Raw genomic sequence first — 72,089 nt, 5'->3', positions numbered from 1 at the left:
CAAACTATCTACCTAGAGAGTTTTCATCTGTTTTTTTCGTAGCTGTCTACATACCACCACAGACCGATGCTGGCACTAAAACCGCACTCAATGAGCTGTATTCCACCATAAGCAAACAGGAAAACGCTCATCCAGAGGCGGCGCTCCTAGTGGCCGGGGACTTTAATGCAGGGAAACTTAAATCAGTTTTACCTCATTTCTATCAGCATGTTAAATGTGCAACCAGAGGGGGAAGAAAATTCTAGACCACCTTTACTCCACACACAGAGACACGTACAAAGGTCTCCCTCACCCTCCATTTGGCAAATCTGACCATAATTCTATCCTCCTGATCCCTGCTTACAAGCACACATTTAAGCAGGAAGCACAAGTGACTCGGTCTATAAAAAAGTGGTCAGGTGACGCAGATGCTAAATTACAGGACTGTTTTGCTTGCACAGAATATATTCTGGGATTCTTCCGATGGCATTGAGGAGTATACCACATCAGTCACAGGCTTTATCAATAAGTGTCGACAACGTCGTCCCCACAGTGACTGTACGTACATACCCTAACCAGAAGCCATGGATTACTGGCAACATTCGCACTGAGCTAAAGGGTAGACCTGCCGCTTTCAAGGAGCGGGACTCTAACCCGGAAGCTAATAAGAAATCTCGCTATGCCCTCCGACGAACCATCAAACAGTCAAAGCGTCAGTACAGAGCTAAGATTGAATCGTACTTCACCGGCTCCGCCGCTCGTCGGATGTGGCAGGCCTTGTAAACTATTACAGACTACAAAGGGAAGCACAGCCGAGAGCTGCCCAGTGACACGAGCCTACCAAACGAGCTAAATAACGTCTATCCTCGCTTTGAGGCAAGTAACACTGAAACATGCATGGGAGCATCAGCTGTTCTGGATGACTGTGTGATCACGCTCTCCGCAGCCGATGTGAGTAAGACCTTTAAACAGGTCAACATTCACAAGGCCGCGGGGCCAGACGGATTACCAGGACGTGTACTCCGAGCATGCGCTGACCAAATGGCAAGTGTCTTTTTCAACCTCGCCCTGTTTGAGTCTGTAATACCAACATGTTTCAAGCAGACCACCATAGTCCCTGTGCCCAATAACACTAAGGTAACCTGCCTAAACGACTACCGACCAGTAGCACTCACGTCTGTAGCCATGAAATGCTTTGAAAGGCTGGTCATGGCTCACATCAACACCATCATCCCAGAAACCCTCTACCCACTCCAGTGTGCATACCGCACCAACAGATCCCCAGATGATGCAATCTCTATTCCACTCCACACTGTCCTTTCACACCTGGACAAAATTAACACCTATGTGAGAATGCTTTTCATTGACTACAGCTCAGTGTTCAACACCATAGTGCCCTCAAAGCTCATCACTAAGCTAAGGACCCTGGGACTAAACACCTCCCTCTGCAACTGGATCCTGGACTTCCTGACGGGCCGCCCCCAGGTGGTAAGCGTAGGTAACAACACATCCGCCACGCTGATCCTCAACACAGGGGCCCTTTAGGGGTGTGTGCTCAGTCTCCTGTACTCCCTGTTCGCTCATGACTGCACGGCCAGGCACGACTCCAACACCATCATTAAGTTTGCTGAAGGGCCTCCCGAGTGGGGCAGTGGTCTAAGGCACAGCATCGCAGTGCTAGCTGTGCCACTAGAGATTCTGGGTTTGAGTCCAGGCTCTGTCGCAGCCGCCTGCGACCGGGAGACCCATGGAGCGGCGCACAATTGGCCCAGCGTCGTCCGGAAAGGGTTAGGAAAGGGTTTGGACGGCAGGGTTGTCCTTGTCCCATCGCGCACCAGCGACTCCTGTGGCGGGCCGGGCACAGTGTACGCTGACACGGTCGCCAGGGGCACGGTGTTTCCTTCGACACATTGGTGCGGCTGGCTTCCGGGTTAAATGGGCATTGGGTCAAGAAGCAGGGCAGCTTGGTTGGGTTGTGTTTCGGGGGACTCACGTCTCTCGACCTTCACCTCTCCCGAGTCCGTACGATAGTTTCAGCGATGAGACAAGACTGTAACTACCAATTGGATATCACAAAATTGGGGAGAAAAGGGGGTAAAAGTATGAAAAAAAATTATTAAAAAAGTTTGCTGATGACACAACAGTGGTAGGCCTGATCACCGACAACGATGAGACAGCCTATAGGGAGGTGGTTAGAGACCTGACTTTGTGGTGCAAGGACAACAACCTCTCCCTCAACGTGATCAAGACAAAGGAGATGATTGTGGACTACAGGAAAAGGAGGATAGAGCACACCCCCATTCTCATCGACGGGGCTGTAGAGAAGCAGGTTGAGAGCCTCAAGTTCCTTGGCGTCCACATTACCAACAAACTAACATGGTCCAAGCACACCAAGACAGTCGTGAAGAGGGCACGACAAAGCCTATCCCCCTGAGGAGACTGAAAAGATTTGACATGGGTCCTCAGATCCTCAAAAGGTTCTTCAGCTGCACCATCAAGAGCATCCTGATGGGTTGCATCACTGCCTGGTGTGGCAACTGCTCGGCCTCCGATCGCAAGGCACTACAGAGGGTAGAGCGTACCACCGGGGCCAAACTTCCTGTCATCCAGGACCTCTATACCAGGCGTGTCAGAGGAAGGACCTAAAAATTGTCAAAGACTCCAGCCACCCTAGTCATAGACTGTTCTCTCTGCTACCGCACGGCAAGCGGTACCGGAGCGTCCAAGACAGCTTCTACCCCCAAGCCATAAGACTCCTGAACAGCTAACCGAATGGCTACCCAGAATATTTGCATTTCCCCCCTCCCCTTCTCTGCTGCTGCTACTCTCTGTTATTATCTATGCATAGTCACTTTAATAACTCTACCTACATGTACATATTACCTAAATTATCTTGACACTGGTGCCCCCGGACATTGACTCTGTACCAGTACCCCCTTTATATAGCCCCGCTATTGTTATTTACTGCTGCTCTTTAATTATTTGTTATTCTTATCTCTTACTTTTTTTAAAGATATTTTCTTAAAACTGCATTGTTGGTTAAGGGCTTGTAAGTAAGCATTTCACTGTTAGGTCTACACCTATTGTATTTGGCGCATGTGACAGATAAAATTTGATTTGAACTCAAGGACTCTAAAAGCTGTGCCTGTCCTTCCTGTTTTAGGGCCCTTAGATGCATCAGTGAATATACACTGAGTGCACAAAACATTAGGAACACCTTCCTATTATTGAGTTGCACCCCCTTTTGCCCTCAGAACAGCCTCAATTCTTCGGGGCATGGACTCTACAAGGTGTCCATTTACACCCAAACTGGTGCGCCTGGTACCTACTACCATACCCCATTCAAAGGCACTTCAATCTTTTGTCTTGCCCAGTTACCCTCTGAATGGCACACATACACAATCCATGTCTCAAGGCTTCTTTAACCCGTCTCCTCCCCTTCATCTATATACTGATTGAAGTGGATTTAACAGGTGACATCCATAAGGGATCATAGCTTTCACCTGGTCGGCCTGTGTCATGGAAAGAGCAAGTGTTTAGTATTTTTTAAATTTAACTAGGCAAGCCAGTTAAGAACAAATTAATATTCACAACAACGACCTACTCCAGCCAAACGCGGACGACGCTGGGCCAATTGTGCGCCGCCCAATCACGGCCAGGTGTGATACAGCCTGGATTCGAACCAGGTACTATAGCTACACCTCATGCACTGAGATGCAGCGCCTTAGACTGCTGCGCCACTCGCCACTTTAGACCGCTGTACTCTCAGCGTATTCAGGAAAAAGCATAGTAGTGTTCTTAAACGTTCACTTACAATATCTACTGGATCTACTTCTTCCAGCTCTTTTACCCTCTAAAATGGTGATTTGATTTGAAGCAACGTTAGGTGTACTGCTGGCTGCAGGAGCCACCGAGGCCTGATGACAGAACCAATCACAGAGGGGCTGAACTCCTTCCCAAAACAGTCCCATCTCTTGCCATGTCATTACCTGGGTCGTTCCGTAAATAGAGTTTGCAGCCCTTTGACATTTTAAGTAGAAATTGTGCACCGATATTGAATTTAAAAAGCCCCTTATAGTAAACGAAGTGCCTTAATAAATATAGAGCACACGGAAAATTCTATCAATCTTAATTTGTCCCTTGTCATGTTTTTCCAACTTGATTTTAACCCACTTAACCAACATTTCACCATCATTGTAAATGCCGAATTATGTTATTGCGTCAACAAAGGCATTGCTGAAGATGATTTATTTCTCGTGATTCATTTACGTCTGTCCCACATTAAGGTCAACCCCGTTACGGGAACTGAACTCGTTTTTAATATGGTGAAACGACTATTTTTAAATGCTTTCTGGAAGAAACATCTGAAACATCTGAATCAGTGTATAAGCAGGTGAGCTGGTTCTAGTCTTTGGCCATTTTCAATCAATCAATCAATTTTATTTTATATAGCCCTTCGTACATCAGCTAATATCTCGAAGTGCTGTACAGACACCCAGCCTAAAACCCCAAACAGCTAGTAATGCAGGTGTAGAAGCACGGTGGCTAGGAAAAACTCCCTAGAAAGGCCAAAACCTAGGAAGAAACCTAGAGAGGAACCAGGCTATGAGGGGTGGCCAGTCCTCTTCTGGCTGTGCCGGGTGGAGATTATAACAGAACTATGCCAAGATGTTCAAAAATGTTCATAAGTGACAAGCATGGTCAAATAATAATCATGAATAATTTTCAGTTGGCTTTTCATAGCCGATCATCAAGAGTTGAAAAACAACAGGTCTGGGACAGGTGGCGGTTCCATAACCGCAGGCAGAACAGCTGAAACTGGAATAGCAGCAAGGCCAGGCGGACTGGGGACAGCAAGGAGTCACCACGGGCGGCAGTCCCGACGCATGGTCCTAGGGCCCAGGTCCTCCGAGAGAAAGAAAGAGAGAAGGAGAAAATTAGAGAGAGCCAAGATTTTCAAAATTTCCATAAATGACAAGCATGGTCAAATAATAATCAGGAATAAATCTCAGTTGGCTTTTCATAGCCGATCATTAAGAGTTGAAAACAGCAGGTCTGGGACAGGTAGGGGTTCCATAACCGCAGGCAGAACAGTTGAAACTGGAATAGCAGCAAGGCCAGGCGGACTGGGGACAGCAAGGAGTCACCACGGCCGGTAGTCCCGACGTATGGTCCTAGGGCTCAGGTCCTCCGAGAGAAAGAAAGAGAGAAGGAGAAAATTAGAGAGAGCCAAGATTTTCAAAATGTTCATAAATGACAAGCATGGTCAAATAATAATCAGGAATAAATCTCAGTTGGCTTTTCATAGCCGATCATTAAGAGTTGAAAACAGCAGGTCTGGGACAGGTAGGGGTTCCGTAACCACAGGCAGAACAGTTGAAACTGGAATAGCAGCAAGGCCAGGCGGACTGGGGACAGCAAGGTGTCATCATGCCCGGTAGTCCTGACGTATGGTCCTAGGGCTCAGGTTCTCAGAGAGAAAGAGAGAACGAGAGAATTAGAGAGAGCATACTTAAATTCACACAGGACACTGGATAAGACAGGAGAAGTACTCCAGGTAACCAACTGACCCTAGCCCCCCGACACAAACTACTGCAGCATAAATACTGGAGGCTGAGACAGGAGCGGTCAGGAGACACTGTGGCCCCATCCGAAGAAACCCCCGGACAGGGCCAAATAGGAAGGATATAACCCCACCCACTTTGCCAAAGCACAGCCCCCGCACCACTAGAGGGAAATCCTCAACCACCAACTTACAATCCTGAGACAAGGCCGAGTATAGCCCACAAAGGTCTCCACCACAGCACAAACCAAGGGGGGGCGCCAACCCAGACAGGAAGATCACGTCAGTAACTCAACCCACTCAAGTGACGCACCCCTCCTAGGGACGGCATGAAAGAGCACCAGCAAGCCAGTGACTCAGCCCCTGTAACAGGGTTAGAGGCAGAGAATCCCAGTGGAGAGAGGGGAACCGGCCTGGCAGAGACAGCAAGGGCGGTTCGTTGCTCCAGAGCCTTTCCGTTCACCTTCACACTCCTGGGCCAGACTACACTCAATCATATGACCTACTGAAGAGATAAGTCTTCAGTAAAGACTTAAAGGTTGAGACCGAGTCTGCGTCTCTCACATGGGTAGGCAGACTGTTCCATAAAAATGGAGATCTATAGGAGAAAGCCCTGCCTCCCGCTGTTTGCTTAGAAATTCTAGGGACAATTAGGAGGCCTGCGTCTTGTGACCGTAGCGTACGTATTGGTATGTACGGCAGGACCAACTCGGAAAGATAGGTAGGAGCAAGCCCATGTAACGCTTTATAGGTTAACAGTAAAACCTTGAAATCAGCCCTTGCCTTAACAGGAAGCCAGTGTAGGGAAGCTAGCACTGGAGTAATATGATCAAATTTCTTGGTTCTAGTCAGGATTCTAGCAGCCGTATTTAGCACTAACTGAAGTTTATTTAGTGCTTTATCCGGGTAGCCGGAAAGTAGAGCATTGCAGTAGTCTAACCTAGAAGTAACAAATGCATGGATTAATTTTTCTGCATCATTTTTGGACAGAAAATTTCTGATTTTTGCAATGTTACGTAGATGGAAAAAAGCTGTCCTTGAAACAGTCTTGATATGTTCGTCAAAAGAGAGATCAGGGTCAAGAGTAACGCCGAGGTCCTTCACAGTTTTATTTGAGACGACTTTACAACCATCAAGATGAATTGTCAGATTTAACAGAAGATCTCTTGGTTTCTTGGGACCTAGAACAAGCATCTCTGTTTTGTCCGAGTTTAAAAGTAGAAAGTTTTCAGCCATCCACTTCCTTATGTCTGAAACACAGGCTTCTAGCGAGGGCAATTTTGGGGCTTCACCATGTTTCATTGAAATGTACAGCTGTGTGTCATCCGCATAGCAGTGAAAGTTAACATTATGTTTTCGAATAACATCCCCAAGAGGTAAAATATATAGTGAAAACAATAGTGGTCCTAAAACGGAACCTTGAGGAACACCGAAATGTACAGTTGATTTGTCAGAGGACAGACCATTCACAGAGACAAACTGATATCTTTCCGACAGGTAAGATCTAAACCAGGCCAGAACTTGTCCGTGTAGACCAATTTGGGTTTCCAGTCTCTCCAAAAGAATGTGGTGATCGATGGTGTCAAAGGCAGCACTAAGGTCTAGTAGCACGAGGACAGATGCAGAGCCTCGGTCTGACGCCATTAAAAGGTCATTTACCACCTTCACAAGTGCAGTCTCAGTGCTATGATGGGGTCTAAAACCAGACTGAAGCATTTCGTATACATTATTTGTCTTCAGAAAGGCAGTGAGTTGCTGCGCAACAGCTTTTTCTAAAATCTTTGAGAGGAATGGAAGATTCGATATAGGCCGATAGTTTTTTATATTTTCCGGGTCAAGGTTTGGCTTTTTCAAGAGAGGCTGGTGTTTTGTGATGGAAAACTGAGCACGTCAAGCATTACATTTCAACGCTGTTAAAACCCATAGATAGTCTTGCATTCAGTCAGTAGTTGTGTTCTGTAACATGTTAGTTCATATGCCTTGATACCGTGATATATAGGCCTAAAGGCAGAGACAATACGAAGACACAGTGGCAGAATAAATTCAACTACACCTTTGTTTGATCACAAAACCGGAGAGCAACATCTGTCCGGTGAAGTCCACAATTCATTTTACATGTAACAAACAGTTACATGATCTACACTATGGTCAAGCAAGTTAATATTTACGACATTTTTGGACAATGAAACTATTGATTTAGAACCATGGAGAGTTACCGCAAGTTGCAAAGAAAACAGTCGCTGCCTCCACTATTCCATTTCAACATCTAATCACCTATGCTTAGTCTAATACAGTGACAACTAAAATATACCAAAAACGATTTAGTCCTATCAACGTAAACTAATTATGATGTGACTATCCATCGTGAAGATTTGTGTGTGTGTGTATGCGTGCTTGCAAGTAGAAAAAAACAAGAACTCACCCTACTTGTAGAGAAACGCCAGCAATGACATCCTCCTCTTTCATGTTGCCTAAACATTTTATGACTCTGTCATACAGTACACACTTTTAGTTTTTGTTGTCCTAGGCTACCTGGCTAAAAAGCTTGCTCACTAGGCTAACTTTCATTCATGGACAACATTAGCTAGTTAACATTAGCCTTCTACATGTAGCCACATGTTGAACCTCCATCCTCTCAGGCCAGGAGCGCAATGTATGAATTAATGTTTGGATCAGAATTTCCATTATAATCATTGGCCAGCACTGAGAATTAAGTAAAACCACCAAGTCCAAATTCCCATCTCCAACCATGGCTAATTTAGGAATGGGACAATATTAGCCACCACAGGACAACGAGATGTAACAATTAAATGTTTTTCTGTCAATTACATTTCTGGACGCTGGCAATGTGATTGGTTTGAAGCCAAATCCAAACTGGCTTCTCTTGACAATTGCTTTTGGGTGCGCCAGGACCATTCATAGCTGAGCTCACTCAGTTTAGCTCAACATTGATTGGCTATTATTTTATACATTTTTTATCAAGGGAGGCCAAATTCTCGCTGGCTTCCCTTGCGTTCAGTGCTACAGCGGCAACAATATCATACTCTTTTTGACCGGACAACATCAGATAGTTGGGCTACACATACTGAGACAGAGGGGCAATTTTTCTCTTCGCTCGGATGTCTTCTCCGGTGAGATACATTCAGCCTCTTGCGAATTGAAGGAAATTTATGAAACACAGAGATGAAAAATACATTATTTTGTATGTTTTTCTAGTTGTCAAATTTTTTTTTTAGCATCCATGAATACAAGCCACTGCATTCAATTGCCCTGCCCTCTTGTAGACAACAAGCTTCCATTCCCCCTGTCAGAAGGGGATTTACGGACGATTTAAGATTAAAACCTCAACTGTTACGGTCAACCCTGTTCCCTTAATAACACTTACTGGTCTTATTTATTTAATGTTTTAGTGGGGTATGCCTAATGAACATAAACCTGATTCCGATCAAACAAATTGAGTAAAACATTGAGATAATTGTGTAGTTAAAGTTAAATGCAATTCCCTTACCACATGGCCCTGTTCATGGGATAAATAGCTAAATTATAAAGTAGAGGCTATTTTCATCAGGTCTTCAGTCATCCCAGATATAACAGCTGCTGTAGAGGTCAAGGCTATTTGTAAACGCAGGGGAATTAACAATAAACAAACTCTCCTGTAGGTGAGGTCCTTGGGACTGAACTAAAACATACAGGTTCCTTAAAAGTGGTACATGGGACAGACAACAATATCAGCAATTTTTTATTTATTAAACCTTTATTTAACTAGGCAAGTCAGATAAGAACAAATTATTATTTACAATGACGGCCTACCCCGGCCAAAACCTAACCCAGACGACGCTGGGCCAATTGTGAGCTGCCCTATGGGACTCCCAATCACAGCAAGTTGTGATACAGCCAGGAATTGAACCAGGGTCTGTAGTGACACCTCTAGCACTGAGATGCAGTGGCTTAGTCCGCTGCGTCACTCGGGAGCCCCAAATGCAATGACACAATATATTTATTTTAGTTTTCAGCGTCACAAGAATCTACATAGGCCTATGCAATTTCCATACATTTTCAGCTCGAAACAGCTGTCCTACAAGACAAACTTCAAAGGTTATAGATTAAATGATCTGTTGCTTCGGGACACTTCTTGTAACTCTGCCATCGACTGTATGGGATCACATTGGAGATTCAAGAACAGCTCAGCAGATGTGGTTTGATACCGTCTCTATGACGAAGGGTCATAAAACAATCCTAAACAACTTTAGGCTGCATGTATTTCTGACACCCAGTTTCAGAACATGGCCATTGGCTGCGGAGAAGGTCACAGACCGGGTTGACTACTTTGTGTCTCTATGACATTAATATTACATTTGGCCCTCCATTGACGTCATCCTGCATGCTGAAAAGTGAAAACCTCATAACCTATACCAGCTATCCTCAACAGGCGGACTGCGGTCCGCATCCAGACCCAGAACGGGGTCATTACGGACCATAGGTCCCGACAAAAAAATAATAGCATATAGTTATTCGTTTTTTTTAAGGAACTCAGTCAGGCTTTCAACTTACCCTTGAAGTTTTTAATTGTAGAATGCACAAGCTGCAATTTCGAAACTAGCATTTTTTCCTCTTGTTGTGTCAGTCATGGAGAGGTATTTATGACAGTTTATTAAAGAGAGATATTTATGACAGTTGATCAGTAAGCCCATGTCAGCTAATATTTTTAAACCCATTGATTTTGTTGTTGAGTCTCTCAGATATCACAAGAAAACATGGCTAACTGTTGGGGGGGGGGGGGGGGGGCATTTGTATGACTGGACCTTCTCAAATAATATTTGAGTACCCCTGACCTATACTGTATTTCACACAGAGATCCGATACAGACCAGCACATTATTTTGACCTTATTAGTCCATCATGAGGTCCTCACGTTGCCTTTATTGACCACTGTAATAAATTCAGTGCAAAATAATAAGGGTCCTGGAAAATAAGATCTGAGTGAACCGAGCTGGGCTCGGTTGTTTTGTGGAGCCATGCCACAGCTTGTGACATTTAATTTCCAGATTTAGATTTTTACTGGCTGTGACATTTTAATGGATGAAATCATGTAAAAAAAATGCTGACATGAGCCAAGGCGTTGGGGTGTCTCAGACAAACTCCTGTCCGTGGCGATGAAACTACTTTGCAAGCACAGACTAGGGGCTCGATTCAATCCATAAACCACAAGATCTGCGTTGCAGCACGGGTTGACATCTAAAGTACATTTCCTATTGAGCCGACAGATGCAGCGTTTACCGTGAATTCAGTCTCCGGCGACATTGCCTTTAAATGTCAATCGCACTACAATGCAGATCTTCCACGCTACGGATTGAATGGAGCCATGAGTCACACACTTAAAATGTATTGGATCAAGACTTCCATTCCGAATCCTCCCAGCTCTGCCAGAATACGTCAGATATGTACAATGCCAGTTTTATTATGCCAGTTTATTAATGCCAGTTATTAATAGTGTATCAGGGGTATGCAACTTCTGTTCTGGACAGCCATCCACATGGTGTTCAAACTTTTATTCCACCCCAGCATTAACACAATGCCTTCAGCTAAGTCAACTGATCCGAATCTTCAATTTGGCCCGTATTACCTTGAAATCAGGTTCAGTACGTTAGTGTTGCAGTGGAAGAAATACAAATACTGTTCATTCAGGAAGTAAACTGTGCACAAATGATTTGAAATGACCCCAGCCCTGATCTCAGTACAGTGCTCAGTACATTGTGAGAAGACCCACGGCTGTAAAGACAGTTGATGTCTTTGTGGTCAAATAAACAGTTTTCTAGTTGGGTATGTCAGGGGTACATATTCCTCTGACACTGATCTAAGGTCAGTTTTATTATTTAATCCCCTCCATACGTATTTGGACAGTAAAGCTACATATTTATGTTTGGCTTCTATACTCCAGCATTTTAGATTTGAAATAGAATGTTTCACATTAGGCGACAGTAGAGAATGTCACACATATCTGTTTTACCGTATAGAAATGAAAGCACTTCATGTTTTGGTTGTGTTTTGGTCCTTATAAACCAATGTATAGGGCTCTTATGAATGATATTATTCATCAGTATTAAATAAGTGGCTTGTAAATGTGTGAATAACTAGCTTGCTAACAATTACAAATGTGGGATTAATGATAAATAAATGATGGATAAACTATTTACTAATCAATTATAAATGCATTATTATTACAGTGTGTTATTTGAAAGTGCTATACTGAACATTGAAATACTGTTCTAACCCTAAAGCAAACCCCAGGTAGCTAGAATCCTGCTGGCATTGAAATACTGTGGTGGCCATAAGAATTCTAACCCTAAAGCAAACCCCAGGTAGCTAGAATCCTGCTGGCATTGAAATACTGTGGTGGCCATAAGAATTCTAACCCTAAAGCAAACCCCAGGTAGCTAGAATCCTGCTGGCATTGAAATACTGTGGTGGCCATAATAATTCTAACCCTAAAGCAAACCCCAGGTAGCTAGAATCCTGCTGGCATTGAAATACTGTGGTGGCCATAATAATTCTAACCCTAAAGCAAACCCCAGGTAGCTAGAATCCTGCTGGACCGTTTTAGACAAATGAAATGTGAGACAAATCAAAGTGTCTCCAGCATCTTCAAAATATAATTTTCTAGATTAATAAATACACATTTGATTCAACAGTTTAATGAGTGATTATTGAAAGCCAAATACAAAATGACACAAAAACAATTGAGAAAATATATATAAAGTTGTTGATAAGGAATAATTCCACAAAAGTTTTACTAAATATTCTCAGATAAGATTTTATGAAAACGGTTAATGGTATTGGGGAAACATGTACTGTTTCCATCACAGTACTTGAGGGGCCGTGGTTGTAATATTGGAATACATTTGATAAATAAACGAGTGATGTTGTCCTAATTATTAAATTACCTCTCGTTTACGTATATTCTGTGAAATTCCATTGAGAGACAAATATGATATTACAAAGTCATGTAACGGGAGTGTGTGGGATGCTCCCTGGAGTGGGAGGGGCTAGTGAAACACTGACACACAGAGATCTCTCATCCAATCCATTTCCTTCACCAGGGTGGTCCATAATTAACTTTTGCTTGGTTGGCACTTTCAACCAGATATAAGGAGACTGAGGCCCCAGCATCCATAAGTCAGATACCTTCTTCCTCTGTGGTAAGACTCTCTCTCTACCTCCTTAGATTTCTACATTCACTCAGCATCTGAGGTAGTAGCTAAATGCAATGTTTGAATCGAGTTCTGCATTTTCTTTGTGCACGTCTCTTATAAGATTTTACAATATGCAATCAAGTGGCGTTGATTGAAACTATTTTTATTATTATTATTTTTACATTAAAGGTGTTATACTTAAAATCTGTCACTTTAATTCACAGTCAAAAGTGGTGCTCCTGCACTTGTTTGTAAATTGAGGGGGTGTTCTAGAATGTAGCTGGGTTTTCAGAGACAGAATGTCTAGGAAAGTGAGTTGCCAACCAGGAAAATGAAAGTTACCAGTTGCACCTGTAGTTGAATTGGACATGGCTGTAATGATGATTTGAGTTGAATGATGCCATTCAAAATGTTTTCTAGCCTTTCGGGGGCTAAATGATAAGGCTTTAGAATTTACAACACCCTAATGTTTCACAGGGTCCTCCAAGAAGTAGAAATTCATCTGTAGGAGGGGAAAACGAAGGTGAGACATTGTTTGAGTCTTCATATAAAAATGTTGAAAATATTCTGTGAGAGATACCGCTGATCTAACTCTGTTGACTGTGGAGGAGGCACCACAGAGTAACTCTAGATTGTTGTTTAATCTGTTTCGTAGTAATCCGTCACCATGAGTACGGACGCGGAGATGCAGATCTATGGCAAGGCTGCCTTGTACCTTCGTAAGCCTGAGAGGGAGAGGATGGAGGCACAAGCCATGCCGTTTGATTCAAAGAACGCCTGCTATGTGACAGACAAGGTGGAGCTGTACCTAAAGGGTTTGGTCACTGCCAGAGCCGATGGAAAGTGTACTGTGACAGTCACAAAACCTGACGGCAGTAAGGAGGTAAGCCTGATCTGAAAAGTATTCAAGTTCAAGTTGTGCAATTACTCTTTCTTGAAAAATCATTAACATGAATTTAAAAAATGCCTATAGGCAATATGAAATCAGTAACAAAAGATAGATGTAGAAGTATTTCTTTGTTTTTTGTAAGCAGAATATAACCTTTAAAAATGGAATGAATGGTTGATATAATTAGTCAAGAATATCCATGTGTGTCAATGGGTGATAACAGAGTAGTTGGATTAAATGGCAGTACGCATTTGAACTAAGGAGCAAAACGCATACAGTCATGTCCAGTTTGATCTGTGTGTCATGTAGATTTCTGACTGTTTCAGGAAGGAAAAGAGTTCAAAGAAGCAGACATCTATCAGATGAACCCCCCTAAGTACGACAAGATTGAGGACATGGCCATGATGACCTACCTGAATGAAGCCTCTGTGTTGTATAACCTCAAAGAGCGTTATGCAGCATGGATGATCTATGTAAGAAACCTGCATAAACACACACATACATCAACATAAGAAATACACACATACAGTACTACACATACATCAACATAAGAAATACACACATACAGTACTACACATACATGACCATAAGAAATTCACACTTCCAGTACTACACATACATGAACGATATAAACCAAAACATACCACTTCAGTAGACCAACAAGAAAACAAGTACATTTATCCGATTTTATTTCATCCCTTTCATCCAGACCTACTCTGGGCTCTTCTGTGCCACGGTGAACCCCTACAAGTGGCTCCCTGTGTACGACGAAGAGGTTGTCAACGCCTACAGAGGGAAGAAGAGGATGGAGGCTCCACCCCATATCTTCTCCGTCTCTGACAACGCCTTTCAGTTCATGATGATTGGTACGAGCTCTCATGGGTGGATGGATGGATGGATGGATGGATGGATGGATGAATGGATGGATGGATGGATGAATGGATGGATGGATGGATGAATGAATGAATGAATGGATGGATGGATGGATGGATGAATGAATGAATGAATGAATGAATGAATGGATGGATGGATGGATGGATGGATGGATGGATGGATGGATGGATGGATGGATGGATGGATGGATGGATGGATGGATGGATGGAATCTACTGTTTCTCATGTAGGTTTGAACATTTAGCCTTGAATATCGGATTTCATTTGCCTTGAATAGAAAATGTTCCCAAATGAAATTCATGATATACCCATAATGTTGCCTGAGTATAATACGCATTATGTTTTTGGGTTCCAGATAAGGAGAACCAGTCCATCCTGATTACGTAAGTTGTTTGTGCTGAGCGATTAACCAAAATGTCTGCGGGGTTTTTAAACTAGGGAAAGGGGATAGCTAGTTAGTTGTACAACTGAATGTATTCAACAGAAATGTGTCTTCCGCATTTAACCCAACCCTCTGAATAAGAGAGGTGGGGGGGGGGGCTGTCTTAATCGACATCATCGGCACCCGGGGAGCAGTTGCTGGGGGTTAACTGCCTTGTTCAAGAGCAGAACAACAGATTTTTGCACCTTGCCGGCTCGGGGATTCAAACCAGCAATCTTTCTATTACTGGCCCAATGCTCTTAACTGCTAGGCTACCTGACAATGTCAGTTCAATTGTTTGAATTCCATTTCATTCGTTTTTTTTCTGTGAGCTCAATGCACAGTTTCTCTAGAGATAAATCAGATCATGCCCAAACTGTGCGATGTAGTAGGGAGATACAGCCCTTAGCCGTGGTATATTGGCCATATACCACAAACCACCGAGGTGCATTATTGCTATTATAAACTGGTTACCAACGTAATTAGAGCAGTAAAAAGAGTAGTTTTGTCATACACATGGTATACAGTCTGACATACCACGGCTGCCAGCCAATCAGAATTCATGGCTCGAACCACCCAGTTCATAATAAGTGATATAAGTGATAAGCAGAAATGGGCATTTTGTGTTGTTACAGCATTCAACCCACATAATGCATCGTGCAATTCATGTTAAAAACAAATCTTAAAACCACCAAAAAACTAAACTGTGATATTTTTTTAAATAAACAAACTGAATCCGAACCGACCTCAAAAAGCACGTATCGCTCAGCACTAGTTGGGTCATTTGGGTTCCCCAACTGGTGGCTTGTGGGTCATTTTATTTGCCCCCTCAAGTCTCTTCTCAGAAAAAAATACATTAAATTAAATTATATATATATATATATAGAATGAGTGTACAAAACATTAGGAACACCTTCCTAATATTGAGTTGCACCCCCCTTTTGCCCTCAGAACAGACTCACTTCGTCGGGGCATGGACTCAACAAGGTGTCTAAAGCGTTCCACAAGGACGCTGGCCCCTGTTGACTCCAACGCTTCCCACAGTTGTGTCAAATTGGCTGGATTTCATTTGGGTGGTGGAACATTCTACATACACACAGGAAACTGTTGAGCATGAAAATCCCATCAGCGTTGCAGTTAACACACTCAAACTGGTGCGCCTGGCACCTACTACCATACCCCATTCAAAGGCACTTAAAGCTTTTGTCTTGCCCATTCACCTTCTGAATAGCACACATACACAATCCATGTCTCAATTGTCTCAAGGCTTAAAAATCCTTCTTTAACCCGTCTCCTCCCCTTTATCTACACTGATTGAAATGGATTTAACAGGTGACATCAATAAGGGATCATAGCTTTCACCTGGATTCACCTGGTCAGTCTATGTCATGGAAAGAGCAAGTGTTCCTACTGTGTCGTACACACAATGTATATTTTATTGAATTATCATTGTTGGACATAAAAAGCTGTAAAAATGTATAAATGGAAATCAGGCCCAAGTGATTATAATTTAGGAAATGTTTTCCAAATATTACCACGCATAAATAGAGAGACATATGTGATCATTTCCCAATGTATTCAAGGTTTGAAATTATTATGTTTTTGTTAAATCTGTTTGGGCTTCTTGCAGTCAACTTGCAGTGTACAAATGATTTTCATTTATGTTCCGCCCCCCCCTCAGAAAAAACAACCACATCTGCTTTAATGTATTTGGGATTATTTGGGATTAGGCTGTGTGCAATAATACATCAATGAGTGGGGATATTTGTTAATTATTTACTTCTCTTAGAAAACAGGTCAACAGTGTATTTCTCAACGCTATTTCTTAGTGAAAGCCAATCTGACACCATCTGTGACTAAAAGCCCTCTTTCTCTGTCACAATAACCAGTGGAGAATCCGGTGCAGGAAAGACTGTCAACACCAAGCGTGTCATCCAGTACTTCGCCACCATCGCAGTATCTGGTGCCAAGAAGGAAGCAGACCCCAGCAAAATGCAGGTAGGTTTTGCCTTTTTAACACATTTCATTTTGGTGGGCTGTGTAAACGTTTTTTTCCAGCGGTGAATCCTTTTTCAAGAAAGGGTTAACCAGTTTCTAAGCAACTTGTGTTTGTCTCAATCAGGGGTCTCTTGAGGATCAGATCATTGCAGCTAACCCTCTGCTGGAGTCTTATGGTAATGCCAAGACAGTGAGGAACGACAACTCGTCTCGCTTTGTAAGTTTGAAGGACATATTGTGGAAGTGACCTAGTTATAACAGTCCAACAAACTAACATTTCAAGTGGTCTATCAAAGTAAAATGTTTGAATTATTTTGGAGACATATTTCTAAACCCCATGCTCTACTACAGGGTAAATTCATCAGGATTCACTTCCAAGCAGGCAAACTGGCTAAAGCTGATATTGAGACCTGTGAGTTGGTTTTGATTGTTTCTGAATGCTTTCTTTAATTCACACAGAATATTTTAGGAGATCATATCATCAAATGTAATGTTCTCATGCGCTCGCTCTCTCTCTCTCTCTCTCTCTCTCTCTCTCTCTCTCTCTCTCTCTCTCTCTCTCTCTCTCTCTCTCTCTCTCTCTCTCTCTCTCTCTCTCTCTCTTTCTCTCTCTCTCTCTCTCTCTCTCTCTCTCTCTCTCTCTCTCTCTCTCTCTCTCTCTCTCTCTCTCTCTCTCTCTCTCTCTCTCTCTCTCTCTCTTTGTCTCTCAGACCTGCTGGAGAAGTCCAGAGTGGCTTTCCAGCTGCCCGATGAGAGAGGCTACCACATCTTCTACCAGTTGATGACAGGCCACAAACCTGAGCTAGTTGGTAAGGCAAAGTAGAGGTTGATGTGAAATTATTCACACCTCCATCTGTGGAACTTATTAAAAAATGAATAATCATAGTCCATCTATTAATATTATTACAATGAGTACATCCAAGATAACAAGGCATCTAGACATGGGCCAGGTCTTAATATATCTTTCATGGGAAAGACCTATCAAGTGATGCACTACTCTAGGAGCTTCAGTCCAGTCATTTGATGCTATTTATTATATACTACATATAAACTCAGCAAAAAAAGAAACGTCCTCTGACTGTCAACTGCGTTTATTATGTGTAAATATTTGTATGAACAAAACAAGATTCAACAACTGAGACATAAACTGAACTAGATCTAGAGACATGTGACTAACAGAAATTGAATAATGTGTCCCTGAACAAAGGGGGGGTCAAAATAAAAAGTAACAGTCAGTATCTGGTGTGGCCACCAGCTGCATTAAGTACTGCAGTGCATCTCCTCCTCATGGACTTCACCAGATTTGACAGTTCTTGCTGTGAGATGTTACCCCACTCTTCCACCAAGTTATCTGCAAGCTCCCGGACATTTCTGGGGGGAATGGCCTTAGCCCTCACTCTCTGATCCAAAAGGTCCCAGACGTGATCAATGGGATTGCTCTTTGCTGGCCATGGCCGAACACTGACATTCCTGTCTTGCAGGAAATCAAGCACAGAACGAGCAGTATGGCTGGTGGCATTGTCATGCTGGAGGTCATGTCAGGATGAGCCTGCAGGAATGGTACCACATTAGGGAGGAGGATGTCTTCACTGTAACGTACAGCATTGAGATTGCCTGGAATGACAACAAGCTCAGTCCGATGATGCTGTGACACACCGCCCCAGACCATGACGGACCCTCCACCTCCAAATCGATCCCGCTCAAGAGCACAGGCCTCGGTGTAACGCTCATTCCTTCGAGGATAAACGCGAATCCGACCATTACACCTGGTGAGACAAAACCGCGACTCTGCAGTGAAGAGCACTTTTTGCCAGTCCTGTGTGGTCCAGCGACGGTGGGTTTGTGCCCATAGGTGACGTTGTTGCCGGTGATGTCTGGTGAGGACCTGCCTTACAACAGGCCTACAAGCCCTCAGTCCAACCTCTCTCAGCCTATTGCGGACAGTCTGAGCACTGATGGAGGGATTGTGCGTTCCTGGTGTAACTCGGGCAGTTGTTGTTGCCATCCTGTACCTGTCCCGCAGGTGTGCTGTTTGGATGTACCGATCCTGTGCAGGTGTTGTTACACGTGGTCTGCCACTGCGAGGACAATCAGCTGTCCGTCCTGTCTCCCTGTAGCGCTGTCTTAGGCGTCTCACAGTACGGACATTGCAATTTATTGCCCTGGCCACATCTGCAGTCCTCATGCCTCCTTGCAACATGCCTAAGTCACATTCACGCAGATGAGCAGGGACCCTGGGCATCTTTCTTTTGGTGTTTTTCAGAGTCAGTAGAAAGGCCTCTTTAGTGTCCTACGTTTTCATAACTGTGACCTTAATTGCCTACCGTCTGTAAGCTGTTAGTGTCATAACGACCGTTCCACAGGTGCATGTTCATTCATTGTTTATGGTTCATTGAACAAGCATGGGAAACAGTGTTTAAACCCTTTACAATGAAGATCTGTGAAGTAATTTGGATTTTTATGAATTATCTTTGAAAGACAGAGTCCTGACAAAGGGACTTTTCTTTTTTTGCTGAGTTTATCCTTGAGTCCATCTACTGAGTAAAGGAGGGAGAGATACCGTAAAGGTAGGACAGTGGAATTCTACGAGATTTAACTGAGAAGCCGTTCTCCGTTGTCCACAGAAATGACGCTCCTCACCACCAACCCCTACGACTTCCCCATGATCAGCCAGGGTCATATCACTGTGCCCAGCATCAACGACAAGGAAGAGCTGGATGCCACAGACGTGAGTTATACAAAGGGTTAACCAAACTCTAGACATGGAACGGGTAGGAACATTGTGCAATTCTAACTTGGTGACAGCTGGGCACCTTTGAGTTAGTTAGACATGTGTCTCAAGGCACTCGTCATGCCTCCACACTTCACCTTTAGGTAAAGTAAGACATCCACAAGAGAGTGGCACTACATGTCCTGTGGAACTGTGTAAAACTGCTTTTGTGCTGCCACATAATATTGTTGGCCAAAAGTAATCATGTGGAACAGAGAAGCCAGTAAATTCTATCCATCCCGTTTGTTCTGGAGTGAGCACAGAACTGTAGTGTACTGTAACTGAGCAAACTACTGTTGAGTTCATCACTGTTGTACTTCCTCTCTAATTCCAGGAGGCCATTACAATCCTGGGCTTCACTAATGATGAGAAGATGGCCATCTACAAGCTGACAGGAGCTGTAACGCATCATGGCAACTTGAAATTCAAGCAGAAGCAGCGTGAGGAGCAGGCCGAGCCAGACGGCACAGAGGGTGAGTCCCACTCATAGATATACAACATGTAAAGCGTTAGTCCCATTCCCCAACATAGAAATAGAAACGGTAAGACAGACAGTACCACATGAGAATCAGGTAGGAGATACATGATGGAGACTAAATTCCAACCTCCAAAAATGATTTGAAACAAGGGATGAGGATGAAAATCAAAACCAATCCCACAAAACAGTTGGACAAACTATTTGTCAGTGTAACATCAGAAACAAGCGATCTTGAGTGCCTGAGTCTGTTGATGTTGGTTCTCTCTCCAGTGGCTGATAAAATCGGTTACCTGCTGGGCCTGAACTCAGCTGAGTTGCTGAAGTGTCTGTGCTACCCCAGAGTGAAGGTTGGCAACGAGTATGTGACCAAGGGACAGACTGTGGCTCAGGTAAGGTGAAACACAGCATCTACCATTTTCTGAGCACCGGAATTATTTTGGGGATGAGAACATTGTCTTTTTTTCAATAGTAGGACTAATGTTGTTTTTCCAAGCGCTTATCACCTTATCGCTAGATATGGTCAATATCTCATGTATTAATTTGAGGTATTATCTTTGCAGGTTTATAATGCAGTCATGGCTCTGGCCAAGTCCATCTATGAGAGGATGTTCTTGTGGATGGTCATCCGTATCAACGAGATGTTGGACACCAAGAATCCAAGGCAGTTCTATATCGGTGTGCTCGACATTGCCGGGTTTGAGATCTTTGATGTGAGTATGAGACCAGAACAAGACAATTAGTTGTGATTGAGAGGGATTACAGCCTTGTACGATGAAATGATCCCTTTTGAAATTCCTTCAACAGTACAACAGCATGGAGCAACTGTGCATCAACTTCACCAATGAGAAACTGCAACAGTTTTTCAACCACACCATGTTCGTCCTGGAGCAAGAGGAGTACAAGAAGGAGGGAATTGTCTGGGAATTCATTGACTTCGGCATGGACTTGGCTGCCTGCATTGAGCTTATTGAGAAGGTAAGCTGTCTGTGAGGATTATAATGGACCACAACAGCAAAGCTCATACCGAGTGATGTGTGATATATTATCACAGAGGTACAACGTATCTGACGATTGAGAACTTAATATGTCTCCATATATGTGACCCTAAAGGAATAGAATCCTATAATAGCATGTTTGCTAAAGGAATAAATGTCTCATAAATCTCTTTTCGTAAAGCCATTGGGCATCTTCTCCATCCTTGAAGAGGAGTGCATGTTCCCCAAGGCTTCAGACACTACTTTCAAGAACAAGTTGAACGACCAGCATCTTGGCAAAACCAAGGCGTTTGAGAAGCCCAAGCCTGCCAAAGGCAAGCCAGAGGCCCACTTCTCTCTCGTACACTACGCCGGCACTGTGGACTACAACATCACTGGCTGGCTGGATAAGAACAAGGACCCCCTGAACGAATCAGTTCTTCTGATGTACGGGAAGGCCTCAGTCAAACTGATGGCTACCCTGTACCCTGCTGCCCCACCTGAGGGTAAGACTAGCATCACGTATCTAGCATCACATATCTACCTCAATGACCTGGTACCTCTGCACATCGACTCGTACTGGTACCCCGTGTATCTATAGCCAAGTTATTGTTACTCATTGTGTATTTTTTCCACATGTTATTATTTTTTTCTATATGTTTCTCTCTAAATTGTAGGGAAGTCAGCATTTCACCGTTGGTCTACAACTGTTGTTGTCACAAATTAAATTGTATTCGTCTTTGAACGTATCACAATTTCTCTGGGTTATTCACTGGGTTAATTTTCTCCTACAATATGTGTTAATTTACACGATCTCATCGGTACCATTTGCATTAAGATCAGTGTGAAGATATCCCGACATGATCTGGTTTATAATTAGTGTTCTTGCTGAAGACAACACCACTCTAGATATCTTACATCTTATTATTCATCTATTTATTCTGCCCGCTCTAGGAAATGTGCTTCTCTAATTATCTCTTGCTTTTCCCCTCATTATAACAGATAAAGCCAAGAAGGGAGGCAAGAAGAAGGGTGGATCCATGCAGACTGTGTCCTCCCAGTTCAGGGTGAGCTTTTCAAATGTGTATATTCAGTCCTTCAAAAGGAGCCTTGACGATGATAAATGATTTCTGAGGAAATGGTTTGTAACCCTCTTACAGGAGAACTTACACAAGCTGATGACCAACTTGAGGAGCACTCATCCTCACTTTGTGCGCTGCCTGATCCCCAACGAGTCAAAGACTCCAGGTGTATATTGAGTTAAATAGGACATCTTATCAGTACAGTACACTAACCTTAACCATCTGAATCTTTAACCTGTTTATGAATATTAAAAGAGACTTGGTTTGTTTTACCAGGTCTGATGGAGAACTTCCTGGTTATCCACCAGCTCAGGTGTAATGGTGTTCTGGAAGGTATCAGGATCTGCAGGAAGGGCTTCCCCAGCAGAATCATCTATGCTGACTTCAAGCAGAGGTACATGCATACAAACACTAATGCACACACACACACACACACACACACACACACACACACACACACACACACACACACACACACACACACACACACACACACACACACACACACACACACACACACACACACACACACACACACACACACACACACACACACACACACACACACACACACACACACACACACACACACACAACCACAGACATTCTTGCACCAAGGGTTTTCCCATCATCAGAATAGGCTTACCTTTCACGTAATTTGTCCAACCTGTTACAACTTGATACATGTTAAAAATGTCTTCTCATTCAGGTATAAAGTACTGAATGCCAGTGTCATCCCAGAGGGCCAGTTCATGGACAACAAGAAGGCTTCTGAGAAGCTGCTTGGGTCCATTGATGTAAATCACGAGGATTATAAATTTGGACACACCAAGGTCAGTCAAATACAACCCAGCCATGGCTGACAACAAAACACAACTTCAATGATAATATAAACCCTAACCCTTCAAAATCGCTTCAGTTGGTATATCCATGATATTGTTCTTTCTTCTTCATTTAACTAATTGAAAAGGTGGAAAAAACATTGTACCTTTTTTTTCCATCATATTCAAACGTCACAAGTATAGAACAGAGAAACTCAACTCATTATCATGTGCATTGTGTTAGAGTGGTATGGCTGCAGTTATCTATATCAGTGGACATTATTCATCTACAACTGTACAATAACTAACAACTCATAAACAACCTATCCCATGGTTTGTTTGTAAGGATTATATAAGTTTATGTTGTTCAAATCAGACTAGTGGTGTTGTTCCCCTCTTTGGAGTCAACCATTTATATCTGTCACCATCTGACTGTGGTTCCATTGACCATGTTAACCTGTGTCAGGTGTTCTTCAAAGCCGGTCTGCTGGGTGTCCTGGAGGAGATGAGAGATGAGAAGCTAGCAGCTCTGGTCGGCATGGTCCAGGCTCTCAGCCGTGGATTCCTCATGAGGAGAGAGTTCTCCAAGATGATGGAGAGGAGGTGAGAAATAGTGGACATCTTGGCAAAGTTCGAAGTTTGTTACAGTAAAATCTCCTTTAGTTTCTATCTGTTAACTAACTTTGTATCTGCACAGTTCTTCCTGTGAATGTGTTTATGTAAAGATTGTACTTGTGTATAGAGTTGTTTGGTTTGTTAATCTTTGAATTAAATGGTTTTTGTTTGGTAAATATTTTAAAGTGAAAAGCCTTCCATTATCATGCCTGGTTACATTTCTCGAGCCCAATTCCTCAACTGTATACCAAAAGTGTCACAGGGCTCCAATTTGTTATTCTTTGACTCCCAGAATGTAGCTTTATTAAGCATGTCACTCACCATGCCACTCTATCCTTTCTGTCGACCAGAGAGTCCATCTTCTCCATCCAGTACAACATCCGCTCATTCATGAATGTGAAAACCTGGCCATGGATGAAGTTGTACTTCAAGATCAAGCCCCTGCTGCAGAGCGCTGAGACTGAGAAGGAGCTGGCCAACATGAAGGAGAACTATGAGAAGATGAAGACAGACCTGGCCAAGGCTCTGGCCACCAAGAAGCATTTGGAGGAGAAGTTAGTGTCCCTGGTGCAGGAGAGGGCAGACCTGGCTCTCCAAGTCGCATCTGTAAGTGACCAACAACCCTCATAAAAGCATATTTACACACATATCAATACACACACAAACACACACACGCACACACTGAAGTATGTGGCTAACTCCCACATTTTTATAGCCCATGTTAAAAATATATTTCATGAATTTATATTGATTTGCTCTGATCTCTGACTAAATGAAGTCTATATTTTGATACACAAAGTGAGGCCTCTGAGTTTTTTCTCCTGTTCTGAAACCAGGAAGGTGAGAGTCTGAACGATGCTGAGGAAAGGTGCGAGGGGCTCATCAAGAGCAAAATCCAGCTGGAGGCCAAACTCAAAGAGATGACTGAGAGGCAGGAGGATGAGGAGGAGATGAATGCTGAGTTGACTGCCAAGAAGAGGAAGCTGGAGGATGAGTGCTCTGAGCTGAAGAAGGACATTGATGACCTGGAGCTCACCCTAGCCAAAGTGGAGAAGGAGAAGCACGCCACTGAAAACAAGGTCTCGTGTTTTTACCAGAGACAGTCTAACCACCAAACAATAATCAACTCAAAATATAGCTAAACAGAAATGAAATTCAAGTCGTATTGTGGGTGCAAGAAAAATGAAAAATAGTTGATTTTCAGTTGCGGAGTACACCCCACTCTCATTGCATGTTCCCCCCTCGTTTATGAATTCCATTCAGTACACTGGCATGGTGTACACTTCTATCTAGTGTTGAATATGTGGTACAGTGCTTGTTGACACATTTCTAATATAAATGAATTGAATGCAATATATATCAAACTAAATCTCTCCTTTATGGTAAAGAGCCCAAAGACTAATTTTGTTGTGGCGGTTTTCAGGTTAAAAACCTGACAGAGGAGATGGCGTCTTTGGATGAGAGTGTTGCCAAGCTGACCAAGGAGAAGAAAGCCCTCCAAGAGGCCCACCAGCAGACACTGGACGACCTGCAGGCAGAGGAGGACAAAGTCAACACTCTGACCAAGGCCAAGACCAAGCTGGAACAGCAAGTGGACGACGTGAGAGGAGTTTGACATTTTAGCCATGATAGTATGTGAGATGATATTACCTTTAGTTGTTAAGATTTGAACAATATGTGTTTTTATCTTCTAGCTTGAGGGTTCTCTGGAGCAAGAGAAGAAGCTCCGTATGGACCTTGAGAGATCCAAGAGAAAACTGGAGGGAGATCTGAAACTGGCCCAGGAGTCCATAATGGACCTGGAGAATGACAAGCAGCAGTCTGATGAGAAAATCAAGAAGTAAACACAAACAAATGACGACAGTATCACATGCTATATTGATTAAAATAATAGTTGTTCTTGACTAATTCTTGTAATTATGAATTACCATTTGCATGTGATTCTTAACAGCAAACTGAATGGTTTGATACTCTGTCTTTACAATATTGAACCTAAACTCTGCAATCTACGTGTTTGTGATTCTTAGAAAGGAGTTTGAGACCAGCCAGCTCCTCAGCAAGGTTGAGGATGAACAGTCTCTGGGAGCTCAGTTGCAGAAGAAGATCAAGGAACTCCAGGTACAGTACAGGATCTGAGCTCCAGTACAGGAAAGCCCACACCTGAATCATTTCCTTCATTTCCTGAAAACAATTATTCTGGTAGCACACATTTTTCTTGGTGGCTTCTGATGGCTCAGTAGGAAGGAAGATTGTGCTTCTTACTGGTGCTTCTTACCATTGTAAATATGGTGGTTTTTACCGTTGTGGTTTTGGTTCCTGCATGGGAAAGTTTCTACTGAATATATTATTGGAACTGGCTTAGTATGAACACATTAAATTGTTTCAACTGCATTGTAGTGTTCATCCCCCCTGCTCCTGCCCCCTGGTCTAGGCCCGTATTGAGGAGCTGGAGGAGGAAATTGAAGCTGAGCGTGCTGCCAGGGCCAAGGTTGAGAAGCAGAGGGCCGATCTCTCCAGGGAACTTGAGGAGATCAGCGAGAGGCTGGAGGAGGCCGGAGGCGCCACTGCTGCTCAGATTGATATGAACAAGAAGCGTGAGGCTGAGTTCCAGAAGCTGCGTCGTGATCTTGAAGAGTCCACCCTGCAGCATGAGGCCACAGCCGCCGCTCTGCGCAAGAAGCAGGCCGACAGTGTGGCTGAGCTCGGGGAGCAGATCGACAACCTGCAGCGTGTCAAGCAGAAGCTGGAGAAGGAGAAGAGCGAGTACAAGATGGAGATTGATGACCTCTCCAGCAACATGGAGGCCGTCGCCAAGGCTAAGGTGAGTAGTGATGTTTTGATCAAGCAGTGTGGAGGAGGGTCATCTACATTACCATTCAAGAGAGCTGAAGGTGACAGGAGTCCCATATATAAAGTAATGATAGAACATGTTTCACTAACAGGGCAATCTGGAGAAGATGTGTCGTACTCTTGAGGACCAGCTGAGTGAGCTCAAGACTAAGAATGATGAGAATGTTCGCCAGGTCAACGACATCAGCGGACAGAGGGCCAGACTCCTGACAGAAAACGGTACCATCATCAACAATGAACAACAAACTGATGCTTTCCTTCAGTAAAACACAATAACATATATTGGGGGATAAATCCTGATAGTCCAGTCCACAATAGTTTCTAGCATAATATTCACCACATAACATTGCCCTACGATACCTAAAAATACATTTTCAATCTTAGGAGGTCAGAGACCCCATTAACGAGATTTCCCTCTATCCCTGCAGGTGAGTTTGGACGCCAGCTGGAGGAGAAGGAAGCCCTGGTGTCTCAGCTGACCAGAGGCAAACAGGCCTTCACCCAGCAGGTGGAGGAGCTGAAGAGACAGATTGAGGAGGAGGTCAAGGTAAGGGACACAAAACGGACACTACCGACCACAGAGTTTATAGCCATATAGACGGTGACTACGCCACCCTCAGAGACTTCTACTGGCATTTGTTTTACTATCTCTCTAATATCTCTTTGTCTTTCTCTTTCTCTCTCACAGGCTAAAAACGCCCTGGCCCACGGTGTCCAGTCTGCCCGCCATGACTGTGACCTCCTGAGAGAGCAGTTTGAGGAGGAGCAGGAGGCCAAGGCAGAGCTGCAACGTGGTATGTCCAAAGCAAACAGTGAGGTGGCTCAGTGGAGGACTAAGTATGAAACTGATGCCATCCAGCGCACAGAGGAGCTGGAGGAGGCCAAGTGAGTCATACGCAACAGCAAAAACACAAATATAGCGTGTGGATGGTGAGGGTCCATATATATTGTAACATTCCTTCACCCTCTGTCGTCCAACAGGAAAAAGCTGGCCCAGCGTCTGCAGGACGCTGAGGAAACCATTGAGGCGACCAACTCCAAGTGCGCATCCCTGGAGAAGACCAAGCAGAGGCTGCAGGGAGAGGTGGAGGACCTCATGATTGACGTTGAGAGAGCCAACGCAATGGCCGCCAACCTAGACAAGAAGCAGAGGAACTTTGACAAGGTGAAAATAAATAAACCTCACGCTAGGTTGACATTTTCTGTCTGCTATACGATCAGTTGTGGTATAATTGTAGCATTTTTCTGATTCAAAACTCTTCATCAATTACTAGTAATGAAAATCCCATGGATTTCCCTAGGTCCTGGCAGAGTGGAAGCAGAAGTATGAGGAGGGTCAGGCTGAGCTGGAAGGAGCTCAGAAGGAGGCTCGCTCTATGAGCACTGAACTCTTCAAGATGAAGAACTCCTACGAGGAGGCTCTGGATCATCTGGAGACTCTGAAGAGAGAGAACAAGAACCTGCAACGTGAGCATTTGTCAGCAGTTTTACGTGGCTCATGTTTGACTAGGGTTTTGAAAATGTAGGAAACTGTAACCATCAACATTTCTATTACACCATTTTAGAACGGTATAAAATAAAAATAAAACTTAACTTGTAATCGGTATTCCTTTGAACAGCCCAAGGAAGTCGGGGCAATTAGATTTGCAAGACTGTATGAAGTGATGATTAATTAATTAATTATTATGATTGAAAGTGTTTTCGTAAATTCCATCTGGAGTGCCAGAGTGCGCTCTGGGCATTCGTAAATTCAGAGTGTTGTCGTGTTGTCAGATTGTCCGTTTGTAAATTCATAGCGTTTTGCTCTCGGAGTGTTTAGAACACCGGACGCGCTCTGGCCGACGAGTAGGTTTGATCCGAGCGTTATGACCTCACAACAGCAGTCAAGCACCCAAGCTAACTGGCTAACGTTGGCTAGCTACTTCCAGACACAAATGAGAGAACACCTCACTCTGACCATTTTACTCGCCCTAACAGAGCTGGTTAGGCTGTTTTCATGTTATCCAGAGCGTTGGTGACTGTATCTGTGCTGTTGGCAACAATTTAATTACGCTTTTTTTGCAGACATTTACTGACATTGACCATATTCAAAGGGTGTTGAGCATTCATAAATTCATCAATTATGCTGTGCTCTGGCACACTCAGATGAGAGTGCTGTGAAATCGGAGTAGGTAGCCAGAGAAAATTTACGAAATCACCCTCAATGTCAGCTTCAGTGCATTGGCGATATCTACTGAAAATCTCCCAAGTCTAAACTGCTCCTGTGTTTGTGTGTGCAGAGGAGATCTCTGACCTGACTGAGCAGATCGGAGAGACTGGCAAGAGCATCCATGAGCTGGAGAAGGCCAAGAAGACCGTGGAGACAGAGAAGTCTGAGATCCAGACCGCTCTGGAGGAGGCTGAGGTACAAAGTGCCGTTGTTTGATGGGACAAGTAGTGAAACACTAGCCAGTGCCAGCTACAGTTCAATGCTCCCTGTAATGGTGTTTATTGTAGTTATATATATTTAATTCCTCGTGTTATTCACATCCAAATGTGTTGAACACAATTTACCCGACTGCTTCTCTTTGTCCAGGGAACACTGGAGCACGAGGAATCCAAGATTCTGCGTGTGCAGCTGGAGCTGAACCAGATCAAGGGTGAGGTGGACAGGAAGATCGCTGAGAAGGACGAGGAGATGGAGCAGATCAAGAGGAACAGCCAGAGGATGATTGACTCCATGCAGAGCACCCTGGACTCTGAGGTCAGGAGCAGGAATGACGCCCTGAGGGTGAAGAAGAAGATGGAGGGGGACCTGAACGAGATGGAGATTCAGCTGAGCCACTCCAACAGGCAGGCCGCTGAGGCCCAGAAACAACTGAGGAACGTCCAGGGACTGCTCAAGGTATAGCGAATGGGACATCAGGCTCAAACATCTGAACATGGGGAGGGATTTATTTATTAATCTGTAGAAAATAATAGAACAGAGGAATTGAATAGTGTTGACTAATATACTGTAGAAAGGTAGGGATATTGGGGAAATTCTTACCAATGAACAGTTCTATCACCAATCCTATCGCCTCTACCTCCACAAGTCCTAATGAACCTATGTCATGTTGAACCCCAGGATGCCCAATTGCACCTTGATGACGCTGTCCGTGTCTCAGAGGACATGAAGGAGCAGGCAGCCATGGTGGAGCGCAGGAACGGTCTGATGGTGGCTGAAATTGAGGAGCTGAGAGTTGCTCTGGAGCAGACTGAGAGAGGCCGCAAAGTGGCTGAGACTGAGCTGGTAGACGCCAGCGAGCGAGTTGGACTGCTGCACTCCCAGGTGCGGCTCTAAGCCATTTCTCATTCAACTCAACCAAGCATACCTTGTCTGCCTTGTGACTTGTAAGTTCTCTTGAGATTCAAACAAAGGGTTTTGTTTCATCCTCCAGAACACCAGCCTTCTGAACACCAAGAAGAAGCTGGAGACTGACCTGGTGCAAGTGCAGGGAGAGGTGGATGACATCGTCCAGGAGGCTAGAAACGCAGAGGAGAAGGCCAAGAAGGCCATCACTGACGTGAGTCTTTATGATCTATTGAATTACATCCACTTGATTTGTCACCAAGGGCCAATGGTAGCTGGGCTGGTTTACAACAACAAAGATCTCAGAGGGACGTTATGATTGGTGCCAGTTGGTACATAAATTAAACACACTACCATTCCAGGCGGCCATGATGGCTGAGGAGCTGAAGAAGGAGCAGGACACCAGCTCTCACCTGGAGAGGATGAAGAAGAACCTGGAGATCACAGTCAAGGACCTGCAGCACCGCCTGGATGAGGCTGAGAATCTGGCCATGAAGGGAGGCAAGAAGCAGCTCCAGAAACTGGAGTCCAGGGTGAGTTGACAGCAGGGTGGATTAGTTTGGATTGAAAGACTGATTTCTGGAAATGTATTTGATAACATACACAGGACCATTGTGTAGTGACTTTCTCTCAATAACCCACCTAGATAATGAAAAGCTGTTATCACTACAGACCCCTTCAATGAAAATTGTAAAAAGTAAATAGGAACAGACAACAATCTTGCCTCCTTGACTGAGTAGAACAATATACCTCTGTTCTACAAAATATTTGTTACGTCTGATTTCACCCCCTCAAACAAATGCCTACGTTAATTTCTTCCATACAAGGTGCGTGAGCTTGAGACTGAGGTGGAGGCTGAGCAGAGAAGAGGTGCAGATGCAGTCAAGGGAGTCCGCAAGTATGAGCGCAGAGTCAAGGAGCTCACTTACCAGGTAGGAGAAATCGCCTTCTTCAAACACTTCCCACTGGGCACACTGGTTAAATCGTTTCCACGTCATTTCAATGAAAATACGTTAAACCAACGTGAAATAGATGTTGAATTGATGCCTTTGCCCAGTGGGTTGACACAAACACAGACAGGTTTGTGTATAAAGCTACTGGACTTTGACTCTTTGATCTTGTCCCACAGACAGAGGAGGACAAGAAGAACGTTGGCAGACTTCAGGACCTGGTAGATAAGCTGCAGATGAAAGTGAAGGCCTACAAGAGACAGGCTGAGGAAGCGGTGAGCACCCTCAATTAGTCAAATACTCTGAAAGCATACATTCAAAAACATATTTCTTCCTTAGTAGACATTACAACATTTTAGTTTACGCTTTTCAAATGCCTCGCAAAGAAGGGCACTGATTGGTAAAATTAAGAAAGCTGACGCTGAGTATCCCTTTGAGCATGGTGAAGTTATTAATAAGGCTTTCAATATTGTATCAATATACCCAGTCACTACAAAGATACAGATGTCCTTCCTAACGGAGTTGCCGGAGAGGAAGGAAACCGATCAGTAATTTTATCATGAGGGCATTGGTGATTTTAAAACAGTTACAGAGTTTAAAACTTGCAGCGCCGTGTGTCATTACTGCAGATTTTAGAGAAACAACAAATGTCGGTACATATAATTCTTATATCAGCTGAAAGCTTAAATTCTTGTTAATATAACTGCACTGTCCAATTTACAGTAGCTATTACTGCGAAAAAATGCCATGCTATTGTTTGAGGAGAGCTCCTAACAACAAAACACTTTTTTTCAAAGCTATAAGGTGAAATGTGTACTTACATTCTGAAATCTTGCCCTGATTTAACCTCCCAAGGATCCCAGAGATAACATTAAGTGTTGTTTTGTTAGATAAAATAATTTTTCATATCCTGAAAAGGTCCATAGGCACGATCGATTTTGTATTTCTACTCGTTCAATTTGCAAAGAAAGGAATCTGTGAAAATCGAACCCTAAACGTTATTTCAACCAGTCAAATTTTGTTCGTATTTATCCCTCAGAGATCCTAGAACATAACCAGGCTTCACTATATCATTAGGAGTGTAGTATATCCTATAGGACACCACATTTGGTCAGAGAGTGACTCCTTCATGGCACGCCAATGACACGGGCGTCTTCACTTGATTGACTTTAACTTTGTCAAATAAGCACCAATCAGGGTCAAACAAAGCTAGCTAGATAGCCAATGAGCTGGGCTTTACAGGAGTTTACAGGAGTATTTCCTTTTGGACAACAATTGCAAGAATATGGAGAGTTATGGAAATTGGGTGTTTTGCAAATGTTGAACTTACAATATGGCTACAAATACTGGAAAAGCTAAATCAAAGTCCAAGTATACAGATTTGACAATCTTCTTGCAGAAAAATGTAATGTAAATGTAAATGTGTCCTTCACGATTTGCCCAAATGTGGCTGGGTGACTTCACAACAAATGTCATGTAGCTTGCTCATACTTCAAGTCATCAGTCTGAAACTTTGCACATACACTGCTGCCCTCTTGTGGACACCATCGGAAATACAACCAGAGTGATGGCTAGATTTAGGACCTTTCTGTTGCGTTTCAAAGACGGTGGTAGAAAGAAAATTCAAAAAAACAGGTTGGTTTTGTCTTTGTATTTTCTTCTACCAGATCTACCACATTTCCACAAACTTCAGAGTGCTTCCTTTCAAATGGTACCAAAAATATGCAAGTCCTTGCTTCAGGGCCTGAGCTACAGGCAGTTAGATTTTGGTTTGTCATTTTAGGCAAAAATTGGAAAAAAGGGAGCTATCCCGAAGAAGTTTTAATGGCTGTGGTAGGAGAACAGTGAGGATAGATCGGCAACATTGTAGTTAATCTTCTACTAACCTAAATGACAGTGAATGAAAAGGAAGTCTGTCCAGTATAAAAATATTCCAAAACATGCATCCTGTTTGCAAGAACCCACAGGGCACAGATATTTCTTGGTCTAATTTTGATTTATATTTGGTTGAGTTGTCAACTAAACGTGAATTCAACGTGAAATCAACAAAAAATGTCACCACTTCTATGAATTAAGGTAAAATCTTGGTTGAAAAAAAGACAAAAAGCCCTTACGTTGATTACTTTTTGCAAGTACAATCAGTTTTCCATGTTGAGTCAACGTCATGGCGTTTTTTTGGTTGTATAAATAATGTTGATTCAACCAGTTTTTGCCCATTGGGAAGGCACTAAAGTAATAACGCACAAAAGCGTAGTATTTTCAAGCATGGTGATGGCTGCATCATGTTATGGGTATGCTTGTCATCGGCAAGGACTGGGGAGTTTTTCAGGAAACAGCATGAGCTCGGCAAAGACAAAATCCTAGAGGAAGAACTTGGTTCAGTCTGCTTTTCACCAGACACCAGGAGATTAATTCACATTTCAGCAAGACAATAACCTAAAACACAAGGCCAAGTCTACACTGGATTTGCTTACCAGGAAGACAGGGAATGTTCCTGATTGGCCGAGTTACAGTTTTGACTTAAATCTGCTTGAAAGTCTATGGTGAGACATAAATATATCTATCTAGCAGTGATTAACATCCAAATCGACAGAGCATGAAGAATTTTTTAAGTAATAATGGGCTAATATTGAACGATCCAGGTGTGTTAAGCTCTCAGAGACTGACCCAAAAAGAATTATATTGACTCGGGTGTACTTATATATATATATATTTATATACATGTATACACATGCAAAAGTATGTGGACACCCCTTCAAATATTTCAGCCACACCCCTTGCTGACAGGTGTATAAAATAAAGCACACAGCCATGCAATCACCATAGACAAACACATTGTTCTATTTTTCATTCGTAAAAAAAAAAAATTGAATCCAGTTTGTCATTCCAGAGTATTTTATGTAAATTGTTGACAAAAAATAACATTTCAATCCATTTGAATCATAATTTGTAAGACTATAAAATGTGACGAAATCCAAGGGAGTTAGGCACTTTACGCCCCTGGAGTTAGTGGTTTGATCCCCCGTCCCACCACTCACTTTCTCTACTGTATCATCTATCTCCCTACATACTTTGCAATCCTAAATTTGTCATATAAAAATAAAAATAAAAACTTAAAATACTTATAAAAAAATCGTATTAATTTTCTACCTGAAGCTTCAAACTTTGAATGCTGATGTTGTGCTCTCCCTCTCTGTTCCTCACACAGGAGGAACAAGCCAACGGCCACATGTCTAAGTTCCGGAAGGTTCAGCATGAACTGGAGGAGGCTGAGGAGCGTGCTGACATCGCTGAGACTCAAGTCAACAAGCTCAGAGCCAAATCCCGCAGCACTGGAAAGGTACAGAGCTGCTACTAAGCCCACATCTGACAAATGCTCAGATATGACCACATCAACACCACCTATGATTCAGTCTTCAAATCAATATTGACCTTTAACACTCACTAAAATGTAGGTATTTCAGATTGCTAATAAGCACATTTCATGTAGGGCAAAAAAACAACAAGATTAAGGCTGGGCACTGAGCCTTAAATGCTGGATCCATTATACTCTTTCCAAGTGTATACACACTCATGAATACAGATTTGGAATTTTCTTTGTTTTTTTACAGGGCAAAGAAGTTGCTGAATAAACAAGAGAAGAAGTTGCTGAATTAACAAGACAAATGTCTTATATCATTTTCCTGTGTTGCATAAAATATGATTTTCATGGTGAAAATGATTGTTGATTAAAAACATGTAGGCCTACATACCCCTTGTGACGGTGGACTTATTACTCAGCAAACAGTTTTTTCATACCATAAAAATATTGTACTTTGTACCTTAAAGTATTCTGGGATTCCAACAACAAATGTCACGTATTTTGGTAAACAGATGAGTGATGGGTCTGGAGAAATGCAACCAATCTGAAATGTATAGACTGAGCTATGGATGCCTAAAATCTCAAATGAACCCTTTACACTTGGGGGGGTATTGACCTACAGTATATGGAAAGACCCAGATTGAAACATTTCACAAAATAAATAAAGAGAGAAGCATATGCATAACCATGGTAGCAATTGAAAGGGAACACTGGAGATTATGGTGAAATTCTCAGAACAAAGTTCTCAGGAAACAGACCGGATTACACATTATCACTGGTGATCAGACTACGTAAACATACTGTAAATGTGGTGGTGGAAAAATTACCCAATTGTCATACTTGACTAAAAATTAAGATACCTTCTGTGGAAGACCAGGGGGTTTGTTCAAGACGTTTACACATATCATATACAGACAGAATTGCATTAGCTCAGTTTCAAGGGTGTTTATTTAAATACTAAACAAAAAGGTCTCCTCCGGGATACTGTTCTCTGGGCTCCTGCTGTATCCAATAGAGAACAAAACCCAACTCCCTCCGTTATCTCTGGTACTACCCATAACTATACAGGAGTAACCTCTCTTCCCCAGTACCCACCCACATGTTCTGCCCAGCTGGTGAGCAATCAGCCCCTTGATTACTCACCAACCACAATCAGCCTCAATTACTTCTGGCAGGAGAGCCCGTCGAGACCTGGCACGTCCAGCAGAGGGACGTCTGTCACCAGGCCTCAATGAGTCTCCACTGGGTGCCACACTTCATAAGAAATGACTCAAATAAAATTGAGTCACCCAGTAAATTACATCTTGAGTAAAAGTCAAAGTCTCTGGTTTTCAATATAATAAATCATTTCAAATTCCTTTTTTTACACTAATCAGACGGTACATTTTTCTTGTTTTTTCAATTTCATTTACCGACAGCCATGGTCATATTCCAACACTCAGACATCATTTACAAACAAAGCATTTGTGTTTATTGAGTCCACCTTATCAGAGGCAGTAGGGATGACCATGTGTTTATTGAGTCTGCCTTATCAGAGGCAGTAGGGATGACCATGTGTTTATTGAGTCCACCTTATCAGAGGCAGTAGGGATGACCATGTGTTTATTGAGTCTGCCTTATCAGAGGCAGTAGGGATGACCATGTGTTTATTGAGTCTGCCTTATCAGAGGCAGTAGGGATGACCATGTGTTTATTGAGTCCACCTTATCAGAGGCAGTAGGGATGACCATGTGTTTATTGAGTCCGCCTTATCAGAGGCAGTAGGGATGACCATCTGTTCTTTTGACAAGTGCATGAATTGTCCCATTTTTCTGTACTGCTTAGCAATCGAATGTAATGAATTGGGTGTCAGGGAAAATATTTGAGTAAAATGTATATATTTTCTTTAGGAATATATTGGAGTAAAAGTTGTCAGAAATATAACTAGTAAAGAACAGATACCCCCCCAATTTTTATTTATTTAGTTACTTTATACCACTGAATAAATGGCTAATGAACATCTGACCAAATTATGTGAGATTATAGTTCTGGGTTAACCGAGATTATGCCCACAAATGGTAAAAGAAATGACAAACATGATAATTATTTATCATGAGTCAATTTGCATTTCCAATAGAGTTTGGTCAGATATACACTTCTGGAGAGGGACACGTTCTGTCCTTCCTTGGCTTCCAAAAAGGTGATGGGCGTCAACATGGAACATAAGTGCGTCCTCGTCAAACTCGGGGTCGATGTAGAAGAACCAAAGGCATGTCCACTACCACTTTAGGGTTCAACCGCTGCTCCTCAAAACAGAAACAGTGGGAGGAGGAAAGAGAAACGTGGGTGTTAACATTCAGATAGACAAGACTCAACATGGAGGTCAATGTCCCTAAACCAAGCAAAACAAATGTAGATGAAGCTGTATGTGAGCTGCGGTGCTTACCCAGAAAGCCTTGCAGTCAATGAAGAGATGAACACGCCAAAAATGTACACACCGATTAATACGTTCTTACTTTGTATTTTATATTATTTGAATTCAATATCGTTCAGCCAGCCCGATGTTAAATTACCTTGGAAATTATACATTACATTACTCTGCACTGCACTGCACTGCACTGCACTGCACTGCACTGCACTGCACTGCACTTTAGTGGTAGTGGTAGTGGTAGTTATTATTGCACTATGTTACAATCCTAAGTAATGCCACAGATTCCATTGTTCTTATTATTAAGAGCTGTCATTTTATGTTGAGGAACAACAGTTTTGATTAAAACAGTGGAGAAAAATAAATTCTGATAATCATACACTGCTATTTATTGTTGACGAGAAGATCCCACTAATGTGCATTGTGAACTGATAATTGAACTGATAATGAACTGATAATTTGGTGAAAGATGTGAAGCTTTCAAAAAGCCTTGTTTTCATTCACAAAAAAATTACTACATTCACAATTCCTGGTTTCATACTTAATTTAGTTAAAACCACCATCACCGATCCAGTACTCCTAAGCAGTGGCGGTTCTAGCTTGTATGGCTCCCTGGGTGAACCCCCCCCCTTCAGCCCCCAACATACAAAAAAAAGCACCATTCTGCACTAACTGTCATTTTTTTCAGACATTTATAAATGTCCATATAAATATATACAAAATCAGACTCATAAATATCAAAAAGTAGTAACATAGACAAATATAATTAACTTTGTGTTGATTTGGTGCTCGAGCATCAATACATTACCCATCCCCCAAAACTGTCAACCAAGAGTCAAGACTACATTACCCATCCCCCAACACTGTCAACCAAGAGTCAAGACTACATTACCCATCCACCAAAACTGTCAACCAAGAGTCAAGACTACATTACCCATCCCCCAAAACTGTCAACCAAGAGTCAAGACTACATTGCCCATCCCCCAACACTGTCAACCAAGAGTCAAGACTACATTACCCATCCCCCAACACTGTCAACCAAGAGTCAAGACTACATTACCCATCCCCCAAAACTGTCAACCAAGAGTCAAGACTACATTACCCCTCCCCCAAAACTGTCAACCAAGAGTCAAGACTACATTACCCATCCCCCAAAACTGTCAACCAAGAGTCAAGACTAAACCAATTCACCTTGGTGGTGTGCAGACTGGTTGTAAATTATTCTTAACAATTTCGCACAAACCAGAAATGCAACAATATTTCTGTGAAACTATATATTCACAGTTTTATGAATGAATTGTGGTTTATTTGGTAGCATTTCGTAGTGTGACTGATTTTACTAATTGCGTTAGTACTGTACAAAGTTAGAGGTGCGCTATTTGATAGATTCCCCTGCTCCCCCTACCTCGGGCTTCCAGTGGGGAGACCTGAGGTCAACCTACCCCCGCCCCCCTCACAGACTAGAATCAGGGCGCCCACTTCGACGAGGTTAATTAACCTACAGTACCACACGGTGACATGACATCATTGACGTGACGTGCAAATGAGTGATAGAAAACCCATCGTGCAAATGTCACTATCCCAAAAAATGTGACTGCCCATGTCGCCTATACCTAAATCCACCACTGGGACGCCGAACAGCACTTAGTAAGGAGATGGACCCCCTGAATTACACAACAAGGCAGTGTGGGCCACGCCCTAATTAACTATGAGCCACTCCTGGGACTGGTAGACCAACAAGGGGCCAAGCCCTAATTAACTATGAGCCACTCCTGGGACTGGTAGACCAACAAGGGGCCAAGCCCTAATTAACTATGAGCCACTCCTGGGACTGGTAGACCAACAAGGGGCCAAGCCCTAATTAACTATGAGCCACTCCTGGGACTGGTAGACCAACAAGGGGCCAAGCCCTAATTAACTATGAGCCACTCCTGGGACTGGTAGACCAACAAGGGGCCACGCCCTAATTAACTATGAGCCACTCCTGGGACTGGTAGACCAACAAGGGGCCACGCCCTAATTAACTATGAGCCACTCCTGGGACTGGTAGACCAACAAGGGGCCAAGCCCTAATTAACTATGAGCCACTCCTGGGACTGGTAGACCAACAAGGGGCCACGCCCTAATTAACTATGAGCCACTCCTGGGACTGGTAGACCAACAAGGGGCCAAGCCCTAATTAACTATGAGCCACTCCTGGGACTGGTAGACCAACAAGGGGCCAAGCCCTAATTAACTATGAGCCACTCCTGGGACTGGTAGACCAACAAGGGGCCACGCCCTAATTAACTATGAGCCACTCCTGGGACTGGTAGACCAACAAGGGGCCAAGCCCTAATTAACTATGAGCCACTCCTGGGACTGGTAGACCAACAAGGGGCCAAGCCCTAATTAACTATGAGCCACTCCTGGGACTGGTAGACCAACAAGGGGCCAAGCCCTAATTAACTATGAGCCACTCCTGGGACTGGTAGACCAACAAGGGGCCAAGCCCTAATTAACTATGAGCCACTCCTGGGACTGGTAGACCAACAAGGGGCCAAGCCCTAATTAACTATGAGCCACTCCTGGGACTGGTAGACCAACAAGGGGCCACGCCCTAATTAACTATGAGCCACTCCTGGGACTGGTAGACCAACAAGGGGCCACGCCCTAATTAACTATGAGCCACTCCTGGGACTGGCAGACCAACAAGGGGCCAAGCCCTAATTAACTATGAGCCACTCCTGGGACTGGTAGACCAACAAGGGGCCAAGCCCTAATTAACTATGAGCCACTCCTGGGACTGGTAGACCAACAAGGGGCCACGCCCTAATTAACTATGAGCCACTCCTGGGACTGGTAGACCAACAAGGGGCCAAGCCCTAATTAACTATGAGCCACTCCTGGGACTGGTAGACCAACAAGGGGCCACGCCCTAATTAACTATGAGCCACTCCTGGGACTGGTAGACCAACAAGGGGCCAAGCCCTAATTAACTATGAGCCACTCCTGGGACTGGTAGACCAACAAGGGGCCAAGCCCTAATGAACTATGAGCCACTCCTGGGACTGGTAGACCAACAAGGGGCCAAGCCCTAATTAACTATGAGCCACTCCTGGGACTGGTAGACCAACAAGGGGCCACGCCCTAATTAACTATGAGCCACTCCTGGGACTGGTAGACCAACAAGGGGCCAAGCCCTAATGAACTATGAGCCACTCCTGGGACTGGTAGACCAACAAGGGGCCACGCCCTAATTAACTATGAGCCACTCCTGGGACTGGTAGACCAACAAGGGGCCAAGCCCTAATGAACTATGAGCCACTCCTGGGACTGGTAGACCAACAAGGGGCCAAGCCCTAATGAACTATGAGCCACTCCTGGGACTGGTAGACCAACAAGGGGCCAAGCCCTAATGAACTATGAGCCACTCCTGGGACTGGTAGACCAACAAGGGGCCGTTCACAATGCATCAACCGGTTCTACCCCGTTCCATATTACCACAGCATCAGTTAAACTGGACAACCTTCCATTCAACGGCTTATTTTTATTTTTAATATATATATTTCTTAACAATACAATTCACAAACGGCAAAATACATCCACAACATCATCCACAACATCATCCACAAACTTTCCTGCCACATGGCCTCAAACTGCATAATTTTGTTTCTCCTTCCGTCGCCACATCTCCAGCACCCCCATCCCATCTCTACCGCCCCCATCCCATCCCATCTCCAGCGCCCCCATCCACATCACCAGCGCCCCCATCACCAGCACCCCCATCCCATCTCCAGCGCCCCCATCCACATCACCAGCCCCCATTCACATCACCAGCACCCCCATCCCATCTCCAGCGCCCCCATCCCATCTCCAGTGCCCCATCCCATCTCCAGCGCCCCCATCCCATCTCCAGCGCCCCCATCCCATCTCCAGCGCCCCCATCCCATCTCCAGTGCCCCCATCCCATCTCCAGTGCCCCCATCCATTCTCTACCGCCCCCATCCACATCACCAGCGCCCCCATCCCATCTCCAGCGCCCCATCCCATCTCCAGCGCCCCCATCCCATCTCCAGCGCCCCCATCCCACCTTCAGTGTCCCCATTCCATTTCTAGCGCCCCATTTCCATCTCCAGCGCCCCCATCCCATCTCCAGCGCCCCCATCCACATCACCAGCGCCCCCATCCCATCACCAGCGCCCCCATCCACATCACCAGCACCCCCATCCTATCTCCAGCGCCCCCATCCCATCTCCAGAGCCCCCATCCCATCTCCAGCGCCCCATCCACATCACCAGCGCCCCCATCCCATCACCAGCGCCCCCATCCACATCACCAGCGCCCCCATCCCATCTCCAGTGCCCCCATCCCATCTCCAGAGCCCCCATCTCATCTCCAGCGCCCCCATCCCATCTCCAGCGCCCCCATCCCATCTCCAGCGCCCCCATCCACATCTCCAGCTCCCCCATCCCATCTCTACCACCCCCATCCACATCTCCAGTGCCCCCATCCCATCTCCAGCGCCCCCATCCCATCTCCAGCGCCCCCATCCCATCTCCAGCGCCCCCATCCCATCTCCAGCGCCCCCATCCCATCTCCAGTGCCCCCATCCCATCTCCAGCGCCCCCATCCCATCTCCAGCGCCCCCATCCACATCTCCAGCTCCCCCATCCCATCTCTACCACCCCCATCTCCAGCGCCCCCATCCACATCTCCAGCGCCCCCATCCCATCTCCAGCGCCCCCATCCACATCTCCAGCTCCCCCATCCCATCTCTACCACCCCCATCCACATCTCCAGTGCCCCCATCCCATCTCCAGCGCCCCCATCCCATCTCCAGCGCCCCCATCCCATCTCTACCACCCCCATCTCCAACACCCCCATCCCATCTCCAGCGCCCCCATCACCCACACACTTCCAACATTTAGATAATAAAGCGTTTGACCTTTCCATTGTGTTAGTGATGGAGGATTGGTTGATTTCCAGGTTTTAAATATATGTTTCTTCAAGATGATTGATGAGAAAAGTAACTTCCAACCAATCAGGTTTCCCACTGCACCTCATATGACATGTCTTGAAATATGCAGACAGAACGGATTAAAAGTACATTTACATTAAGATACTTCTGACAGCCAACTTTCTAACTCCGCCCATAACTTTTGGACTTCATAGAATTCCCAGAAGGCTTGGGGTCATTGAGTCATTGTTAACACCTTCTATTCAACATTCCCCCCATGATTAAAATCAGTCTTCCAATAGTGTGACTGGATGTGAGGTGTTTCACTTCTTAACATTCATCGTTGGTTGGGCCATCTAGTGGATTGGGCTGCTACTTGTCTAGGATCTTCCAAAAGCTTGGCTAGGATGAGACCCCTGCTCCCCCAGAGACTTTTGTTCCAACAGCTGCAGCTGAAGGGAGGGTGTGGGATTCCCAGTTTTATTGATGTTCTTAGTTATGGACTTTTCTTGTCCTTGACTGTGTCTTCCTACAATCTGTCTTGTCTTGACATTTGAACATGTAAAAATAAAGCTGTCCAAAAAGAAGCAGGTATTTAACTGATCAGTATAATGGCCATGTCAAGTATAAGTCTGTTTTGTATATGGTCATATCTTCTGGTGCGCGGCTCCAATGACAATAAAGCAATGCCAAATGACTTTAGATATATTGCTGTGGAAGCTGGATGTATTTCTGACACATGGCCATATTGAGTTTGTAAATGATCTGTTGCTTTGGTACACTTCTTGTAACTCTGCCATCGACTGTATGGGATCAAATTGGAGATTCAAGAACAGCTCAGCAGATGTGGTTTGATACCGTCTCTATGACGAAGGGTCATAAAACAATCCTAAACAACTTTAGGCTGCATGTATTTCTGACACTCAGTTTCAGAACATGGCCATTGGCTGCGGAGAAGGTCACAGACAGGGGGTAAAAAACAACCAGCTCAGTTGTTTTCTGGATCCATGCCACAGCTTGTGACATTTCACATCCAGATTTAGATTTTTACATACCTGTGACATTTTAATGGATTGAATCATGTAAAAAAAAAAAAATGCTGACGAGAGCCAAGGGGTTGGGGTGTCTCAGGCAAACTCTTGTCTGTGGTGATAAAACTTCTTTGCGAGCACAGACTAAAGGGCTCGATTCAATCCATAAACCAGAAGACCTGCGTTGTGGAGCGGTTGATATTTAAAGTTACAGTTTTTTTCAAGGCTTTGGTTCAATTTTCACACGTCTGTGGTATATTTTCACAACTCTTTCACAACTCAAAACTCAAAACAGATCATCAAAAAGGCAGTTGTTTCAAAACTCTAAGCACATTTTCAATTGACTGAGAACATCACACATAATCACACAGTCTTCACCGAACTCAATCAGTGTTTCATCTAGAAATACATGTTTCACATTGCAATACATGTTCATCTACAGTACTTGCTTTTCACAATGCAATGTTCACTTTACTTTTGATGTGATTGTCATCTGATTTGTTAAAATAAAAGTTACCATTACTTAATCCTACTTCTTTTAAATGATAATCACTTAACAGTTTGGTAAACCTATACATTTTAAACTGCTTTGTGTACTATTTACATATTTTGAGAACTACAGAACAAAAATGTTCTGTTTGTGAAGTATGATCATGATGATTTCCCTTCAGAATATATATATTTTATGATCTGATATTGGCAGGAACAGGAATGTAACAAATGCATCCTTTGCTGTGGTCTTTTTCATGCTTTATTTACATTGCTTCCTTAAGTTTCTGCCTATAGGTGGGAAGGAGCTGAATGGAGGTGTGGTCTGATTTGCCAAAGGGAGGGCCTTGTAGCCCTCCCAGAAGGGAGATTAGCAATGATCCAGAGTCCATGATGAGGATATGTGTTGATCAAATTTTGGTAACATTCCTTGAGTAGAGTATGCAGCTACAGTAAATGCAGCCTCAGGATATGCAGTTTCAGTGTAGCACATTTGATTTATTTTACCTTTATTTAACTAGGCAAGTCAGTTAAGAACAAAGTCTTATATACAAGGACTGTCACGCCCTGACCTTAGAGATCCTTTTTATGTCTCTATTTTGGTTTGGTCAGGGGGTGAGTTGGGGTGGGCATTCTATGTTTGTATTTCTTTGTTTTGGCCGGGTATGGTTCTCAATCAGGGACAGCTGTCTATCGTTGTCTCTGATTGGGAACCATACTTAGGTAGCCTTTTCCCACCTGTGTTTTGTGGGTAGTTGTTTTCTGTTTTGTGTTTGCACCAGACAGAACTGTTTCGTTTTGTTCCACTTTGTTATTTTGTTTCAGTGTTCAGTTTGAATAAATAATCATGAACACATACCGCGCTGCGCTTTGGTCCTCTTCTTCAGACGAGCGTTACAATGACAGCATAGGAACAGTGGGTTAATCAGAGGCAGCTGTCTATCGTTGTCTCTGATTGAGAATCATACTTAGGTTGCCTTTTCCCACCTGTCTGTGTGGGTAGTTGTCTATGTGTAGTGGCCTGCGAGCACGACGTAGCTTTACGTTCGTTTGTTATTTTCTTGTTTTCTTTGGCGACATTAAATAAACTAAAATGTACGCTCACAACACTGCGCCTTGATCATTCCTTTCGACGAGCGTAACAATCCCATGTGTAACTCTGTGTTGTTGTTTTTGTCACACTGCTTTGCTATCTTGGCCAGGTCGCAGTAGAAAATGAGAACTTGTTCTCAACTGGCCTAACTGGTTAAATAAAGGTGAAATAAAATAAAATAAACCAGCACGGGTTAGCTAAATCAACTGATCATTATCTTTAATTTAGCCCGTAATTACTTGAAATCGGGTTCAGTATGTTAGTACTGGAGTGGAAGAATCACAATTCAGTTCATTCAGGAAGTAAATTGTGATAAATAAAAGTTCACTTCCTGAATTTACTTGAAATATACCCCCAGCTCTGATCTCAATACATACTCAATCCATTGTGAAAAGACCCATGGCTGTAAAGTCAGTTGAGGCCAAATAGACAGTTTTCAAGTTGGGTATGTCAGGTGTACATATTCCTCTGACACTGATCTAAGGTCAGTTTTTCAATCCCCTCCACATGTATTTGGGCAGTAAAGCTAAAATAAAATAAAATGATCTCCATACACCAACATTTTACATTTAAGATAGAATGTTTCCTATCATGTGACAGTACAGAATGTCAGCTTTTATTTGAGGGTATTTTCATAAATTTAGAAATGAAAACACTTAATGTACTGTATCCAGTTGAATAAGTCATAAGTATTTGGACAAATTCCCTTATTCATGGGGTTGCACCGTCACACGGTTATGTCATGCCATTGTTATGAACGTTCTTAAAATACCTCCGCCACGTTGGCGCCCTAAGGGTGACTGGTGCCCAGTCATATTGAAAGGGGGCTAATGGCTGTTTCGTCCAAATTACACTATAGTGTAAATACGGTGACATTGCTAAAGTAGACAAAAAATTTGTAGTAAACTGCTTTGTCGCATTATGATGTTGTGAAATGTATTTTCAGAGAGATGGCAATGTTGACATTTTTGCTAGCAAAGTTAGTCAGAAATAGCTAGCAATGCTAACGTTAACCTTAGCTAGCTAAAGTTATACTGCATCTAAAGTTAATCTTCGGACATGACTAAATGTTGTCCTACTAGGTGTTTTTTTAATATATTTTTTATTTTTTATTTATCCGTTATTTTACCAGGTAAGTTGACTGAGAACACGTTCTCATTTGCAGCAACGACCTGGGGAATAGTTACAGGGGAGAGGAGGGGGATGAATGAGCCAATTGTAAACTGGGGATGATTAGGTGACCGTGATGGTTTGCCTCCTATTTAAATGTCATTATGTTTCCAAGCCACAGTAACGCACTTTAAACAAAATCTTCATCAGTACCCAATGAGAATGCATCGAGTAGAATGCTCAGTCGGGCATCAGTCTTAAAATGACCATTTAAAACAATATTGTGATGAAACGTACAACCCATGAATAGTGTATTAAAGTAGTCTAAAGTTTAGTATTTGGTTCCATATTCCTTGCACACAATGACTACATCAAGCTTGTGCAAACTTGTTGGATGCATTTGCGGTTTGTTGTGGTTGTGTTTTGGATTATGTTTTGCCCAATAGGAACCTTATGGTGAATAATATCTAGTGCCATTCTGGAGTCACTTTTATTGTAAGTAAGAATAGAAGATGTTTCTGAAAAAGTCTATATGCTACCCTGATTATATATAATAAGTTATGGTTTGTGATTTTTATTTTACCAGGCAAGTCAGTTAAGAACAAATTCTTATTTACAATGACAGCCTAGCGGGGAACAGTGGGATAACTGCCTTGTTCAGGGGCAGAACGACAGATTTTTTCCCCCCCTTGTCAACACAGGGATTTAATCTAGCAACCTTTCGGTTACTGGCCCAACGCTCTTACCACCTGCCATCCCGTGAATAATTATGAGTGAGAAGGTTACAGAGGCACAAAAATCATACCCCTCCCGTTACTGGTATTGTTGAGAGGTTTTACATGTTTTGTTGTTGTTGCCTTACTTTTGGAAAGCAGAAAGGAAAACGCCGCACATGATATTTATTTGCAACGTTTTCGACCCTAAGGTCTTCATCAGGCCATATCCCAGGTGGGGGTGGAAGGTCCTATATATAGGGGCAGTACTCAGTGACATCACTTCCTGAAAAAGGAGGTAAAAAAAATTTATAACATAGTTTCACAATATTAACTTTCAATGTATCAAAATATATGAACATACACAGAGAATGTGATCAAATTTTTTGTAGTAATATACACTACCGGTCAAAAGGTTTGGACACACCTACTCATTCAAGGGTTTTCTTTATTTTTTCATTTTTTCTACATTGTAGAATAATAGTGGAGACATCAAAACTCTTGAAATTACACATATGGAATCATGTAGTAACCAAAAAAGTGTTAAACAAATTAAAATATATTTTATATTTGAGATTCTTCAAATAGCCACCCTTTGCCTCGATGACAGCTTTGCACACTCTTGGCATTGAGGATGCTGGCAGCCTCCCAAAGTCAGCATTCATGAGAAGGTCATTGGTGACCCTTACCAAGGCAGTTTCTGTTCTTTGTCAAGCTTTGAAAGTCCACTGGAAAGGCTTGAGTAGATTGTCTGTGGCCAGATGGCGTTGGAGTTGCACGTTCGAGGAGCTTACCTAGGAAGGGCAGGTTCGGGGAGAGGCCTGTAGTTCTGGGGATCGTCAGGGTCAGATCTAGGCTTTTTAAGTATTGGTGTGACTGAGGCGAGTTTGAGCTGAGGATGGACACATCCAGTGGTGAGGGATTTCTTGATGATTTCCATGAAGAGAGGCTCTAGAGCAGGTAAGCAGGTCTTGACAAGGGAGGTTGGGATATGGTCAAGTAAGCAAGTGGAGGGCCTCATTGTCCTAACCAGCTTGGTTACAGCAGCTGCAGTGACTGTGGAGAAGGTGGAGAACCTTGACTCAGGGGTTACATCAGCTTGAATGACTGTGGAGAAGGTGGATAACCTTGACTCAGGGAGTGTAGCACTAGGTAGCTCAATTACAGGGGCTGGAGAGGTCAGGATGGTGTTATTGACAACGAAGGAATGGCTTCGGGACAAGTCTCTGAATGTCCTTGAGTGGCCCAGCCAGAGCCCGGACATCGAACATCTCTGGAGAGATCTGAAAATAGCTGTGCAGCGACGCTCCCCATCCAACCTGACAGAGCTTGAGAGGACCTGCAGAGAAGAATTGGAGAAACTCCCCAAATCCAGGTGCGCCGAGCTTTTAGCGTCATACCCAAGAAGACTCAAGGCTGTAATCGCTGCCAAAGGTTCTTCAACAAGTACAGAGTAAAGAGTCTGAATACTTATGTAAATGTGACATTTCCGTTTTTTTTTAATACATTTGCAAACATTTCTAAAAACCTGTTTTTGTCTTGTCATTATGGCGTATTGTGTGTAGATTGATGAGGGGAAAAAACAATTTGATCCATTTTAGAATAAGGCTGTAACGTAACATGTGGAAAAGGTCAAGGGGTCTGAATACTATCTGAAGGCACTGTGTTCTGATTTCTAATACATTCTAAGGCTGTCACACCTGCTCCCGCTCTCGGGCACGCGAGGGCGCCATGCTACCTTTTATTACGCACACCTGTCACCATCATTATGTGCAGCTGCGCAATATGGGACTCACCTGGACTCCTTCAATTTGTTGATTGAATTCACTATTTCTGTCTGCTCCTCACTTTGTTCCCTGTGTCGGCATTGATTTCGTAAATGTTCCCCTGTCCAGACGCTGTTCCTGTTCTGTTTAATGTCTGTGTTTCAGTAAATGTTCACTCCCTGTACCTGCTTCTCGCCTCCAGCGTCGATCCTTACAAAGGCTGCATGATGTGACTCTAATGATGATTTGAAAAAAAGCTGCATTCATGCACTATGCTATCTTGTGCAATCTGCACACACTTCATCAGTCTCTCATTCACAACTTAACAAGCACTTAATAATAGAGTATTTAATCTGTCCCCCTAGAGCGCCAGCCCGCCCAGAAGCCAGCAGAGTTGGAGCCAGTGCTGCCACCTAAACCGATGCAATGGCGGGCATCTCTTCACACGCCAAGGCCAGAACAGGTCCCAACATTGTCTGCTGCCCTCACAGGCATGCTTGGCCTGGACCTGAGGCCTAAGCAAACACTTTAGACAGAGTCCCAGGTGGCTCCCTCACCAGACCTGCCAGCATCTTTTTCAGTCAGAGTGTGTGTGTGCGCTCTTTAGGAAACAAGGAATCCCTGAAGTAGTCAGCATGCTGGCAGGGCTTTGCCTGGTACTTTGCATTCTTGGTCTACCAGTGTGTGTGCCTGGCTGTGTGAGAGAGAATGTGCCTGCGTGGATGCACTCTTTAGGAACAGCATGACCAGTGCAATCTAGTATCAGAACAATTGGTTTGTGATAGTACAATACATTTTACTCTCAATTATCCCATCAAATGTATTCATCAACTTGCCTTCCACTCTCCTCAGATTGTAAATGATAAAATGATGATTAATGCTGTCAGGGTTCACTTGAACCAAGCTCCTATAATGATAACATTCGTTTAAACCTGTTTAAGACCAAGATAAAAGCAAGTCATGTATTCAGTAATGTTACACTTATCCACATACCAGGGGATTCAAGTTGCAATGAGCCAAGTCTTGTAGATCTTTGTAAGCAGGAATTACATCAAAATTGTCTGATCTCAGATCTCCACTATATCTATCATGCCACATACATAGTGCAGGCCTCAGACATTTATGGGACAGCTAAAAATAGAATCCAGTTTGGCGGGAAAGGTTGGCTTCAAGGCCAAGCAGACAGTTACATTTAAAACATTTAACACAGCTATGATGTTTGGAGGTTGTTGTTTTATAGTTAACCACAGTTGACATTGTTTGTGTGAGAACAATGGTTCTTAGACACACCTGTAAACTCCACAAATAATGATCCTGGAGATCAAAGAGGATCAGAGAAGGTCCTGATTAAGGGACCAGTAACCGAAAGGTTGCTGGATCGAATCCCCAAGCTGACAAGGTAAAAAATCTATCGTTCTGCCCCTGAACAAGGCAGTTAACCCACTGTTCCTAGGCTGTCATTGTAAATATGAATTTGTTCTTAACTGACTTGCCTAGTTAAATAAAAGGTTAAATAAAAAATAAAAAATAAATGGACATAGAATGACAAGTCATGTTGAAAAGGAATTGGTCTAATATGAATTAGAAGTGCAGTCAGTAAGACATTACTTAACGGTCCCGGCACAGTCATCCTATTTCCTAAGTAAAAATAGCCTTTGAATGACCAAAACATCACCCATAATATTTTTACGCTATTAATTTAAAATGCTAAGAATTTAATAAATTGTACCTTTTTCTCTCATCTCTATCTATCAGAAAGCTTGAAAGAATACGCTGAGTGGGTGGGGAGCTTATATTCATGAGCTCGCCTTGATTGACACTTCTTTGAAACGTCCTTGTGGTCGTTGCCAGGTAACAAGGTAAACAATTGGCCACTTGTCATTGATGACAAGGTAAACAATGGGCCACGTGTTATTCCGAGACTAAATATTATGCCTCGAGCCATTTTGTCTGCTAAATGCTCTCATGGTCAACAGAGCTGATCGTGGACTGTTGGATATCAGACAAACGGCAGCAATACACAACTTAATTTTCTATTGTTTTGTAACTATACTGAACAAAAATATAAACGCAACATGCAACCATGTCAAAGAGTTTTACTGAGTTACAGTTCATAAGGAAATCAGTCGATTGAAATAAATTCATTAGGCCCTAATCTATGAATATCACGACTGGGATGGTCACAGATACCTTTTTTTTTTTTAAGTAGGGGCGTGGATCAGAAAACCAGTCAGTATCTGGTGTGACCACCAATTGCCTCATGCATCGCGACACATCTCCTTCACATAGAGTTGATCGGGCTGTTGATTGTGGCCTGTGAAATGTTGTTCCACTCCTCTTCAATGGCTGTATGAAGTTGCTGGATATTTTGGTGGGGACTGGAACACACTGTCATACACGTCAATCCAGAGCATCCCAAACAATGGGTGTGATGTCTGGTGAGTATGCAGGCCATGGAAGAACTGGGACATTTTCAGCTTCCAGGAATTGTGTACAGATCAATACAACATGGGGCCGTGCATTATCATGCTGAAACATGAGGTGATGGCGGTGGATGAATGGCACAACAATGAGCCTCAGGATCTCGTCACGGTATCTCTGTGCATTCAAATTGCCATCGATAAAATGCAATTGTGTTTGTTGTCCGTAGCTTATGCCTGCCCACACCATAAGCCTACCGCCACCATGGGGCACTGTTCACAATGTTGACATCAGCAAACCACTCACCCACATGCCACACGACGCCATACACGTGGTCTGCGGTTGAGGCTAGTTGCAAGTACTGTTAAATTCTCTAAAATGACGTTGGAGGTGGCATATGGTAGAGAAATTAACATGCAGTTATCTGGCAACAGCTCTGGTGGACGTTCCTGCAGTCAGCATGCCAATTGCATGCTCCCTCAAAACTTGAGACATCTGTGGCATTGTGTTGTGTGACAAAACTGCACATTTTAGAGTGGCCTTTTATTGTCCACAGCACAAGGTGCACCTGTGTAATGATCATGCTGTTTAATCAGCTTCTTGATATGCCACACCTGTCAGATGGACTATCTTGGCGAAGGAGAAATGCTCACTAACAGGGATGTAAACAAATGTGTGCACAAAATTTGAGTGAAATAAGCTTTTTGTGCATATGGAACATTTCTGGGATCTATTATTTCATATCATGAAACATGGGACCAACACTTTACATGTTGTGTTTATATATTTTTTCTGTATAATTACAGAATGCGGTTTGCTGATACACTTCTTCTTCACAATAATTAGAAATGCCCAAGTCACCTTAGAAGCTTAGACGTAAGGGACTGTACATGTAAACAGAATACAATAAGTCTACTGGAGAATTGATTGGTGTCGCTGCATTAACTTCTCTAGGGTAGGGGGCAGCATTCAGAATTTTGGATGAAATGCATGCCCAAATTAAACTGCCTGCATCTCGGGCCCAGAATATATGATATGCATATAACTGGTAGATCTGGATAGAAAACACTCTAACGTTTCCAAAACTGTTAAAATAGTGTCTGTGAGTATAACAGAACTGATTTGGCAGGTGAAAACCTGAGAAAAATCAATTCAGGAAGTAGTTATTTCTTTGGTTTTGTAGTTTTCTATTCAATACCAATATACACTGCTCAAAAAAATAAAGGGAACACTTAAACAACACAATGTAACTCCAAGTCAATCACATTTCTGTGAAATCAAACTGTCCACTTAGGAAGCAACACTGATTGACAATAAATTTCACATGCTGTTGTGCAAATGGAATAGACAAAAGGTGGAAATTATAGGCAATTAGCAAGACACCCCCAATAAAGGAGTGATTCTGCAGGTGGTGACCAAAGACCACTTCTCAGTTCCTATGCTTCCTGGCTGATGTTTTGGTCACTTTTGAATGCTGGCGGTGCTTTCACTTTAGTGGTAGCATGAGACGGAGTCTACAACCCACACAAGTGGCTCAGGTAGTGCAGCTCATCCAGGATGGCACATCAATGCGAGCTGTGGCAAGAAGGTTTGCTGTGTCTGTCAGCGTAGTGTCCAGAGCATGGAGGCGCTACCAGGAGACAGGCCAGTACATCAGGAGACGTGGAGGAGGCCGTAGGAGGGCAACAACCCAGCAGCAGGACCGCTACCTCCACCTTTGTGCAAGGAGGAGCACTGCCAGATCCCTGCAAAATGACCTCCAGCAGGCCACAAATGTGCATGTGTCTGCTCAAACGGTCAGAAACAGACTCCATGAGGGTGGTATGAGGGCCCGACGTCCACAGGTGGGGGTTGTGCTTACAGCCCAACACCGTGCAGGACGTTTGGCATTTGCCAGAGAACACCAAGATTGGCAAATTCGCCACTGGCGCCATGTGCTCTTCACAGATGAAAGCAGGTTCACACTGAGCACATGAGCACATGTGACAGACGTGACAGAGTCTGGAGACACCGTGGAGAACCAAATCAAATCAAATCAAATCAAATTTTATTTGTCACATACACATGGTTAGCAGATGTTAATACGAGTGTAGCGAAATGCTTGTGCTTCTAGTTCCGACAATGCAGTAATAACCAACAAGTAATCTAACCTAACAATTCCACAACTACTACCTTATACACACAAGTGTAAAGGGATAAAGAATATGTACATAAAGATATATGAATGAGTGATGGTACAGAACGGCATAGGCAAGATGCAGTAGATGGTATAGAGTACAGTATATACATATACATATGAGATGAGTAATGTAGGATATGTAAACATTATATTAAGTGGCATTGTTTAAAGTGGCTAGTGATACATTTTTACATAATTTCCATCAATTCCGTAGGCTTCAAGTGTTTGAAAAACTGCGTTGTCAAAGTTTCAGATTCAGCTAATATGGAGTGTTCAGCTTGGTAATACGAGGGAAGAAAATTATACACGTGTTAAAAAAAGGAAGTATTTAATCGATAACTTGAACTGCTTAACAAAGGATGTAGATAGTCATAGTGCATTGTAACCCACAGTATTATAGCTACTACACTATGACAACTTTACAGTGACGCCAGGCCAACGAATGAACATGACCTCAATTTCACAGTCAATTCCATACAGCTTTATTAAGATGATCACTAAATTACGTTGACGGTTTTTATGACAGTGTTGACAGCTATTACAGTGAGGAGCTCAGAATATGTCTCTGTTTCGTGGGGTGGATGTCAGTTGACAGTTATCAAAATGAGTCCCTCAGAATATGTCTCTGTTCGTGGGGTGGATGTCAGTTGACAGTTATCAAAGTGAGTCCCTCAGAATATGTCTCTGTTCGTGGGGTGGATGTCAGTTGACAGTTATCAAAATGAGTCCCTCAGAATATGTCTCTGTTCGTGGGGTGGATGTCAGTTGACAGTTATCAAAGTGAGTCCCTCAGAATATGTCTCTGTTCGTGGGGTGGATGTCAGTTGACAGTTATCAAAATGAGTCCCTCAGAATATGTCTCTGTTCGTGGGGTGGATGTCAGTTGACAGTTATCAAAGTGAGTCCCTCAGAATATGTCTCTGTTCGTGGGGTGGATGTCAGTTGACAGTTATCAAAATGAGTCCCTCAGAATATGTCTCTGTTCGTGGGGTGGATGTCAGGGCCAAATAGATCCTTTCATCACGTCTTCAGTCAGACTGCTATCCTCAGTGTCCAACAGAAACAACAGCTGCCATAGAGGTCAAGGCTATGAAGATAGTGCTACAGACACTAAACAGTCAGAGACAACTATATTTTCAACTCATTCATGCACAGACAGGAACACAATCAGTCAAGTGTGCGACTGTATGTCAAATGTGTAAATACTTTTAAACATATCAAAATTTAATTGGTGTGGCAAAAGCAAACTAATGGACTGTGCTGTATCTTACTCTTTCTTAGAGCTGACTAGACCCCTGCTCCTCTAGTCCCTGGTCCTCTAAACCCTAACCCTTAGAGCTGACTGGACCCCTGCTCTTCTAGTCCCTGGTCCTCTAAACCCTAACCCTTAAAGCTGACTGGACCCCTGCTCCTCTAGTCCCTGGTCCTCTAAACCCTAACCCTTAAAGCTGACTGGACCCCTGCTCCTCTAGTCCCTGGTCCTCTAAACCCAAACCCTTAAAGCTGACTGGACTACTGCTCCTCTAGTCCCTGGTCCTCTAAACCCAAACCCTTAAAGCTGACTGGACTACTGCTCCTCTAGTCCCTGGTCCTCTAAACCCAAACCCTTAAAGCTGACTGGACTACTGCTCCTCTAGTCCTTGTTCCTCCAAACCCTAACCCTTAAAGCTGACTGGACTACTGCTCCTCTAGTCCTTGTTCCTCCAAACCCTAACCCTTAAAGCTGACTGGACTACTGCTCCTCTAGTCCCTGGTCCTCTAAACCCAAACCCTTAAAGCTGACTGGACTACTGCTCCTCTAGTCCTTGTTCCTCCAAACCCTAACCCTTAAAGCTGACTGGACTACTGCTCCTCTAGTCCTTGTTCCTCCAAACCCTAACCCTTAAAGCTGACTGGACCACTGCTCCTCTAGTCCTTGTTCCTCCAAACCCTAACCCTTAAAGCTGACTGGACCCCTGCACCTCTACTCCCTGGTCCTCTAAACCCAAACCATTAGAGGAGACTGGACCACTGCTCCTCTAGTCCTTGTTCCTCCAAACCCTAACCCTAACCCTTAGAGCAGACTGGACCCCTGCTCCTCTGGTCCCTGGTTCTCTAAACCCTAACCATTAGAGCAGACTGGACCACTGCTCCTCTGGTCCCTGGTCCTCTAAACCCTAACCCTAACCCTTAGAGCTGACTGGACCCCTGCTCCTCTAGTCCCTGGTCCTCTAAACTCTAACCATTAGAGCTCCCTGGACCCTTGCTCCTCTAGTCCCTGGCCCTCTAAACCCTAACCCTTAGAGCTGACTGGACCCCTGCTCCTCTAGTCCCTGGCCCTCTAAAACCTAACCCTTAGAGCTGACTGGACATCTGCTACCCTAGTCCCTGGTCCTCTAAACTCTAACCCTAACACTTAGAGCTCCCTGGACCCCTGCTCCTCTAGTCCCTGGCCCTCTAAACACTAACCCTTAGAGCTGACTGGACCCCTGCTCCTCTAGTCCCTGGTCCTCCAAACCCCAACCCTTAGAGCAGACTGGACCCCTGCTCCTCTAGTCCCTGGCCCTCTAAACACTAACCCTTAGAGCTGACTGGACCCCTGCTCCTCTAGTCCCTGGTCCTCTAAACTTTAACACTTAGATCTGACTTGACCCCTGCTCCTCTAGTCCCTGGTCCTCCAAACCCCAACCCTTAGAGCAGACTGGACCCCTGCTCCTCCAGTCCCTGTTCTTCTAAACCCTAACCCTTAGAGCAGACTGGACCCCTGCTCCTCTAGTCCCTGGCCCTCTAAAACCTAACCCTTGGAGCTGACTGGACCCCTGCTCCTCTAGTCCCTGGCCCTCTAAAACATAACCCTTAGAGCTGACTGGACCCCTGCTCCTCTAGTCCCCGGTCCTCTAAACCCCAACCCTTAGAGCAGACTGGACCCCTGCTCCTCCAGTCCCTGGTCCTCCAATCCCTAACCCTTAGAGCAGACTGGACCCCTGCTCCTCCAGTCCCTGGTCCTCCAATCCCTGACCCTTAGAGCAGACTGAACCCCTGCGCTCTAGTCCCTGGTCCTTTACGCGTTACACACGGCATATCACATTCAGCAAACCAAACATTCAAATATCCGTTATGGAAGGTAAAATAAAACAAAAACTGGTCTGTGCATCAATACCGGTATATAGTAAAATACGGTATACCACCCAGCCCTAGTTTCAATACTCCAGCACCCTCCCTTTGCGAGGATAACGACACTGAGCATTTTTATAAAATGTTTTCTGAGATTGGAGAACACATTGGAAAGGATCTTAGACAATTCCTCCATACAGAATCTTTCCCAGATCCTTGTGGACTACCCTCTTCAATTCAAACCACATGTTTTCATTGGGATTCAAGTCCGGAGACTGCGATGGCCGTGGCAAAAATGTTCATGATGCCGTTGAGCTTAACAAGGGCCCCAGGACTAGTGGAAGCAAAATAGTCCCATAACATTAAAGATCCACATTGTATTTTACAGTAGGTATGAGGTTCTTTTCTGCATATGCATCCATTTTTCGACGCCAAACCCGTTACTGGTGTGCGTGGCTGAAAATGTAACTCAGTATTTGTATAATTTATTTCATGCAGTCTTTTCTGCTCATCTTTATCAAGGGTGCCAATAATTTTGGACCTGCCTGTATATTTCTCCCATCTGCAACACAGCAAAGCAGAGATAGACGACAGACATGAACATTTATGTTAACAGTCTGTCACAAGAGACCATACTCTAGAGGAATGTGAAGTCACTCTTTCCTACGGCTGGTCTGGACGAGTCGCCCTGCTACCCAAGACGCTTGTTCTGCCAACAGCTGCAGAACAAGCGACCTTGAAGGAAGGGAGGGGAGGGGATTACCGCTTTCATCAATGTTCTCTTTTGTATTTCACACTGGTCTGTATTTGGCCTCGTCTGGTCTGTATATGGCCGTACCCCGCTGGAGCGCAGCTCAAATTGCAGCAGATGTGGTTTGATACTCTACTATGGCGGGGGGGTAATAAAGCCATCGTGCTATGGTGGCTGCGTTTACTTCTAACACCCAGTTTGTGAACATATTGAGGACAAGGTCATTGATGAGGCTTGTAAATAATCCTGTTTTGGTCTACTGTGTGTACCTCTGTCTTTGACTTCCTGACATTGAACCTTAAAAGTCCAAAGGTTTAACAGATCTGTTTGATTGGCTGGTTATGGGGATGTAAATCTTGCTAAAAGACACAATAACTCACCTTTGAATTCATTTATTTATACTTTTAAGAAATATGTTTAATTATACATTTCAGACTTGCTGTAAAAGTAAAGGCATGGACAATCTACACTGTAGAGCAGAGAGATCCGGTGCAGGACAGCACAATATTTTGACCATATTAGTAGACCCTGTCTTCACATTGCTGACATTGGGTACTGTAATAGATTTACCACTGAGATATGGCCTGGAAAAAACAAGCTCTGAATGAGCTGAGCCTTGCACTGGCCTCTCCAAGTCTTTCAAAGGGGACCAGTAGTGTTATGTGGATCCCTGCCACTGCATGTGACATTACACATCCCAATATAGACCTTTACCGTGGGGACATTGTTATGGATTAAATCATGTTACCCAAAGAAAATGCTGTTGTGAGCCAACGGCTCATGCCTGTTGTAATGAAAACTACTTTGTGAGTGTAGTTGTAGTTTTAAAACACCGTTATAAAGCGTACTGGATCAAGACTTTACTTTGCAACCCCATAAAGGCCCAACTGTCAACAAAATATCAGACTTTTAGAATGACAGTAATGACAGTTTAGCATACTTATCGACAGCTGACAGTTAACAAAGCCATCGGGGTTTGGCAACGGTTCTGACAGCTGCAAGGTGTGCAGACTTATGTTCCATCCCAGCTCTATCACAGCAACACCCTATCACAGTTTATTGTGACATAGACAAATTAGCCTACTTATTCGAAATTCCTTTTTCGTGTGTATTACACAATTTTTTCCCCCATAACACAGTCGTGTACATTACACCATTTTTTGTTACGATTTCCAATTTGTTGTGGCTAATATAAGCTAGGTTAACTAAGTGGCTAACGTTAGCTAGGCAAAAGGGTTAAGGTTAGGGTAAAATAACCATTTAACTACTTTGCTTGCATGTTAAGGTTAGGGTTAGCTAACATGCTAGCTAAGTAGTAAGCTAATTGCTAATTAGCTAAAATTGTCAATGATGTGATTCGAACACACAACATTTGGTTTGCTAGACCTTTGCGTTATCCTTCCTGACCACCGCCCTCCTATCGTTTCTGTCTTAAGTAACCTACTGTCTTTATCTGATTGAAAAGCACTGTATATTAGTGTACCGTACACGAAAAAAAAGATATTTTTCACAATAATCTGTGATAGTGGGTTGATCACAGCTCATAGTTTTCATTTAGATGAGCCAGGTGTGTTAGTGCTGGGACTGGTTTAAAGCATGTGCACATTGCCAGCAGGTCTCCAGTCAGGTGGATTGAATCCCGAGCTGACAAGGTAAAAATCAGTTGTTCTGCCCCTGAGCAAGGCAGTTAACCCACTGTTCCCCGGGCCTTGAGCAAGGCAGTTAACCCACTGTTCCCCGGGCCCTGAGCAAGGCAGTTAACCCACTGTTCCCCGGGCCCTGAGCAAGGCAGTTAACCCACTGTTCCCCGGGCCCTGAGCAAGGCAGTTAACCCACTGTTCCCCGGGCCCTGAGCAAGGCAGTTAACCCACTGTTCCCCGGGCCCTGAGCAAGGCAGTTAACTCCACTGTTCCCCAGGCGCCAATGACGTGGATCTCTATTAAGCCCCCCGCACCTCGCTGATGTTTAAAACATTTTTTTATTTTTTTAATAAAAAAAATGCGTAAGACACATTTCAGTTGAATGCATTCAGTTGTACAGCTGACTAGGTATCCCCCTTTCCCTTTCCTGTCCCGGGTCCACAGAATTCATCGTCAGCACACCTTTACCCCTTCCTGTCCAGGTATCGTTTTACCACACCTTTACCCCTTCCTGTCCAGGTACCGTTTTACCACACCTTTACCCCTTCCTGTCCAGGTATCGTTTTACCACACCTTTACCCCTTCCTGTCCAGGTACCGTTTTACCACACCTTTACCCCTTCCTGTCCAGGTATCGTTTTACCACACCTTTACCCCTTCCTGTCCAGGTATCGTTTTACCACACCTTTACCCCTTCCTGTCCAGGTATCGTTTTACCACACCTTTACCCCTTCCTGTCCAGGTACCGTTTTACCACACCTTTACCCCTTCCTGTCCAGGTATCGTTTTACCACACCTTTACCCCTTCCTGTCCAGGTACCGTTTTGCCACACCTTTACCCCTTCCTGTCCAGGTATCGTTTTACCACACCTTTACCCCTTCCTGTCCAGGTATCGTTTTACCACACCTTTACCCCTTCCTGTCCAGGTATCGTTTTACCACACCTTTACCCCTTCCTGTCCAGGTATCGTTTTACCACACCTTTACCCCTTCCTGTCCAGGTACCGTTTTACCACACCTTTACCCCTTCCTGTCCAGGTATTGTTTTACCACACCTTTACCCCTTCCTGTCCAGGTATCGTTTTACCACACCTTTACACTGCTCACTCCATTATGAGAATCCTCCCTTGGCTGTGAAGTCAGTTTTGGCCTTTGTGGCCTACTGTACAGGCGTGCTCTCTGGCTTGGAATGAAAGGTACGCACATCATTACTTTTACATTGATCTAAGATCTGTTTTGTAATTTCCCCCCCGTAATGGTTAAGTTGAAGATTTGGTAAACTGATTCTAAGGGAAGTTTCTACCCAACTGTCTATCTTAGAAAAACATGCCCCTCAGATGTCAAATATCAAGTATGACACCTCTCTTCCCATTCAAATATCTTTAATGTCATGAACTCCATTGTAATAATCTGCACGTGCGAAGGCTCTCTCTATCCACAAACGCGTCCCGAAAATATGTTGTGTCTCTTAACAGTGGCATCTCGGGCCAAACTTAGCTGTGTGCAAGAGTTGGCTGATAATCACTACAACGGCTTAAACAATAAGCCTAGAATGCAAGACATGAGAACAGCATAGCCCAAGAAATTAAACGATTGTTTGCCTTGCCTGCCTGCTCAACATGTGTCTCCTGCAGCGCCCCCCAATGGAGTTTCCAACAGTGACTTTATTAACACATGACATTGTTGTCACATTGTTGCATAGGTTGGGAGAACATTGTGACAACATCATTTTACTAGTAGGGGATTGGATGAGACGCTGCACCTAACATAAACAGATTGCCACATTAATTTAGCTGAACCAATTGGAAATAACTCCCGTTTTAAACAACAACTGATTGCAGAAGTTTGACAGAAAAGATTCACTGGATATTAAAAGCTGTGAAATTATTGACTTAATTTTTTACTTTTTTAAATAAATTGATACCATGAACACATCTCTTAACAACTACATATCGCAGTAGTATATCAAATCCTAAGGATAAATCGCAGATCTCCAATTTGGAAAAACAAATGAATTGTTTTGGCTACAGGATTGGTGGTTTCTTTTGGTATCATTTGAAAGGGTTACACATGAAGCTTAGACAACACTTTTTGTGAAACAATTTAAACAAGTGTTGTTAGTACCATTCATAGCAGCATTCAAAACACGTGTTCAACATCATTCATATTTATACATTTTACAGTGAAAATGTGTATTTTTACTGTCACAATCCCCAAGCACCCTGACACACTGTTCACTCAGAAGGCTAGTGGGCAGTGTAACAGGGTTCTTTATGCTTCTACTTGCCAATTCAGTAATCTAACGTTTATGATCGGTTGGTTGAATGTACATGCCAATAAGATGTAAGGCCGTTGGCCACGCTTGTTGCTCGAACGTCAATTCTTCCCTGTCTAATATTTACATACAACCGGAAGGTCATGTTCTAAACTAAATCTCTGTATTCTATTCATGTAAATTACAATGTGTAGAAGTTTAGTACGTACAGCAGCACAGGGTCAGTTTAGTACGTACAGCAGCACAGGGTCAGTTTAGTACGTACAGCAGCACAGGGTCAGTTTAGTACGTACAGCAGCACAGGGTCAGTTTAGTACGTACAGCAGCACAGGGTCAGTTTAGTACGTACAGCAGCACATGGTCAGTTTAGTACGTACAGCAGCACAGGGTCAGTTTAGTACGTACAGCAGCACAGGGTCATCCACAGAGGTTTGCTCTTGTAGCACGTTAGGGGTTAAATCCCTTGCTCAAGGTCGACCTAGGTTTATATTGTAAATTTCAATTTTTTTAGCTTAGATTAGCTTGATTTAACTTTCCAGGCTCAATGAAACCAACAGAATAGTCCCAAAAGTGCAAACCCAACCCATCTGACACTCAAGGCAGGTTCAAGCAAATTCTAATTTGAACCCAGGTATGGATGGCACCTGAGCAATTTGATGCTATTGTATCGTGTTAAACTTACCGGAGACTAGCATTACTACCACAAGCCTATGCATATAGGCTTTAGTAAAGGATTAATTGACATGTGATGTAAATGAATAGGAATAAATTACTTTATTGTAACTATTCTGTATTCATGTTATATCAGTTTAATTGAAGCCAGCTCAGCTGCTATGCAGTTTACCACAGAGTGTAATAAAAGTGTGAGGCAGCTATATTGCTGACAGCAATATGAGTGGATAAGATCATTGGGTAGTACTTTCTAATTGTAATTGTAATAAGGCATTTATAATGGATTATAAATAGTTTATTCATCATTTATTAATCATTACTCCCACATTTGTACATGTTAATAAGCTACTTATTCACCCATTTATAAACACTTAACTTTTACAGTATGTCATTATGATTTTGTAAGATGTTTAATATAGGTCCTTATAAAAACCATTTACTAATCATTAGTTAAGTATTTTTGCATAACCTAAAGTGAGGGCTATTTATACTTTACAAACGTTTCGAGTGACCAGTGTAATTGCGCACAAAAAAGACATGCCATTTGTGGACATTCCTGAGGTAGGCTACCTGACGCTCCTTAAATGAATGTCTCAGAATAGCCTAGAACATATCAATGGTAAAAGAATAAGGAGTGTGATGCTCCTTGAAGTGGGAGGGGCTAGTGAGACACTGACACACAGAGATCTCTCATCCAATCCATTTCCTTCACCAGGGTGGTCCATAATTAACTTTTGCTTGGTTGGCACTTTCAACCAGATATAAGGAGGCTGAGGCCCCAGCATCCATAAGTCAGATACCTTCTTCCTCTGTGGTAAGACTCTCTCTCTACCTCCTACGATTTGTATATTTGTCTCATCTTTGCGCTCAGCATCTGTGGTAGTAGCTAACTGCACTGTCTGAATTGAGTTTTACATAAAGAAATGTTTTGCCTGTCTCTTGTAATATTGACAAAATACAACGAAGTGGCATTGATTTAAAATGTAAAATAATATATGTTTTACTTCAAATCTGGCACTTTAATTCACAGTCAAAAGTGGTGCTCCTGCACTTGTTTGTAAATTGAGGGGGTGTTCTAGAATGTAACTGGGTTTTCAGAGTTATTTATTTAAATTCTTGACAGAATGTCTAGGAAAGTGAGTTGCCAACCAGGAAAATGAAAGTTACCAGTTGCACCTGTAGTTGAATTGGACATGGCTGTAGTGATTTGAGTTGAATGATGCCATTCAAAATGTTTTCTAGCCTTTCGTGGGGGCTAAATGATAAGGCTTTAGAATTTACAACACCCTAATGTTTCACAGGGTCCTCCAAGAAGTAGAAATTCATCTGTAGGAGGGGAAAACGAAGGTGAGACATGGTTTGAATCTTCATATAAAAATGATAAGAATATTCTGTGAGGGGTACCGCTGATCTAACTCTGTTGACTGTGGAGGAAGCACCACAGAGTCACTCTAGATTCTTGTTTAATCTGTTTCCTAGTAATCCGTCACCATGAGTACGGACGCGGAGATGCAAATCTATGGCAAGGCTGCCTTGTACCTTCGTAAGCCTGAGAGGGAGAGGATGGAGGCACAAGCCGCACCCTTTGATTCAAAGAATGCCTGCTATGTGACAGATGTCAAGGAGCTGTACCTAAAGGGTTTGGTCACTGCCAGGGGCGATGGAAAGTGTACTGTGACAGTCACAAAACCTGACGGGACTAAGGAGGTAAGCCTGATCTGAAAAGTATTCAAGTTAAAGTTTGTGGAATTACTCTATTTCTTGAAAAAACATCTTTAAAATGATCAAAAACAAACAATATGAAAATCAGTAACAAAAGACAGATTAGTATTTTTTTTGTATAAACAGAATATAACCTTCAAGCACGCCATTTTTCTTACTGCTATTTAAAAATGGCATGAATGATTGATATTGATTAGTCAAGAATATCCATGTGTGTGTCAATGGGTGATAACAGAGTAGTTGGATTAAATGGCAGTACGCATTTGAACTAATGAGCAAAACGTGTTCAGTCATGTCCAGTTTGATCTGTGTGTCATGTAGATTTCTGACTGTTTCAGGAAGGAAAAGAGTTCAAAGAAGCAGACATCTATCAGATGAACCCCCCTAAGTACGACAAGATTGAGGACATGGCCATGATGACCTACCTGAATGAAGCCTCTGTGTTGTATAACCTCAAAGAGCGTTATGCAGCATGGATGATCTATGTAAGAAACCTGCATAAACATACACACACATACATCAACATAAGAAATACACACATACAGTACTACACGTACAGTAAATGACCATAAGAAATTCACACTTCCAGTACTACACATACAGTAAATGACCATAAGAAATTCACACTTCCTGTACTACACATACAGTAAATGACCATAAGAAATTCACACTTCCAGTACTACACATACAGTAAATGACCATAAGAAATTCACACTTCCTGTACTACACATACAGTAAATGACCATAAGAAATTCACACTTCCTGTACTACACATACAGTAAATGACCATAAGAAATTCACACTTCCTGTACTACACATACAGTAAATGACCATAAGAAATTCACACTTCCTGTACTACACATACAGTAAATGACCATAAGAAATACACACTTTGCTCCAAAAGTGACATATTTTGGGGATTTGAAATTGTACAATGACTATGACGTTAAAGTGCTGACTGTCCGCTTTAATTTGAGAGTATTTTCATGAATATCGGGTGAACTGTTTGGAAATTACAGCACTTTTTGTACATAGTCCCCTCATTTTAGGGGACCAAAAGTATTGGGACAAATTCACTTATGTATATTAAAGTAGTAAAAAGTTAATTATTTGGTCCCATATTCTTAGCGTGCTATGATTAAATCAACATTGTTGTTAGATGCATTTGCTGTTTGTTTTGGTTATGTTTCAGATTATTTTGTGGCCCAAATCAAATTAATGGTAAATAATGTATTGTATCATTTTGGAGTCGCTTATTATAAATAAGATTTGAATATGTTTCCAAATACTTCTACATTAACGTGAATTCTACTATGATTACGGATAATCTTGAATAAATCGTGAATAATGATGAGTGAGAAAGTTACAGACGCACAAATATCACACCCCCCCAAAAAATGCTAACCTCGCCTGTTATTGTGATGGTGAGAGGTTAGCATGTCTTGGGGGTATGCTAACCTCCCCTGTTATTGTAATGGTGAGAGTTTAGCATGTCTTGGGGGTATGCTAACCTCCCCTGTTATTGTAATGGTGAGGGGTTAGCATGTCTTGGAGTTATGCTAATCTCCCCTGTTATTGTAATGGTGAGAGGTTAGCATGTCTTGGAGGTATGCTAACCTCCCCTGTTATTGTAATGGTGAGCGGTTAGCATATCTTGGGGGTATGCTAACCTCCCCTGTTATTGTAATAGGGAGAGGTTAGCATGTCTTGGGGCTATGATAAAAGTAATTCTGATTTACTAATCCCCGAATTCAATTGAATCCCTTTCATCCAGACCTACTCTGGGCTCTTCTGTGCCACGGTGAACCCCTACAAGTGGCTCCCCGTGTACGACGAAGAGGTTGTCAACGCCTACAGAGGGAAGAAGAGGATGGAGGCTCCACCCCATATCTTCTCCGTCTCTGACAACGCCTTTCAGTTCATGATGATTGGTACGAGCTCTCATGGGTGGATGGATGGATGGATGAATAGACGGATGGAGGGAGGGAGGGAGGGAGGGAGGGAGGGAGGGAATCTACTGTTTTCTCATGTCTGTTAGTTTGCTGGGAATTTCATTAGTCTCCAATTGTAAAATGTTCCAAAATGAAATTCATGATGATGCTATGAATTAGAGGTCGACCGATTATGATTTTTCAACGCCGATACCGATACCGATTATTGGAGGACCAAAAAAGCGGATACCGATTAATCGGACGATTTTTATTTATTTATTTATTTGTAATAATGACAATTACAACAATACTGAATGAACACTTTTATTATAACTTAATATAATACATCAATAAAATCAATTTAGCCTCAAATAAATAATGAAACATGTTAAATTTGGTTTAAATAATGCAAAAACAAAGTGTTGGAGAAGAAAGTAAAAGTGCAATATGTGCCATGTAAAAAAGCTAACGTTTAAGTTCCTTGTTCAGAACATGAGAACATATGAAAGCTGGTGGTTCCTTTTAACATGAGTCTTCAATATTCCCAGGTAAGAAGTTTTAGGTTGTAGTTATTATAGGAATTATAGAACTATTTCTCTCTATACCATTTGTATTTCATATACCTTTGACTATTGCATGTTCTTCAAGGCACTTTAGTATTGCCAGTGTAACAGTCTAGCTTCCGTCCCTCTCCTCGCCCCTACCTGGGCTCGAACCAAGAACACATCGAAAACAGCCACCCTCGAAGCATCATTATCCATTGCTCCACAAATGTCGCGGCCTCTGCAAGGGGAACAACTACTTCAAGGTCTCAGAGCGAGTGCCGTCACCGATTGAAACGCTATTAGCTAGCCATTTTACATCGGTTACACCAGCCTAATCTCGGGAGTTGATAGGCTTGAAGTCATAAACAGCTCAATGCTTGAAGCACAACAAAGAGCTGCTGGCAAACGCACGAAAGTGCTGTTTGAAAGAATGCTTACGAGCCAGCTGCTGCCTACCAACGCTCAGTCAGACTGCTCTATCAAATATCAAATCATAGACTTAATTATAACTTAATAACACACAGAAATACAAGCCTTAGGTTATTAATATGGTCAAATCCGGAAACTATCATTTCGAAAACAAAATGTTTATTCTTTCAGTGAAATACGGAACCGTTCCGTATTTTATCTAACGGGTGGCATCCCTAAGTCTAAATTTTGCTGTTACATTGTACAACCTTTAATGTTATGTCATAATTATGTACAATTCTGGCAAATTAATTACGGTCTATGTAAGGAATAAATGGTCTTCACACAGTTCGCAACGAGCCAGGCGGCCCAAACTGCTGCATGTACCCTGAATCTGCTTGCACGGAACGCAAGAGAAGTAACACAATTTCACTAGTTAAAAGAAAGTCATGTTAGCAGGCAATATTAACTATATATGCAGGTTTAAAAATATATACTTGTGTATTGATTTTAAAGAAAGGCATTGATGTTTATGGTGAGGTACACATTGGTGCAACGACAGTGCTTTTTTCATGAATGTGCTTGTTAAATCATCACCCGTTTGGAGAAGTAGGTTGTGATTCGATGAGAAATTAACAAGCACCGCATCAATTATATGCAACGCAGGACACGCTAGATAAACTAGTAATATCATCAACCATGTGTAGTTAACTAGTGATTATGTTAAGGTTGATTGTTTTTAATAAGATAAGTTTAATGCTAGCTAGCAACTTACCTCGGCTTCTTGCTGCCCTCGCGTAACAGGTAGTCAGCCTGCCACGCAGGCTCCTCGTGGAGTGCAATGTAAGGCAGGTGGTTAGAGCGTTGGACTAGTAACCGGAAGGTTGCAAGATCGAATCCCCGAGCTGACAAGGTAAAAATCTGTCGTTCTGCCCCTGAACAAGACAGTTAACCCCCTGTTCCTAGGCCGTCATCGAAAATAAGAATTTGTACTTAACTGACTTGCCTTGTTAAATAAAGGTAAAATAAATAATTAAATAAAAACCAACCACAATCGGTGTCCAAAAGTGCCGATTACAGATTGATATGAAAACTTGAAATCGGCCCTAATTAATCGGCCATTCCGATTAATTGGTCGACCTCTACTATGAATGCAATAATGTACCCATAATGTTGCAGGAGTATGATGAGCAATATGTTTTTTTGGTTACAGATAAGGAGAACCAGTCCGTCCTGATTACGTAAGTTTTTATAAAATACATGACATTAAGAATGACCCCTGGATTAGGCTGTGGTGCAATAATACATCAATGAGTGGGAATATTTGTTAATTCATTACTTCTGTTAGAAAACAGGTCAACAGTGTATTTCTCAACCATATTTCTTATTGAACGCCAATCTGACACAATCTGTGACTAAAACCCCTCTTTCTCTGTCATATTAACCAGTGGAGAATCCGGTGCAGGAAAGACTGTCAACACCAAGCGTGTCATCCAGTACTTCGCCACCATCGCAGTATCTGGTGCCAAGAAGGAAGTAGACCCCAGCAAAATGCAGGTAGGTTGTGCCTTTTCAGTTTGGTGGGCTGTGTAAACTTTTTTTTGCAACGGTGAATCCCGTTTCAAGAAAGGGTTAACCAGTTTCTAAGCAACTTGTGTTTTTCTCAATCAGGGGTCTCTTGAGGATCAGATCATTGCAGCTAACCCTCTGCTGGAGTCTTATGGTAATGCCAAGACAGTGAGGAACGACAACTCGTCCCGCTTTGTAAGTATGAAGGACATACTGTGGAAGTGACCTTACATTGGGAAAAACATTTCAGTAGTTCCTTATAGTTATAACAGTCCAACAAACTAACATTTCAGTAGTTCCTTATAGTTAAAACAGTCCAACAAACTAACATTTCAAGTGGTCTATCAAAGTCAAATGTTTGAATTATTTTGTAGACATATTTCTAACCCCCATGCTCTACTACAGGGTAAATTCATCAGAATTCACTTCCAAGCAGGCAAACTGGCTAAAGCTGATATTGAGACCTGTGAGTTGGTTTTGATTGTTTCTCAATGCTTTCTTTAATTCACACAGAATATTTTAGGAGATCATATCATCACATGTAATGTTCTCATGTTCTCTCTCTCTCTCTCTCTCTCTCTCTCTCTCTCTCTCCCTCTCTCTCTCTCTCTCTCTCTCTCTCTCTCTCTCTCTCTCTCTCTCTCTCTCTCTCTCTCTCTCTCTCTCTCTCTCTCTCTCTCTCTCTCTCTCTCTCTCTTTCTCACTCTGTCTCTCTCTTTGTCTCTCAGACCTGCTGGAGAAGTCCAGAGTGTCCTTCCAGCTCCCCGATGAGAGAGGCTACCACATCTTCTACCAGATGATGACAGGCCACAAACCTGAGCTAGTTGGTAAGGCAGAGTAGAGGTTAGGGGGAAATTATCCCCATCCCCATCTGGGAAATCTTCTCCAGCATCACCCCAACATCAACATTATGTGAAAATTGTGCATTTCTATGTTTTGTACTAAAACATATAGAGGAAGTGTTTCCAATGACATCATCAACCAATTAGTAGACAACTCGTAGATTCAAATCACATGATGCACATCAATGATGTCATTGGAGACAATTGTCTTCCTCCTTTTTTAACTACAAAACAAACACGCCATTTTCATTTTTGTTGATGTTGAGGTGGTGCTTCATTTTCGTTTGAGGTGATGAGGAAGGAAGATACTGAGATTATAAATATTTTAGACATTTCTCAAAAAAAAAAAATCATAGTCCACACTATTAACACTATTACAATGAGTACATCCAAGAAAACAAGACATCTAGACATGGGTCAGGTCTTAATATATCTTTCATGGGAAAGACCTATCAAGTAATGCACTGTGATGCACTACTCTAGGAGCCTCAGTCCAGTCTTTTGATGCTATTTATTATATACTACATATATCCCTGAGTCCATCGACTGACTAAAGGAGGGAGAGATACCGTAAAGGTAGGACAGTGGAATTCTACGAGATTTAACTGAGAAGCCGTTCTCCGTTGTCCACAGAAATGACGCTCATCACCACCAACCCCTACGACTATCCTATGATCAGCCAAGGTCAGATCACTGTGGCCAGCATCAACGACAAGGAAGAGCTGGATGCCACAGACGTGAGTTATACAAAGGGTTAACCAAACTCTAGACATGGAACGGGTAGGAACATTGTGCAATTCCAACTTGGTGACAGCTGGGCACCTTTGAGTTAGTTAAACATGTGTCTCAAGGCACTCGTCATGCCTCCACACTTCACCTTTAGGTAAAGTAAGACATCCACAAGAGAGTGGCACTAAATGTCCTGTGGAACTGTGTAAAACTGCTTTTGTGCTGCCACACAATAGTGTTGGCCAAAAGTAATCATGTGGAACAGAAAAGCCAGTAAATTCTATCTATCCCATTTGTTCTGGAGTGAGCACAGAACTGTAGTGTACTGTAACTGAGCAAACTACTGTTGAGTTCATCACTGTTATACTTCCTCTCTAATTCCAGGATGCCATTACAATCCTGGGCTTCACTAATGATGAGAAGATGGCCATCTACAAGTTGACAGGAGCTGTAATGCATCATGGCAACTTGAAATTCAAGCAGAAACAGCGTGAGGAGCAGGCCGAACCAGACAGCACAGAGGGTGAGTCACACTCATAGATATACAGTTGAAGTCGGAAGTTTACATACACTTAGATTGGAGTCATTAAAACTTGTTTTTCAACCACTCCACACAATTCATGTTAACAAACTATAGTTTTGGCAAGTCGGTTAGGACATCTACTTTGTGCATGACACAAGTCATTTTTCCAACAATTGTTTACAGACAGATTATTTCACTGTATCACAATTCCAGTGGGTCAGAAGTTTACATACACTAAGTTGACTGTACCTTTAAACAGCTTGGAAAATTCCAGAACATTATGTCATGGCTTTAGAAGCGTCTGATTGGCTAATTGACATCATTTGAGTCAATTGGAGGTGTACCTGTGGATGTATTTCAAGGCCTACCTTCAAACTCAGTGCCTCTTTGCTTGACATCATGGGAAAATCAAAACAAATCAGCCAAGACCTCAGAAAAAAATTGTAGACCTCCACAAGTCTGGTTCATCCTTGGGAGCAATTTCCAAATGTCTGAAGGTACCAAGTTCATCTGTACAAACAATAGTACGCAAGTATTAACACCATGAGACCACGCAGCCATCATACCGCTCAGGAAGGAGACGCATTCTGTCTACTAGAAACTAACGTACTTTGGTGCAAAAAGTGCAAATCAACCCCAGAACAACAGCAAATGACCTTGTGAAGATGCTGGAGGAAACAGGCACAAAAGTATCTATATTCACAGAAAAACAAGTCTTATATTGACATAACCCCAAAGGCCGCTCAGCAAGGAAGAAGCCACTGCTCCAAAACAGCCATAAAAAAGCCAGACTATGGTTTGCAACTGTACATAGGGACAAAGATCATACTTTTTGGAGTATCTGGTCTGATTACCACTGCTGGCTTGCTTCTGAAGCTAAGCAGGGTTGGTCCTGGTCAGTCCCTGGATGGGGTACCAGGTGCTGCTGGAAGTGGTGTTGGAGGGCCAGTAGGAGGCACTCTTTCCTCTGGTCTAAACAAAGATCCCAATGCCCCAGGGCAGTGATTGGGGACACTGCTCTGTGTAGGGTGCCGTCTTTCGGATGGGACGTTAAACGGGTGTCCTGACTCTCTGAGGTCATTAAAGATCCCATGGCACTTATCGTAAGAGTAGGGGTGTTAACCCCGGTGTCCTGGCTAAATTCCCAATCTGGCCCTCAACCATCACGGTCACCTAATAATCCCCAGTTTACAATTGGCTCATTCATCCCCCTCCTCTCCCCTGTAACTATTCCCCAGGTCGTTGCTGCAAATGAGAACGTGTTCTCAGTCAACTTACCTGGTAAAATAACGGTAAAATAAAAAAATAAATAAAAAAAATGAAACAAAAATAAAACTGTTTGGCCATAATGACCATCGTTATGTTTGGAGGAAAAAGGAGGACGCTTGCAAGCCGAAGAACACCATCCCAGCTGTGAAGCACGGGGGTGGCAGCATCATGTTGTGGGGGTGCTTTGCTGCACTTCACAAAATAGATGGCATCATGGGGGAGGAAAATTATGTGGATATATTGAAGCAACATCTCAAGACATCAGTCAGGAAGTTAAAGCTTGGATGCAAATGGGTCTTCTAAATGGACAATGACTCCAAGCATATTTGCAAAGTTGTGGCAAAATGGTTTAAGGACAACGAAGTCAAGGTATTGGAGTGGCCATCACAAAGCCCTGGCCTCAAGCCTATTGAAAATGTGTGGGCAGAACGGAAAAAGCGTGTTCGAGGAAGGAGGCCTACAAATCTGACCCAGTCACACCAGCTCTGTCAGGAGGAATGGGCCAAAATTCACTCAACTTATTGTGGGTAGCTTGTGGAAGGCTACCCGAGACATTTGACCCAAGTTAAACAATTTAAAGGCAATGCTACCAAATACTAATTTAGTGTATGTAAACTTCTGACCCACTGGGAATGTGATGAAAGAAATAAAAGCTGAAATAAATCATTCTCTCTACTATTATTCTGACATTTTACATTCTTAAAATAAAGTGGTGATCCTAACTGACCTAAGACAGGGAATTTTTACTAGGATTAAATGTCAGGAAATGTGAAAAACTGAGTTTAAATGTATTTGGCTGAGGTGTATGTAAACTTCCGACTTCAACTGTACAATGTGTAAAGCGTTAGTCCCATTCCCCAAAGTATAAATAGAAATGGTAAAACAGACAGTACCACATGAACGTCAGGTAGGAGATACATGATGGAGTCTAAATTCCAACCTCCACAAATTATTTGAAACAATGGTTGAGGATGAAATTCAAAACTTATCCCACAAAAGAGTTGGACAAACTATTTTGTCAGTGTAACATCAGAAACAAGCGATCTGAGTGCCTGAGTCTGTTGATGTTGGTTCTATCTCCAGTGGCTGATAAAATCGGCTACCTGCTGGGCCTGAACTCAGCTGAGTTGCTGAAAAGTCTGTGCTACCCCAGAGTGAAGGTTGGCAACGAGTACGTGACCAAGGGACAGACTGTGCCTCAGGTAAGGTAGTCAAACCAGTGTCAACCACTTTCTGAGCACCGGAATTCTGTTGGGGAAGAGTGCATAGCTTTTTCTTTTTACAGTACTTTTGTTTTTCCAAGCGCTTATCACCTCATTACTAGACATGATCAATATCTCATGTATTCATTTGAGGTATTATCTTTGCAGGTTTATAATGCAGTCATGGCTCTGGCCAAGTCCATCTATGAGAGGATGTTCTTGTGGATGGTCATCCGTATCAACGAGATGTTGGACACCAAGAACCCAAGGCAGTTCTATATCGGTGTGCTCGACATTGCCGGGTTTGAGATCTTTGATGTGAGTATGAGACCAGAACAAGACAATTAGTTGGGATTGAGAGGGATTACAGCCTTGTACGATGAAATTATCACTTTTGAAATTCCTTCAACAGTACAACAGCATGGAGCAACTGTGCATCAACTTCACCAATGAGAAACTGCAACAGTTTTTCAACCACACCATGTTCGTCCTGGAGCAAGAGGAGTACAAGAAGGAGGGAATTGTCTGGGCCTTCATTGACTTCGGCATGGACTTGGCTGCCTGCATTGAGCTTATTGAGAAGGTAAGCTGTCTGTGAGGATTTATA

The 72,089-nt window shown here is 43.1% G+C and overlaps 3 protein-coding genes across 3 annotated transcripts in view; all 3 read left to right on the top strand.

Annotated features, from left to right (window-relative positions):
- Window positions 1–13,235: 13,235 nt before the first annotated feature.
- Window positions 13,236–34,552, top strand: LOC139550126 (myosin heavy chain, fast skeletal muscle-like). The gene is made up of 40 exons (XM_071360771.1): window positions 13,236–13,254; window positions 13,387–13,614; window positions 13,947–14,093; window positions 14,330–14,486; window positions 14,869–14,896; window positions 16,824–16,932; window positions 17,057–17,149; window positions 17,284–17,344; window positions 17,643–17,741; window positions 19,557–19,660; window positions 20,037–20,175; window positions 20,451–20,569; window positions 20,741–20,890; window positions 20,985–21,155; window positions 21,357–21,660; window positions 22,157–22,221; window positions 22,315–22,402; window positions 22,513–22,630; window positions 22,946–23,069; window positions 23,524–23,660; window positions 24,023–24,278; window positions 24,509–24,751; window positions 25,096–25,272; window positions 25,367–25,512; window positions 25,700–25,790; window positions 26,104–26,493; window positions 26,615–26,741; window positions 26,951–27,069; window positions 27,211–27,407; window positions 27,504–27,687; window positions 27,824–27,989; window positions 28,802–28,926; window positions 29,098–29,406; window positions 29,629–29,832; window positions 29,942–30,067; window positions 30,216–30,386; window positions 30,681–30,785; window positions 30,983–31,078; window positions 34,012–34,143; window positions 34,415–34,552. The coding sequence occupies exons 2-40, from the start codon at window positions 13,399–13,401 to the stop codon at window positions 34,433–34,435; spliced, it is 5,814 nt and encodes a 1,937-aa protein (XP_071216872.1). The 5' UTR covers window positions 13,236–13,254; window positions 13,387–13,398; the 3' UTR covers window positions 34,436–34,552.
- Window positions 34,553–39,975: 5,423 nt separating this feature from the next.
- Window positions 39,976–41,485, top strand: LOC139551377 (uncharacterized). The gene is made up of 3 exons (XM_071362862.1): window positions 39,976–39,995; window positions 40,250–41,053; window positions 41,155–41,485. Exons 1-3 carry the CDS (start codon window positions 39,976–39,978, stop codon window positions 41,483–41,485), a joined length of 1,155 nt encoding a protein of 384 aa, XP_071218963.1.
- Window positions 41,486–62,042: 20,557 nt separating this feature from the next.
- Window positions 62,043–72,089, top strand: part of LOC139550127 (myosin heavy chain, fast skeletal muscle-like) — a 26,481-nt gene continuing 16,434 nt past the window's right edge. The window contains exons 1-14 of the mRNA XM_071360772.1: window positions 62,043–62,089; window positions 62,222–62,449; window positions 62,803–62,949; window positions 64,239–64,395; window positions 66,562–66,589; window positions 66,797–66,905; window positions 67,020–67,112; window positions 67,323–67,383; window positions 67,646–67,744; window positions 68,393–68,496; window positions 68,873–69,011; window positions 71,364–71,482; window positions 71,651–71,800; window positions 71,895–72,065. Of these exons, the coding sequence (XP_071216873.1) occupies window positions 62,234–62,449; window positions 62,803–62,949; window positions 64,239–64,395; window positions 66,562–66,589; window positions 66,797–66,905; window positions 67,020–67,112; window positions 67,323–67,383; window positions 67,646–67,744; window positions 68,393–68,496; window positions 68,873–69,011; window positions 71,364–71,482; window positions 71,651–71,800; window positions 71,895–72,065 (1,593 nt within the window). The 5' untranslated portion in view covers window positions 62,043–62,089; window positions 62,222–62,233. The remainder of the gene's footprint in view (window positions 62,090–62,221; window positions 62,450–62,802; window positions 62,950–64,238; window positions 64,396–66,561; window positions 66,590–66,796; window positions 66,906–67,019; window positions 67,113–67,322; window positions 67,384–67,645; window positions 67,745–68,392; window positions 68,497–68,872; window positions 69,012–71,363; window positions 71,483–71,650; window positions 71,801–71,894; window positions 72,066–72,089) is intronic.

Source organism: Salvelinus alpinus, chromosome 23 (assembly GCF_045679555.1).
Source record: "Salvelinus alpinus chromosome 23, SLU_Salpinus.1, whole genome shotgun sequence".
Taxonomy (NCBI): domain Eukaryota; kingdom Metazoa; phylum Chordata; class Actinopteri; order Salmoniformes; family Salmonidae; genus Salvelinus; species Salvelinus alpinus.
Note: the sequence above shows the minus strand (reverse complement) of the source record. Positions and strands in the feature narration are given on the sequence as shown.

Bases quoted from the DNA above. Each gene is read 5' to 3' on its own strand.
- LOC139551377 (XM_071362862.1), top strand. From the start codon at position 39,976: ATGAGCCACTCCTGGGACTG. The intron at 39,996-40,249 runs GTAGACCAACAA...CCACATCTCCAG, and splicing joins ATGAGCCACTCCTGGGACTG to CACCCCCATCCCATCTCTAC. The intron at 41,054-41,154 runs GTGCCCCCATCC...TCCCATCTCCAG, and splicing joins CACCCCCATCCACATCTCCA to TGCCCCCATCCCATCTCCAG.
- LOC139550126 (XM_071360771.1), top strand. From the start codon at position 13,399: ATGAGTACGGACGCGGAGATGCAGATCTATGGCAAGGCTGCCTTGTAC. The intron at 21,156-21,356 runs GTAAGCTGTCTG...CTTTTCGTAAAG, and splicing joins GCATTGAGCTTATTGAGAAG to CCATTGGGCATCTTCTCCAT. The intron at 27,688-27,823 runs GTGAAAATAAAT...GGATTTCCCTAG, and splicing joins AGCAGAGGAACTTTGACAAG to GTCCTGGCAGAGTGGAAGCA.